The sequence below is a fragment of the Panicum hallii genome, chromosome 3 (genome assembly GCF_002211085.1).
Source record: "Panicum hallii strain FIL2 chromosome 3, PHallii_v3.1, whole genome shotgun sequence".
Taxonomy (NCBI): Eukaryota; Viridiplantae; Streptophyta; class Magnoliopsida; order Poales; family Poaceae; genus Panicum; species Panicum hallii.
Genome location: NC_038044.1, coordinates 14,202,784 through 14,257,774, shown reverse-complemented (window position 1 = coordinate 14,257,774; position 54,991 = coordinate 14,202,784). Strand labels below are relative to the sequence as shown.

General features: G+C 51.4%; 9 protein-coding genes across 12 annotated transcripts; 5 read left to right on the top strand and 4 right to left on the bottom strand.

The window, feature by feature from the left end:
• Window positions 1–6,671: 6,671 nt before the first annotated feature.
• On the bottom strand, window positions 6,672–9,002 carry LOC112884102 (PLASMODESMATA CALLOSE-BINDING PROTEIN 3-like). The gene is made up of 3 exons (XM_025949431.1): window positions 8,814–9,002; window positions 8,125–8,398; window positions 6,672–7,406 (listed from the first exon to the last, which is right to left on the bottom strand). The coding sequence occupies exons 1-3, from the start codon at window positions 8,863–8,865 to the stop codon at window positions 7,055–7,057; spliced, it is 678 nt and encodes a 225-aa protein (XP_025805216.1). The 5' UTR covers window positions 8,866–9,002; the 3' UTR covers window positions 6,672–7,054.
• A 1,312-nt stretch (window positions 9,003–10,314) lies between these two features.
• Window positions 10,315–13,377, top strand: LOC112886251. The gene is made up of 6 exons (XM_025952081.1): window positions 10,315–10,654; window positions 10,749–10,821; window positions 12,542–12,593; window positions 12,674–12,743; window positions 12,941–13,064; window positions 13,167–13,377. Exons 1-5 carry the CDS (start codon window positions 10,583–10,585, stop codon window positions 13,022–13,024), a joined length of 351 nt encoding a protein of 116 aa, XP_025807866.1. The 5' UTR covers window positions 10,315–10,582; the 3' UTR covers window positions 13,025–13,064; window positions 13,167–13,377.
• Window positions 13,378–14,458: 1,081 nt separating this feature from the next.
• On the top strand, window positions 14,459–16,290 carry LOC112884159 (atherin-like). Its single transcript, XM_025949513.1, has 2 exons — window positions 14,459–15,537; window positions 15,621–16,290. Exons 1-2 carry the CDS (start codon window positions 14,680–14,682, stop codon window positions 16,020–16,022), a joined length of 1,260 nt encoding a protein of 419 aa, XP_025805298.1. The 5' UTR covers window positions 14,459–14,679; the 3' UTR covers window positions 16,023–16,290.
• A 2,908-nt stretch (window positions 16,291–19,198) lies between these two features.
• On the top strand, window positions 19,199–20,094 carry LOC112887314. Its single transcript, XM_025953455.1, has one exon. The coding sequence runs from the start codon at window positions 19,342–19,344 to the stop codon at window positions 19,693–19,695; it is 354 nt and encodes a 117-aa protein (XP_025809240.1). The 5' UTR covers window positions 19,199–19,341; the 3' UTR covers window positions 19,696–20,094.
• A 1,033-nt stretch (window positions 20,095–21,127) lies between these two features.
• Window positions 21,128–24,309, bottom strand: LOC112883865. 2 transcript variants are annotated; one of them, XM_025949120.1, is made up of 6 exons: window positions 23,981–24,309; window positions 23,682–23,859; window positions 23,339–23,597; window positions 23,033–23,251; window positions 22,273–22,415; window positions 21,128–21,617 (listed from the first exon to the last, which is right to left on the bottom strand). In XM_025949120.1, the coding sequence occupies exons 1-6, from the start codon at window positions 24,226–24,228 to the stop codon at window positions 21,318–21,320; spliced, it is 1,347 nt and encodes a 448-aa protein (XP_025804905.1). In that variant the 5' UTR covers window positions 24,229–24,309; the 3' UTR covers window positions 21,128–21,317. The 2 variants fall into 2 exon arrangements, with proteins under 2 accessions (XP_025804905.1, XP_025804906.1); XM_025949121.1 differs by having other exon boundaries at window positions 23,682–23,831; window positions 23,980–24,307.
• Window positions 24,310–26,821: 2,512 nt separating this feature from the next.
• On the top strand, window positions 26,822–30,482 carry LOC112887260. Of its 3 annotated transcripts, none has more exons than XR_003227541.1 (3): window positions 26,822–27,320; window positions 27,486–27,571; window positions 29,910–30,482. XR_003227541.1 is itself a non-coding variant. In XM_025953391.1 (3 exons), the coding sequence occupies exons 1-3, from the start codon at window positions 27,043–27,045 to the stop codon at window positions 30,018–30,020; spliced, it is 417 nt and encodes a 138-aa protein (XP_025809176.1). In that variant the 5' UTR covers window positions 26,822–27,042; the 3' UTR covers window positions 30,021–30,482. The 3 variants fall into 3 exon arrangements, 2 of the variants coding, with proteins under 2 accessions (XP_025809176.1, XP_025809175.1); XM_025953391.1 differs by having other exon boundaries at window positions 26,822–27,262; XM_025953390.1 differs by lacking the exon at window positions 29,910–30,482 and adding an exon at window positions 28,531–29,180 and having other exon boundaries at window positions 26,822–27,262.
• A 5,845-nt stretch (window positions 30,483–36,327) lies between these two features.
• Window positions 36,328–37,762, bottom strand: LOC112887296. The gene has a single exon (XM_025953436.1). It carries the CDS (start codon window positions 37,503–37,505, stop codon window positions 36,990–36,992), a length of 516 nt encoding a protein of 171 aa, XP_025809221.1. The 5' UTR covers window positions 37,506–37,762; the 3' UTR covers window positions 36,328–36,989.
• Window positions 37,763–40,018: 2,256 nt separating this feature from the next.
• On the top strand, window positions 40,019–43,848 carry LOC112887342. Its single transcript, XM_025953485.1, has 3 exons — window positions 40,019–40,699; window positions 42,539–42,726; window positions 42,964–43,848. The coding sequence occupies exons 1-3, from the start codon at window positions 40,039–40,041 to the stop codon at window positions 43,456–43,458; spliced, it is 1,344 nt and encodes a 447-aa protein (XP_025809270.1). The 5' UTR covers window positions 40,019–40,038; the 3' UTR covers window positions 43,459–43,848.
• Window positions 43,849–46,253: 2,405 nt separating this feature from the next.
• LOC112887483 (probable xyloglucan glycosyltransferase 7) lies at window positions 46,254–50,349 on the bottom strand. The gene is made up of 6 exons (XM_025953659.1): window positions 50,124–50,349; window positions 49,140–49,967; window positions 48,256–48,564; window positions 47,875–48,165; window positions 47,678–47,791; window positions 46,254–47,256 (listed from the first exon to the last, which is right to left on the bottom strand). The coding sequence occupies exons 2-6, from the start codon at window positions 49,863–49,865 to the stop codon at window positions 46,633–46,635; spliced, it is 2,064 nt and encodes a 687-aa protein (XP_025809444.1). The 5' UTR covers window positions 49,866–49,967; window positions 50,124–50,349; the 3' UTR covers window positions 46,254–46,632.
• Window positions 50,350–54,991: the final 4,642 nt, after the last annotated feature.

Genomic DNA, 54,991 nt, shown 5'->3' with positions numbered 1-54,991 from the left:
GGGACCATGCATGCGCGCTTTCTTTTGGGCATCCAATAACCAGCCGGCCGGGACCACCACCGCTGCATGACTTTTTATCCTTTTGTAAGATTACACATAATCCGGGTGAAGCAAAGGAGAGAGCTGAGGCCGCGCCACCATCATGACCGTAATCCAAGCCCCAGATCTCCCGTCCTGCGGTTACACCCTCGCTCTGGAAATGTCTTGACAGCACATGCGTAGGTACAGCACCTGAAGGAAGCTAGCATATGGCTGCGCTGAGCAGACGTCAAGAACAGCTTAATCAGATCACCGTGTGTGAGGCGAGCTGTACACATCAAAGCTGAGTTTTCCTGAGCAATACACGATACAGTTTCATGCATCCATGCTTCTCGTGTGGCAAACTTCCTGGCTCGACCATTCCCTCATTCAGCAGGCTGTGATCCACGAAGAAAAAGTCAGGCAGGAATATTCTTGGCGCCCATCATCCGCCCTCCTCTCTTTCCATGCTTCATCGGGACGGCTGCATTGCATGCAGCACCACTGGTTCACTGCAACATAACACCCACAGATCGACCCGGCCATACGCTAAAGCTACCCCCTGTCACCGCCATCTCTGATCAGCTGACAGCGTAGCGACAAGCCCGCCCATCTCCCACTACTCTAGGCCGGCCGGCGGCCACCACCGGGCCGGATGGATATCGTCGATCCTCACGCAATCCACCCAGGCCATCCATCGCTTACCTCGGTACCCATCCCATCCATGGTTCAGATCGATCGAGACATCCATGTTTGAAACGTTCCCTTTTATCCATTGGCCCAGCGCATCGACCGACCGAATCATCGTTTTCGGTGGTTAAGCCTTGGGAACCTTGCGGCTACTAGCTAGGAGTACTCCACAGCACGGACACGCCACGGAGGCACACCCATCGGTTTCCCGGTCTCGTCAGGACAAGTGACAGTTCACGGCAGTATCACCATCCCAGTACGAGTGGCAATTCACGGCTGGACCCGTTGGCCTGTGAAAAATTGAAGGTAAAAAATCGGTCTTGATCTCGGAGGCTGATGATCGAACTCTACAGCAAGGATTCACCTTTACTCTCGCCGATCGGCCTGAATTTACCCGGCCTGCGTGTAGGCCAGCCAGCCCGCGCTCGATTATTAATGTGGATCCGCGCCCCCGCTGGCGGCGCGGCGGCCTACACGCTCGCGTGTCATGTCAGCATGCGGCGGCATCAACTCCTGTAGACGGTAGCCCCCATGACGCCGACGACGCATGGATGGAATAGGAGTGTGGTAGCTGCGAGTTGATCGGTCGTGTGTGCCTGTCTATGCTTGCTTGCTGCCGATGATCTCTCCTGGTTGGCGAGCGATCGATGTGAATTGAAGGATTCCTGGACCAACCCCCATATGGAGCAAATACTGATGAGGGAGCGAGGGAGGGAGGGAGGGAGGGGGAGAGCTCAGATCATGACAGCGTACGCGCATAGTAGCCTTGCTGGGGCACCTGCGCTGACAGGGCTGCATCATGGGCAGCGACCGAGCTAAAAGACATGCGAGGCAGGCTGGCTGTCCGTCTCTGTCTCTCTGCTTCATTCAGGGACAGCCGGACAGAGACTGAGAGAGAGGGAGAGAGGGAGGGAGGCTAGCAGGCAGGCAGCCATAGCCCGGAGTAGCTGCAAAAGGAGGCGGTGGTCCTGTACTGTGTGTCCTGCGCTGTACTGGCCTACTGGGGAGGCGGGAGCAGCGGATGGAGCTGAAGCCTTGAACCGAAGCAAGCGAGCGGGATGCCGCGCTGAGACTCGGATCCCCCCGGGGCGCGGTAGTAGCTACGCCCCGGCCCCGGCCTCTTTAATACGCGCGCGCAGCCGCGCCGCCGCCGTGCAGGATACGGTAGCTAGCGATCCGCCGGAGCCGGCCGGCCGGCCGCCCGAGGCCGCGGCCGCGCGGAGATGTCGCTCGCCTACGGCCGGCCGATCCGTTCCGTCCCCCCCTGGACCCAAACCCCTGCAGAACCAACGCAAGCAAAACCCAATGGTACACGGATCCCCCGGCCTCCGCGCTCCGTTCCTCCCCCCGAGTTTTCCTCTCGCTCCCCGGTTCTCACGGCCGGTCCCTCACCGTGCCTGCGTACGTCCTGAATTCCTCAGTACTGCCGCGAATTAACGCCGCTGCCGCGGCGCTGCGGCAGGTCCAGGGAGATGCCGCCCGAAGCGGCGGCAACGTATCCTCCCGTCGGGCAGTACACGAACCCGAGTTACTGGGGCTGCACAGTGAAATGGCCGCCGGGATTCGTCTCTCCTTCTCGTGGCGGCAGAACGTACAGCTGCTGCTGCGGTGAGAGTGAATGATGGTGGTATGCCTGCCGGTGCCGGGTACGTACGCGTACGCCGCTGCGGCGTCTACGGCCACGTCGGGAGCCGGGAGGGGGAGGCACTGGGCTGCGCCGCGCAGCACCAGGAGTTCACCGCCGGGGGGTCCGGATAACTACCGGCCGGGCTCGTCAGAATTTACCACGCATGCAGTGGATTTCAACTCCCATTTTGTTTTCAGTTTTTCTTCTTCATTCCCACCCCTGATTTGTCTGAGCAGTAGTCGGAGACTGACGGTTCATCAGGCGTCCAGCTCCAGCAGCCTTTCTTTGGTCGCTGCTCTCGGACAGGCTTTTCCCTTTCCCGGAGTGAATCGGAGGCGTAGGCGTGAGTGCCTCTGGTGCCTATCAGGCCTCTAGCCACACTTGCCATCCATGACCTGTCCAACGACGCTGCGTCTCTCCCCATCCCTTCTTTCGGAAATGCCGACATGCCGTTCATGTCGGATCTGATGTTTTCTCCGTAGCGCCACGCACTGGCTAGCTTTTTATGATTCGTCATGTTGCACTGGCCAGTTTTATCTCAAACACAACCGTAAATCGAGTGAAATGTTGTATCTTACGCTTGAATAACATCTTCTCCTCTACCCCTCTCCTCCAGGTTGGAAAATCCTCATTGCTATATGCAACCAATGTTCTTCTTCTTCTTCAGTGAAACTATGGCTCTTCTTTGTTCTCCGCCTCGAGCGAGACTTGACCCTATGAATAGAGAAATGGTACGACGATGGTGCTATCGGAGCAAGAGGGTAATGGATGGCATCGGTGACAGGACATCTAGCCCAGCAAGTTAGCATGATGGCGGGGCAAGCTAGACTGGATGGCCTAAACCCAAGTGCTCTGGATGCCCGAGAAACCCCTTCCCTCGTTTGCCGTTGTCGATGTCCCCCCGCGAGATCGATCAATCGGTCGACGACATGCATGTCCGCGCGCGTGGACGACACGGACGGGCGGTGACAGCCGGAACGGCACCCACGCAGACGAGTCGGCCGCTGCCTGGTGGTGCCCTTCCGCATTGGCACGCACAACAGCAAAAGGCCAGGCGCCCGCGCCCACGCCGTCTTCGTTCCGTCCTGCTTGTCGCGACGCCGCCCTTTTGCACGGCTACGTTATTCCAAATGCTAGCGCCACGACCACGACCCGTCGCGTGCGCCGGATCGGATCAGCCGCAGCTTTTGGAAGCGACGCGGCGCGAGATCCACCGGTAGATCGCCGCGCTGGATCGTAGAGAGATCGATTGGCCGCGTGCGCCCGTGGAGCCCATCCCCGATCTTCCGAGATAAGAGATCTCGAGGTGCCAATGCAAAGATCAAGATTCCTCCAACCTTTCTAGCTACCCAGCTACAAATTGCCGCTCTGAGATATCGATCTAGCTTGGCCCACCGCCGGTACACCAGGCAGCAGCGGCCGTCGCGGCATCATCGGCGACCAGCGGGTGGCTGCGCGCGGCGCCGTGGCCCGCCGCGCGCGTACGCCGCCGGCAGCCGGGGGGCGACAGGGACGGCCACTCGATCGACCCCGCAGTGCGCGCCCGCCCGCAGAAAAGGACACGGGACAAGGGCGTCGAGACGAGGCCGCGGAGGGCGACGGCGGCAAAGCCGGCGCATGCAAAGGCAACCCCGCGCCGGCGGCCCCCCAGCCCCCTTCACATGCCGAGCACCAGTGACAAGACCGTAGAGCGGCGGAGCCCATGCCGTACCAGCCGCCGCTGCCGGCGGGTCAGGGGAGCGAGCAGCCCGTGCGTACTGCGTAGTACCAACCTACGGGCCTGCACCGATCGCGCATGGGACGAGGAAGTGAAGGCGCGAGAGTCCGCCGTGGCAAAGCGTCCCGACACCTTTCGACGTCGGGTCAAGTCGTTCGGGCCGTTAAGGAGTGGTCACGTCAGGAGGGGTCAAGGGGCACGACACGGCAGGGCTAAGCACTAAGCGCAGCGGCATGGTAGGTGCTGGTGCAGCAGGAGGGGATCGACGGCTTATGGGCGCACGGACAGATTGCTCCGCTGCGACAGCCACTGTTGGGCTGCTGCGAGTAGTATTTTTTTCACACCTTGTGACATCTGGTACCGAACACAAAAGTAAAGCATGTTGGGTTTGGATTTTAATCGACAAGTTTGAGATTCCAGCACGGCACGATATGCAGGTATGCGCGCACTGCTGCTCACGGAACACGAGCGCCGTTGAAACTCTGAAGAACAGATGAGCTTTCAGTGCCAACAGTTTTTTTTTAAAAAAAGAACACCATTTCCAAAACCAGAATATTTTTTTTGTTTTGAAATTATAAAGGAGAAAACACGGACACTTATAAAAACCACTGCTCTCATCGCACCTGCACCACTCCCTGGCTTGGGAACGCTCTTGACTGCCTTCCACGTCCGCTTCTTAAGAGTATGGCTAATAATTTAAGTAGCTGCTGGCTACATCTTATCACCGTATCATCTTAATATAGTTGATTATTGGGCTGCACATTAACACCTGGTCTATCCCCTTCTTCTCGTTCTCCTACAAAGCTTGTTGTACAACGGGTGCAGACTTGCAACCTGCTTCTCATATCTCTCCTTCTCTAGCTAGTTCAGTAAATCACACATGTCACTTGGTATAGCCTACCTAAATCGTCTTTTTATAGGGCAGGGTGTGTTCGTTTCCTATGATCTAAAGTTTAGAGGTGTCACATCAAAGAGAATCTTATCATTTAGAAGTATTAAATAAAGTCTAATTACAAAACTAATTACAGAACCCCAGGGCTAATTCGCGAGACGAATCTAATGAGGTGTATTAGTCCATGATTAGCGGATGATTACTGTAGCATCACTGTGGCAAATTATGGATTAATTAGGCTCATTAAATTTGTCTCACGAATTAGCACCCATCTGTGCAAAAAGTTTTATAAACAGATTTTATTTAATACTTCTAAATAGCAAGATTCTCTTTGATGTGACGGATCTGAACTTTAGAGGGGAGGAAACGAACGCACACTGAACAAATCGACATAAACCATGCGAGCGAAGCCTTCCTCCCTAGGCACACCCTTGTCCCAAAGTCCCAAACTCCCGATCCATAGCAATTGATGCTGAAGACCTGTCAGAACCGTCATCGAATCTGAAGTTGGAAAAAGCAGAACTCGAGTGACACGTCCTACTATTGACAAATCAGTGCTCGAGAGGCTCAAGCACTCGATCGCCCCTTAGCTTTTCACGAAAATAAAATGCTGGCTCACTAACAGGTGCATAAGCGGCATAATTCATATCTTCATTTTTTTTTCAAAAAAGAGAGAGAGAAAACTGCTACAGTCTCCACCATGCCGCATTGACCAAACCTTTTCGGCCGGGCGGCCCGCTAAAATAATCCTTAGTGGGCTGCTAACAGGGCACTTCTATGTTGTTCATTCATATGGGCTCGTCGAGGGTCAGGTTGTCCATGTAGGCATGTAGCCCATCCTGCATTTGTGGGCTGCCCGCACGATCAGAGAGCGAGCGCATCTCTCGGACTCGGAAGATCCACCACCCTCACCCAGCAGCCGGCTAGCAATAGGCCCAACACAGAAGGCTGCTTATCCGGCCGGCCGGACGGCTAATCCACCGCCGTGGTTGAACGCTGGTGTCGACCGGGTCGCCACCGAGAACGTACGGAACCAAGCAACCACAGCGTCGACCGGCGGCAGAGCGGACACCCGGCGCCACGCCACCTACCTACCGCCCACGCAACGGCCAGTGCTGCCGTTAACCGCGAGTCCGCGACCAGCCAAGCCACAGCGGCGTGGCGGCGCGGGGGGGGGGGGGGGGGGGGGTGGGGGCAGGGCACGGCCGCTTCGCCTGCGCGGCCTCGCGTGGGTTCGCGACTTCGCGTCACGCGCGCCAGCGAGCACGCCCGCCTGAGCCGCGACAACGGTCACCGGCACCGCCTCTGCCGATCCAATCGCGCGGGGGCATCTGGTGGCCGCCGCTGGTCCCCCCGTCGCGGATTCCGAAGAGATCACCTCGTGAGCCTCATGTGTCGGTGTCGGCATGTTTCGCCGGACACGTCGCCCGATCCCCGATGGGACAAGCCAGAAAGACCAGAACCCTCCGCCGGCTCAGGCTGGACCTAGAGGAGGACCCCAGCGTCCCCCGGGATCAACCTGGAACATCACGGTGCCTCCAGTAGATCGGCAACGATTCTACCCACCAACGCGCACCCCAGATTTCTCAACGTGCTAGGCAATGAACGGCGCCGCAAAATGCTGGGCATGTGAGCTGTGCTGCACCCAGCGCAAGAGGTTAGCCTGTTCGAACGTGCAGCGTGCAGCACGAGAGGCACCTGCTTTGCAGAGCTCCAGCAAGACCTCAAGCATGGAAAGTGGCCGCCGCCACGAGCAACTAGCATAGTACAGTACCACAGCCTAGCATGACATAACAGGGCATAGCAACAAACGCGAAAAAGAAAAAAAAAGGACGGGCGAACACGGCGACACGTATGTCCGGAACTACAAAAGAATCCCCTAGATCTCTACTAGTACAAAGCACCACATGGCGGCCACCAGCACGAGGTCAGTTGGGACGGTAGCAGCCCGTGCCAGTGGCTGCTACACCGATGGCTTGATCGATCAAAACCGCACAACAGCCCCGAAAGGCGCGCCCGACCGCGGGCCAGAGCGGCGGCGCAGGCGTGCCCGCCGAATCCGGCCCGGACGGGAACCCGCTGCCCCTTGGGAGCTGGCAGCGCGCGGCGCTCAGCGGAAAAGGAGGGGCGCCGCGGCGGCCAGGAGAAGCGCGGCGGCGACGTGGCGCCCGGCCGCGACCGGGGCGGCGGCGTCGTTGTAGTCGGGGCCCGTGCCGGCTCCCGACGGGCCGTACGCGCCCGTGCCGCCGAACGGTGGGCTCAGGGTGCTCCCGGGGGTCGTGATCCCCGCGCCGGTGCCTGCTCCGGTGCCAGCGCCAGCCCCGGTCCCCGCGCCCATGCCGCCAGTGCCTGCTCCAGTGCCAGCGCCGGTGCCTGCTCCTGTGCCCGCGCCGGCGCCCATGCCGCCGGTGCCGGCGCCTGTCCCGCCGGTGCCCATGCCGGCGCCGCCGGTGCCAACGCTGCTGCAGAACGAATCAAGAGCAAGACACGTTAGTCGCACGAAAGAGCCACCCTTTTTAGCTATCGTGCACCGAAAAATCAGGCTGGGGATATCCGTATGCTTGGCTTGGCAAAAGAAAGCTCTTTGGGTGAACGGATGAACCGCGGATGTATCGGCACCGGTGCACTTGGGGTCCAGCAGGTTCATTGTACTTTGGCTAGCGCGGCGGACGGCCAGCGGGCTGTCGCTCGGTAAAGACATTGCTTTAAAGCTCGGACCGGAGGATCCGTTTCAGATGCGCTTTATTTTCACATGGGCAAAGAACTCGATGCCGGGAACAATACACTGTTGCTGCTGAGACTACAGGCTAAAGATGGATGCTTTTTAGAATTCTTTTGTACAGATTTGGCATTGCAAGCTTGCAACTTGCTGCATAATAATTCGAGCTCGTGTACTCGAGCAGCACTACTTCTTGGGTACTGGTGACTGGAGTGTAACATGTGACTGTCATCTGTGTGACTGTGCACGGCCGTGCGTTCCCCATGTACAGAATCTAAACATCGAGGCGCAATAATCCGATTAAACTATGCCAAATGTACTGCGTCCTGCTTAGGACACTCGACTTCCCAGATTCCAACTACACTACTCTAATCAGCAGTAACAGACACTACCGTGCTCCTAGTTCTACACTTGAACAGTTAAGCTATGGACATCAGTGATGCGAGATGGTTTGCTTTTACCTGGGGCCGGAGGCGAACTTGCAGGTGCCGGAGCTGGGGTCGGTGCTGGTGAGGGTGGCGACGCCGCCGAAGTCGCAGGTGGCGCCCATGGAGCTCTTGCTCTGGAAGTAGCTATTGCAGATGTAGGAGCAGACGGCCACCTTGTTGCCGTTGCCGTAGCACGGCCCGCCCTGCGTGGTCTGGGCGCAGTCGGCGCCCTTGCTGCAGGCGTAGTCGATCGCCTTCTGCATCATCGCGTCGGGGGTGCCGGGCTTGCACACGCAGAACGCCGCATCTGCGCGCAGAGAAGGGAGCAGGTTACTCCAAATCGACACTAGGTAGGGGCAACACATCTCTCTCTGTGTCGCGATTGTGCATCAGAACTCTGTAAGCCTGTATGTATTCCGTCCATTTTTATGCGAATCCAACTTGCCCAAGAACAAACGTTACTACTTACTAGAAAAGCAAGTGACTAGAAAGGAAAAATAAACCGATTTCTTTTTGTCCCTGAGAATCCCCGGCTCCAACAAATGTCTGGCGAACCAGATAGCAGCTGGGCCGAATAACTACTGCTTCAAGAAGCACGCTGGTCGGAGCTCAAGAGCAAAAGATTTCAGGATGCTACAGACACCGAAGAGGGCAGAAAACTCGAAGACACCCAGCGCTTCGAGCAGAGAGCTAGCTAAGCTGCAGATCCGGAGCTCACTCACCTGAGCCTGCGAACATGGCCAGCAGCAGCAGGAGAAGCAGGGGAACCGCCATGGCTGCAAGAGCTCGAGCTCTCCGGACCGGACCGCGAGTGAACTCTAGAGCAAGCGAGCAGCTAGTGCGGAAGGAATGGGGGACAGCTCGGGGTGGTGGGGAGTGGTGTGCAGTGTCGTCAAGCTCTCCGAGGCGTCACCCCTTTTTATCGACGGAGCACCGACCACACACCGAAGCGGCGCCCCAATTTTTTTATCCCCATTCCCCCCCTGCCCCTGCGACCGCCACCGTGCGCGTGGCCGTGCAGGGTGGCTGACGGAGTGGGTGCCCGTGCCCCCCTTTGGGCGGGGAGCACGGCCGCGTCCGGACGCCAACGGCTCGATTTCGCTCGCGAGCAAAAGCCACAGCCAGGGCAGCGGTGACTCATCGTCGTCTGTTCTCTTTCGCTGTGCGGGTGTCAGCCAAAGGCCAGAGGCGGGGTGCGTGCACGCCGAGCGGCGCCCTGGCCTGCGCTGTCCTGCTTTGTCATGGCATGGGAGCCGATGCGGCCCTGTGTTTTGGGGGCCTGGCTGGCTTTGTGGCTCGCATTTGCATCGAGATGGTGGTGGCAGCGGGCGGGGGGCAAAACCGCCATTTGCCGCCGCCTGAGGAGTTTCAACGTTCGGATGCAGGTTGTCTGCTTGACCGCTTTGCGTCCCCAAGGATCTTTTTTTAGTGGGCATAGCACAACCTGCCCCTTTCGCGGTAAAGAAAGGTTTGAGTAGTGGTAAACTTTTTGTTCTCCTTTTTTTTATTTTTGGTATGGAATGATTGTCGCGGCCAAGATTTAGGTCGGCAAACGGGTGAGACAGGTACCGGTTTGAACCGTAAAAAAACACGAAACTTGAATTTTGAACGATCGGGCAAAGCGTTCTGAAGTAACACGGTAACTCCTACGCATTGCACATTCAGAACGAGTTTTCGCATGGGACACGAAGTATTGGTGCATAATTGACGATGCCTGACCCTAGAGGAGAATATGAGATTGATTTTAAATGCATCTTTCTTGTGAAATCATATATATATATATATATATATATATCAAATTTAGCATTATGGCGTTGCTCGGAAATAGCGCTACAAATAGAAGGCCAAATTCTTTTTTATTTTCTAAAACATCAACGATTTTATACACTAGTCTAACATTTTCACATAGAATGCTACAAGATTAGGAAAACGAATATTGAATCTAAACCCAGTCTTCAAAATTTTGAATATACTACTTTAACTCTTTTGGGGGTGATGAGCGGGAATGATTTGCTGAAACTATTAGCATAATACATTTTAAAAGCGTTTAACAAAGTCTTACGGAACATTGAATGGCACAATCTATTAAACGTAGTACGTAATGGATTGATTAAGCACAAATATGGGCCGCACTCTACCAAAAAGATAGGCCGAACTCCTTACCGAAGATGGGCCGTGCTGGGCCATGCAATTTCGTGACCGAGTTGGAGCATGTGTGTGTGGTCTCTTCCGCACGCACCCCGGCCTCGCGAATCCAACGCGACGAGCCGCAGGGCGCAGGCCGAGCACGCCGCCGCCGGCTCCCTCCCTACCGCCACCTGCGCCCCTCTTTTCTCCGCCGGATCCTCCAACCGCCGTTCCCACCTCGGTGTGGTGCTGGTGCAGCAAGAGTCGATTGGAGTGGAGATCCCTCCGGTCAAGATTGATTTCGTCCTTTGTTCATCTCGGCGCACCAGGTGACGGCGCGGGTTTTTGTTAGACTTCCTGCCGCATGGACAACGTCGAGTCCGCCCCTAACTCCCCGGTGCAGGCGCCGCCGTCCTCCGCCTCGTCTCTCCCTAAGGTCCCTTTATCCCCTCGCCTCCTCTTCTCTTTCTTAAGGAAGGGGGCGTGTTATCATTGTCACTGATAGTTTCCTGTTGTTTTTGGTATGGTAGGAGCAATCGCAGGTGGAGTTGGAGCTGAGGCTTCTCCAGGCTCTCGAGTTCTACCCTCCGTCCAAACTCAAAGGTTTCACCAAACCCTTAGCTCCGTTCCTAGCTTGTTTTCCCTTGGAGTAATAGTCAGTCTTTGGTAAAACCCATGCTAATACCACTAATTCACTGAGGGGTAAAATAGGGAAACAATGAGTGAGCAATCTGAATACCAATGAACTATATGTCCACATTCATGCCCGCATATAACAAATGTTGGTGTTTAATGCCACAAAAACCATGTACTTGCACTTTGAAAGAACCAACATGTCCACATTGTTGTCGTTGAATCCGTGATTGGTACCTTTGCCATTTGCCGAGTAATTTGATGTGCAAGGTTGGAATTGTTGTTGAGGTTTGATGCATGAGGTTGGAATTAGTATTGTATAATTGCAGGTGGGAAATTGAAAAAAAAATGCAATTTCTCATTCGATTCTTCTTACGAAGAAAACATACTGAAACCAACCTGGTTCGGAGTTAATCACCTGAGGGCATTATCTGCACCTCCATGATGGTCGATGGAGTATGACCAACAGTGAAGCTAGAGCGAAAACAAGTGGGGTGCGCCACTCTGGCACTTCGTATCTTGATATCCTGTATAATGCGCCAGCATGTATATTCATAATATAGGATTTTCTAAAATTTTGGGATATGCCACTAGGCGATCATACAAATTTACATTCCTGAAATTGACGTGATCAAGCCAAGAACTAAAAGATGCACATTCGGCTCCCTAGATATACTTAAAACTATTTTTCTAAACAAATGCAGATAATTGAGAGTTAATCAAAAGGATAAAGAAGCATTGCCAATGATTGCCTCGTTCACAGCCGCAAGAGGTTAGTGTGTTAGAGGCAGACACCATGCATTCATTGCCTAGTCTCCAACAACGCGATCATGGTGACTGGCCACTAATGATAGTGTCACCCGCTTGGTGCTTGAGAAGTTTGCTGGGATGAAGAAGCTAGGAATGAAAAGCGCAGGCTTTCTAGTAGAAGGGATAGCACCTGACATTTGAGAGCATTGGTCGATCGAGATTAAGAGCAATCAAACAGAGCATATGTGATGGAGGATGAGCTCAGATCCAGGGAGTGTGGACTGTTAGTGTTGCTGGGCTGTTAGCAAGTTCCTGGCTTACCCTGGGCCAAAGTGTTCTGCTGCTGTTAGTTTTGCTGATGAGTTGCTTGGGGGGTGCACCACTTCAAGCTATGGGTGCGCACAAGTGGTAGAAAACTAGAAATTTGAGGGCAACCAACATTTTTCGTATTTTCCCGGTAGTCATTAAGTAGCTTCACACCTGAGTATGACAGTATAAATAATTTGTATGGTGTTGTAGAAGGGCATTTAAGTCTCTGCTTTGAGTAAAATATCATAGCGGGGCACCATTGGGATTGATAGACGATTGCCTATTTTAACAAGTTTTGCTGATAGAGCGCTTTGCAATAGAAGTATAGAAGTTTTTGATCTTTGACAATTGACGCAGCATAAAATTGGTGCAGAATGATTAGAATGACATAGATTATATTGTATTGCTAGTAAAAGAGTGGTGATACTTATACATGATCAATGGACACAAGAGGTTCAGGAAAGTAATACTACAAAAAAAATTAGATAAAATGGATTGTCTGAAAATAACTGGGAATTGGGAATTCTGGCAAATAATGTTGTGGACCATGTTTCAACCAACGTAAACAATATTCTAAAGAATACATTTCTCTTATTTGCATATGTCCTAATTTTGGCATGCTTGTTTATAGGCGTTCATCGGCACTTTGTTCTCTATGGCCTCATGGAATATTTGAGAAAAAGGTGGCTGCGTTGGAATCCTTCAATTTCCACCACAATGAAAATATACGGAATCTGGGCTGACCATATATTATATTCTGCAGCCTTGACCGCCAATTCTCCGCTGATGAGGTTTTGCAACTATTGGATCGTTTCTTTAACCTAGAAATGCTGGTAATCTGAGAAACCCGATATTTCAAATTCTTATGTTCCTTTTATCCTGGCCTTATATTTGTGTGAATGATTGAAATCAATTAGACTTGAGTTGTGCATAAGTTTACCACAATTTCACATATATGTCTAGAATCTGCAGTCTGGTTGCAACTTGCAAGACTTAATGATTATTTTTTGTTTTGTTGAAACAAATGCAGAAACCAGAGGATGATGAAAAAGACAACTTCAGTCAAGGGGAAGAATTTTCCTTGCCGGAGAGCTTTCTCAACAAGGAAGAATAATAGCAAGTAGCTCATAACATGCTTCACAATGTCATCGAAGGTAGGCACTGTACAGCTTCTAAATAATTGCATGGTTCTAGCTTGCTGTTATTGTTTTGATCATCACGTACGATCGTGCTGATAAATTGCTCTGGTTTTGCAGGTACTTTGAGTGCCCTCTGGAAGAGAAATCAGGGAGCTGGTTCTTAGTGACTCCCACTTCCTAGTGGTTGTCGTCTAGGCCATCCGTTTTGGTAGTAGGCATCGGCACTGAAGGAACACATTGCTCAGTTGTGCTCGTGTTTACTGACTTGTACAGCTTTTGTTGACTCTTGGATATCCAATCAATGGAGTTGCGCGGTAGCTTCCCCTAAGCATTAGCCTTGCCTTCGAACACAGGCAGAAAAAGCAACGCCTTAATATTGCCCTCCATATTTCTAGTTACAAGGATTTTGCAATGGCATTTGTGGAATGCTTATTTTAGTCATTGATGATGGGCTTGACTTGAACCAAAATTGGACCGGGAGTAAGAGATAATTAACAAATTGAAAGCTTAGACAGTAGGTTGATACGGACCCCGGCTCTATTTGGAATAGTAATGAAAGAAAGAAACCCTGGTAGTGTGCCTGAATTTCTCTGAGAAAGGTTTTCCATTGTTAAACGTGTCGTCGAGCTTTGCTGAATTTTCAAACACGTATGGAGCCCGTAATTTCTGGGAGCGACTTCTAAATAAACAAATGGAGCTTTTTGAGTTCTTCCTGCTGAATAAGATTTGAGATACTGTCAGTTATTGACAATCACTAAGCACAACAATTTGTTAACGGGGCATACATCATTCCCAACATAATGGGCTCAAGCTAATCTTACAGAACTACGCCAAAGAATGTTCTTCTCTTAACCACTTCGTGCATATGTACTTATAATACCAAATAAATGTACTATTAAAATTCTTTCATGGTGGATTTAGTGATACCGATTTAGTATAGTATTTTAAACATTGATATATTTTTATATAAACGTATTTTAGATAAGTTTGATATATTTTAGAAGGTAAGGAGGATGGAGGACGATGTTGGCCTGATACTGACTGAACAGCAGCATTGAACACTGAACTGGACTCCTTGAGCCGTTTTTGCTTGGGTAAATAGTAGGGTCGGTACTCCGTGGCCCATGCTAGCTACCACGGCTTTCCTGCGGCTGCAGCCTGCAGGACTGCGCTTGGAGCAGCCCATCCTTTGGTCAGCGGTCGAAGCAACTCCATCAGAAGTTCAGAACCGTGGGCCGTGGCTATGGTGAACGGCCAGCTTCCGGCGAGTCCGCCACGGCACGCAACCCCCCAGAACGCCAAAAACCTCCAACCGCCGGCGGCTCCTTCCCCGCGTCCAAAGCGAATCCACGGGCTCGCAACCGGAGCAATCCGACAGATAAACCCCACGCCGGGCGTCAGGAGGCCCCACCAGTCAGCGACCGAAAACCGCGGCGCCACGAGCCCACGGCGTGCGTGCGCTTCGCTCGCTGGACAGGCCGCAGCGGCCGGCACATGGGCGGCACGGGCAGTCGGGCGCCTCGGCTCCAAAGCGCATCTCCTTTCCCCCGGATGAGCCAGTGACAACCACTCCGCCGCCGCCGATCCCCGTCCCCGGCACGCCGAGAGATCCCCGCCGCATCGAGCGAGGATGCCTCGCCACGGCCACCACGACCCGGCCCCGCCCGCCTGCTGCTGCTGCGGATGCGGCTGCGGCTACAGCGGCGGCTGCGCGGGCGCGGCGCCGTGCTACTACCCCGCGCCCGTGCCGGCCCCGCCCAGCTCCGCCGCGTCCGACCACCTCCTCCACGCCATCGCCGCCCACCTCCTCCTCAGCTCCCCGGCGCCCGCCCAGCCACCGCCGCAGCCGCAGCCCCAGGCCCAGCCGGCGCCGCCGCCGCCTCCTCCCGCCGCGCACCACGCGACGAATCCCTATCCGTACCCCCACCCATACCAGCATCAGCACCGGTACCAGCAGCAGGAGGCCAAAACCCACGCCTACACCCACCCTCCGGCGCCGCCGCAGCCCAACCCATCCGGCGACCACGGCCACCTCCTGCTCCACTCGCTCCTGCGCCGGGTGGCCGCGCTCGAGTCCGCTCTCCCCCGCAGCTTCCCCGCCCCTCTCCCGGCGCGGCGGCCGCCCCACCCGAACCCTCGCCCGCGCCGCGGGGCCCGCTACCAGGAGGAGGTTGAGGAAGAGGAATCGGAATCAGAACCGGAACCGGAATCCCCGCCCTCGCCTCCGCTGCGGGGGCAGCCGCGGCGACCAGCGCGCGCGGGGCCGCCCTCCGCGGCGAGTGAGCGCGCGGCGCGGACGATCCAGGCGCACTTCCGCCGCTTCCTGGCGCGGCGCTCCCGGACGCTGCGCCAGCTCAAGGAGCTCGCCGTGCTGCGGTCCAAGGCCGCGGCGATCCGGGGGTCCCTCTCCGGCCGCCGCGGGTGCGCCGACCCTGCCGCCGTCTCCGAGGCGGCCATGGGCGTCCTCCTCAGGCTCGACGCGATCCAGGTGATGCGAGCCTCACCATGACCTCATTCGATTCGATCCGGATGCCGTCGGTGTGCTGGGTTTTGAATTGGGTTTTGGATCAGGGAGGGGACCCGATGATCCGCGAGGGGAAGCGCGCGGTGAGCCGGGAGCTTACCCGGATCTTGGAGTTCGTTGACAAGGTGCTGGTCAAAGAGCACGAGCAGGTGGCCATGGGTGATGCATTGGACACTGACGAGTACCATGAAGGCTGCAAGGCTGCGTATATGGCAGGACGCCCGTCCACGAGCAAGAAGAAGGTGAGTTTCTCTGGTAATGGCCAGGTTCACGAGCTCAATGGAAACACGGAGAACGGAAATGAGGTGGATGAGAGCTCTGAAAACTCGAGCTCTGCTGAGTCTGATGAGGTGAAGCCTAGCAAGAGAGGTGCTAATGGTAAGCCTGGGCTTGCTGCACCAATGCCCGTGCAAATGGAGTCGAGGAGGATTGCTGATGAGAGGAGATAACTTTCGATTTGCATCATGCTGTGCCATGCTTGGGTTTATAACCCTGTGGTTTGTCATCTCATTGCTGCATTTACACCGATGTTTCATGAGGGAAGATTGGATCTCTCAAAGGGTAGAGTCTGTACAACTGTGAACTTTAGAACTAGGGCAGTTGTATTGCTCAGATGACCTCTCTGTTAATTGCATTTTGTTGTAGGATTGTCTTACTGTACTAGTATCAACTTTTGGCCCTGAGAGTCAGAATTGTAGCTTGGATAATTTCGTTGAACTGAAACAATTAGGTCCTTGAATAATCCTGTGTTTCTGATCAACCATGCTCATTGTCATCCTGGATGGATGAATCACAGTGCCACCATATTCTGATGGTGTCCTTGCTGGTTGAAGAAGATCGCCCGACCGTGTTCTTGGGCCAATCCATGTTTATGACATGTGATTTCTATAGCTGTTTATCCAGAACTTGGAGCCATTGTTAATTGGATTAATTGGATTCATACCATTGCAAATACCTGAGTTCGAAGATCTACCGTTACAATTCAGCTATTTGAAGATATACCATTACAATTGTTTCTCTGCCCGAGATATGCCATTCTGTACGTCTTTGATGCTCTTGTCCCACGCGTAAGCTCTAGTATTTCCGTATGGACAAAAATACCCTCCGATACATCTCATCTCTCCATCTCATTGACATGCGAGCCCCACATGTCATCACCTTCATTTCTTGCCTAATCCATCTTCCCCAATGGATCGGCTGCAACTGCAACCACCACTTCATCGCATCCATCGTCCCCGCGCGCGCCGCCGGGAGCTCCGGCGTGGCCCCGCGTTTGTCCGCCGCCGTGGAGCTCCGGTCTGACCCTACGCTTGTCCGCCCCCGCCCCACGCATGCTGCCGTGGAGATGGAGCTCCGGCCTGGCTCCGCGTGTATCCGCTGCCACCCCGTGCGCACGGCGTCGTGGAGCTCCGGCCTCGCCCGCCGCCACCATGGCCCATGGAGAACTAGGCCAGCGGCGCCGTCCGCTACCTCTCCTCCTCTGCATCGAAGGTGTGGGATGCGTCGTTCCTCCGGCCGCAGAACCAGAGAGGGCAGCACCTGCTCACTAAACATGCGCGTCCTCGACGACATCGTGTGCCGCACTGCGATCCGTCCGGGCGACGCCGTCCTCGAGATCGGCCCTGGCAACCTCACCGCCGCGTGTGTCGTCGCAGTCGAGGTTCTAGCCAGTGGCGAGGTGCTGCTCTCGGTGTGCTGGGTAGCAGTAAAATGCTCAAGGGAGGCTATGGCCCTGCCGCAGCTGCTCTGCAGAAGCAGAATGAATGGGAGAAGACGAGATGTGGAGGGAAGGGTATTTCGGTCCATACCAAACTATGGTAGCTGGACAACGACCTGTTCGTGGACCCAGCAGCCTCCCGGATGTACAAAATGGTACATTTCATGTATACAAAATGGTACATTTCATGTATACGATGAATTGTAATGGCATGCCTCTAAATAGCCGGATTGTATAGCCGAATTGTAATGGTAGATCTTCGAAGTTGAGTATTTATAATGGTATGGATCCAATTAACCCTTGTAAATTTGTTATGTTTGAAGTATCCAGTTGTTCATTTCAAAAAAAAAAAGTATTCAGTTATCACAGGTTCCTTTCAACCTGCCTTAAATTTGTGCGGTTCTATTGAGTCAAATTAGTCTTATTAGATTCGACTCGTGAATTAGTTTAGAGATTTTGTAATTAGTTTTATAATTAGACTTTATTTAATACTTCTAAATGATAAAATTATTTTATTTAATACTTCTAAATGATAAAATTGTTTTGATGTGAAAGGGCTAAGTTTAGCCCGCCGAAACCAAACAACAAACAACCCCTAAGTTTGCTCATGCCATCCTGAACCATACCTCCTGTTTTGAACTTGTGAAGCGAATGAATAACTGTGATAATGGATCATATTTGCCTACAGGCTACAGCACTGGTAGGCTGTGATAGTGAACATTGATAAGCTTGAGTGCTGACTGCTGCTGATTTCTGAGCACGACCATTCTGCAGGGCTGGATCCGCACACGAATCCGAATACCGATTGCTCAACGCGTCCAGTTTAGATCCGCTAAGAAAACTAACAAGTTTTCTGTAACAGAGCTCAAGAAAAATACCTAGCTGAAGTTTCTAAACATAAACAGCACGTCTTTTACAGTCTTGTCAGTTAATCCTTGACAGTACGTCAGTACCAGTATGCAACCCAGATGAACAACTAGCGGTTGATTGGTGTGATTTATTTTGTTGCACCATGTTTGTACTGCGAAATCGTGAAGGTTCTACTTCTTTCTTTCTTTTTCCCACATAAGCTGGTGTTTATTAGATTTCGTGCATTTACATAAATACAGAAGTATGCACCAAACCAAATTCTAGGTTTTATCATGGGTAGCTGGGGTCAACAACGCCATTTACAAACTGAAATATCTAGTTACTGCTTTTTTCAGTTTTTCTTGAGGGTTTGCTCCAATACTCCTACTTTCAGTCTTTCACCCATAAAGAACAATTACGAGTGTTAAAACTTAAAAGCAAGGTAATTGATTTTAAATGGTGGAGGAAACAAAACTGGCTGCTGATATTTGGTGCTTACAAATATTTGGCTTGATTTATGGGCTAGTATACTCGTCTGCAGCTATTTTTCACGCCTACCATAATTCAGGTTCCTGGAATTGGAAAAATTCCAGGCACTCAAACATGGACAATTGTGAAATAGCTGTTCAGCAGATATCTTCCGCTGTCAAAGGCCATGGCTCCTCCTCTGACCTTAGAAGAAAAATGGCAGGAACGCCACCTGCGGCTGCGATGGCCGGTGGCAAGCGATCGGAGTATAGGATGGTGGCTGAAATGGAGGAGGCAGGCGGTTGAGGGACATCGAGCGCGAACAGGAGAAAACAAAAAAGAAATTGACGCTGGGAGTCAGGCAGGAGAGAAGGTGAGCAGGTGGTGGAACATGGCATCACGGCCGTCCATTGAGATCCTACGGCTGATGGAGCCGTCTGAGAAAACGCCTGAAATCAGGCATTCGTAATTTTTTTACATTCTTTTCATTTCGGCGCTTTTTTCCCCCACTTTCTCCAGCTTCTCATGCGCCTCCTGCCAGGGCTTTTAAAGCCCACCGCCCCCCTAATTTCGCCCACACGTCCCTCTCCCTCGTTCGCCTCCCCTCCCAAATTTCCAATCCCCCTCCTCTCCCCTCGCGCCTACTCGTCGAGTTGGCCCTCCAGCGTCCTCCCCAAGAACCAAGAAGCGGGCGGGCGGGCCTCCCGATCGGACAGGCGCACGCGGCCGCAGCCATGGTGCCGTCGTGGTGCCGGGGCCTTCGCCTCCTCTTCGTGGCGTCCCTGCTCGTCCTCTCCGTTGCCGCGCTGCACCCGCCGCCCGAGCCGTCCGCAGCCGACCCGCTGCTGGCCCGCATGTGCGACCCGCGCAGCGCGCACCCGGCGCCGGCCTCCTGGTGCCACGGCCTGCACCTCAGGCGCCGCGGCGGGGCCGTGGGGCATCATCGCCGCCACAACCACAACCACCACCACCGGCCTGAGCCGGTGCCGCTGCCTCCTCCGGGACGCGGCGGCGGGGAGGAGATCGACGTGCGCTACGGCGTCGCCAAGCGGCTCGTGCCGACGGGGCCCAACCCGCTGCACAACTGATGAGACGACGACGACGACGCGGCGCGGTCGGTTCGTGGTTTCTTGGACGCCGAGTTCCTGGCGCGGAAGGAGCAGCGCCATGCAAGCGCCGCCCGTCGGCCTCTCTTGTCCCTGCTTTCCGGCCCGGCGGAAAGGACTTACAATGGAGGCCCGATCGACGCCGGCGCCTGCATGACAATAACAGAGATACTGGATAGATAGGTGGTGGGTGTGCCATGTATAGGCTAGTTCTTCGTCGAATCGTCCTCCTCCCGATTCTTGACTTCTTGGCTCTTGCCGCTGCGCTGTTTCTTGCTGGGGTCCCCTTGTAGCTGTAGCCTTCTTGGCTTCCATTGTTCACCAGAAAACTGGAAGTGTTTTTTTTTCCCGCGGTGACGTCCGCAGAATTTGTCGTCTCGCTCGCCATGTCTTCTTCAATCCTCGCCGGGGCGCCGCCGGTCTCCGACGACACGAGTGCCCGAACGGCCGAACGCGCCATCCTTTTTTTACCTTCGCTTCGCCGCTTATCTGAACCCGGAGGCGACAGACGAGATGAGGTCACGCGCGTTACTCCTCCCCCGTGGTCGGCGTCGGCCGTCGGCATCGCCGCCGCGATGCAACGCCTCTGGGCAGTTAATGCGCCCTGGTTCTTCCTGTGACTGCAAAAGGAGGGAGGGACGCAGGGGTTTAATGGCGCCCCACGGCTTCGCCTTCCGCAATCAATTCGTGGCGTCGACGGGCGGACGCGACGCGACGCGCCTCCGTGCTCGCGGTCGCGGTCCCGGCGGCGGTAAAAACGCACGGCCGCGGCGTGGTAAACTCCGCGACTTCCGGTCGGGTCGTCGTAACGAACTTAACTGCCGTGGCAGCCTGACAGCGGCGTCAGTACTAAGCTCTGACGACGAGTGCAGAGTTCGAACTGATGGTGACAGGCTGACAGCCCTGCAGCGTCTCCCCCTCGCTGACGAGACGATCTCCCGTCCCGGTCCCCGCCGCGCTCTGTCCCCGCGCACGGCCGCGGTGAGTCGGTTGGGCGGCGCGGCGAGCGGCAAAGCCGGCGTGCGGCGGCGCCGCGCGAGCCGGCGATCGGATCTCGCAGCGAATTCCTGCGGAATCCAAGTCCGTGGCGCACGTCTGAACGGAAGGGGTGGGGCGGACGCTTCGACGTGTGAACTGTGAGCTTGGGATGCGTCGTTCATAATGAGTTTGCTGTTCGACGCCCTGACGCGTGAAAGAAACCTTGGCGTGCCGCGTGCGCCTGCCCATGGAAGCAGAGCAGCCCTGCTGCATTAACTGAAACAGAGTTGGATCGGATCAAGAGGTAACTCCTTGCCGATCGCCCGTGGGTAGACAGTGCCACAATCTTGTGCATTCTGCAGCCTGAATTATGAGCAGCACCAAATTCGCCACCCCGCGATCAAACATGGCAACGCATCACTCTGCTACAGCTGGTAAAATTTCATATGCAGTAAGGCTTTCTATTGCAAGAAGATAATGTACTCTTTCCTATGTTATAGCCTAATGGACCATTTTTTGTCCACTAACTACATACAGATTTGACAGTGTAAACCATGCTCCAAGCACGAGCTACAGCAACTGTGTTTTCTTACAAAACTATGCACAATCCACCAGCTTTCTCCGCATCACCTCTTCCTCCCGGAGACGGTCTTCTTGACAGCACCAACCGAAACCAAGAACTCGTCCAGCGAGGAAAGCGTCTTCATGTCGTCAGGAGGGAAGTAGCTGGCCGCCTTCCCCATGAACGAGGCAAAGAGCAGGGAGAGGCCAGGCACCGCGGCGGGGCGATCAGGGAGCAGCTCGTCAAGGAAGGCGAAGGCGGCCAGGAAGTCTGATCGGCTCGCGTTGATTGGGGCTGAAAAATGGCAAGGGATTATCCGTCGGAATGGCCAGTCGGCAGCGATCCTGTCGACCCAGTCCCTCACCTGTGGATTGAGGCAAATGACCTTCATTAGCTTGAATGGCTACTATTTGCAGTGCTAGCTTGTAGTGTTGACATTGCCTTATCTAGGGTTGGATGCAAATGCTGGAAAATTAGTGATCTAGCACCAATCATATATGATTGTGTTCTAAACTTGAGTGTGGATTGATGTACAATTTTAGAAACATCAGAAAGAATATAGTATCTCGAACATTCAGTTCTGTAAATTAGAATACCACATGGAAAAGAATGCCTATATTTCAAATGTTAACTATAAACTGAATATAGTTAAAGTTGAATAAGATATAAGTTATAAATTTCCCAGTTACTGAAAAGATGAATGCTGCTGAGTGCTGACAGTTTGTGTCAGTGAGCATGAGCACATAGCAACAGCTAATGAGTTGAAGATTTGACAATTAATTTGCTAATAGGCAGGCCTACTGAAAGACAGTGAGCATGAACACATTTCTGATCCCTAGGACCGGGGATACTTCGGGTGCAAATGGCATATTTGGTGCAAAGATGCAAACATTAAACGCTGGTATTGTGAGGAGATAAACGGTTGAGAAACCATAAGCGCAAGAGTGACCTCCAGTAACTCAGTAAGGTATCAACAGTGATGTGTGATGCTAGATTTCCAATTGCCACAAGAAACTTACCTTCTCTGGAACTTTGCTGAAAACGAGTGTCTTGACAATTGGTGAGACAATCAATTTTTGTGACATTTGAGCAAAACTTGCATTTGGCTCAAGAAGATTTGAGGGGCCAAGAAACAGTATTTGAAGCACCATCCTCTCCCATCCTTTTGTATAATAAATAAAGCTTGTATCAGTATTTTTGATGTGGTACATGACTTTTTACTATTCAACATATCATTATGCTGTCCTTTTTCCACAAAACATTGAACTTTGACAAGAAAATAAATATGTAAAGAACATTCATTTCTGTTGTCTAGAATCTTGAATCAATACATAGAAAATATTGCATACTCACTAGTCTAACCAGCTGGAACATGGTTACACCAAAACTTCAGAGAGAATGAAGTTACCAAGGGAGGTCAAAAAAATTGTTGTAAGGCTCTTCATCAGCGACATAAAAAACCATCAATTGCAAATTAGGCCTGTCTACAGGGTAATTTCTTTTGGTAATAACGATCAACTAGTTGAATTATGTGAACATGGACAGGCATCTGTTCCTAGTACATTGAAAACTACTCCTATAAACTATAATATGGGACGACTTAGCAGATGATGACCAAAACTAGTCTTAAAGGGACGTGATACTACTAAACTACTGTGGTTAAAATATGAGAATTACATTTCACTAATTTCAACTGTTTTTTTTCTTTTTAAAGCGGCATCTGTTTTGTTTTCTTGTGTATCAATGTAGTACAAAGTAAGGTTTGACTGTCCTAGTTACCTTTCTGACGGTTCAGTGTATTGTCCACAACTGGTTCATCTGGAACCTCTTTCCCTTTGCTCAATAGCTTCACTGCCAATCCGTTCTTGGCCGAAGCTAACAATGATTCTTTGCTGATACACTCCGGAGGCTGTCGAGGAACAAAGATGACAGCATCCGTCACCAGCAATGTCTTCGAAGGCTTATGGTAGAAAGCCACCTCCACATATGGTCCGATCCCTGAAAGCATCGATACATTCAATCTTTCAGACAGAAATGCATACAGCAATGAACGAAGACAATGCTGAACATTTGCAGGGTCAATACCAACTTCCGGCGAGCTGAGAACCTTCTGCTCGATCTCGGCGGCCCACGGGGTGGCGTCGTCCTCGTCCTTGAGGGGCTTGGCCCGGAAGATGCCGAAGAACTCGAGCGGCAGGTTGATCGGCCAGCTCCACTGCCTGGGCGCCACCCATACCTGCGCCTTGGGGAACTTCCTGGAGAAGGGCCCGACGAAGATCTTGTGCTCGTACGCGAAGGTCGGCAGCACGATGTGCTCCACCGGCGCGTCCAGCTCCTTGAGCAGCTGCAACCCAATCGCGACCACGTTAGCGGCGTACCGGGGGGAACTCACCGCACCGAGCAGGTAGGTAGCGTGCTGCGTGCGCACCTGGATGCACTCCTTGGTGGGCGCGATGGGCGCGTGCACCCAGAGCCCGCCGGACTTGAGCCTGATGACTGTCATGCGGATGTTGGTGGAGACGCTGCTGAAGCCCAGCGCCTGCTCCTGCTCGAACAGCCATATGCTGCCCTTCACCGCCTGATCCATCCATCCACCCACAACGGCCGGCGCGCACCAATGAAGGGAGATACTAATCGTGAGGAAACTCGCCGGCGTCCGGTCGTCGTCTCGGAGCAAAAAGAAAAAAAAAGGCGAAGCTGCCTTCGGGCGAGAGACGGGAGGTTACCTCGGTGCGGATGGTGCGGCGGTTGAGGAAGGGGCCGAGCGGGAAGGGGAACCCGGTGAAGTTGAAGTAGAACCGCTCGGAGCCGCCGGCCTCCGCCTCCGCCCCGGCCGAGGCCGACACGGCGAGCCGCGGCCTGCGGGAGCGGAGCGGCGGGGCGTTGACGTGGTCGGGCGCGCCGCCGAGAGCCCGGCGCGGCGCCAGGCGGAGCGGCCGCGGGGTGGAGCTGGAGGCCACGGCTGCGGCTGCCATTGCTGCTGTTCCCGGTTCCGAAGCCTGCGGCTGGGGGGGCGTCTCGGGGCCCCGGCGGTTACAGCGCGCTGGATTTGCAGGCGGGGGGTCCGAACTGATGGCTGGATGGGGCGACACGCGGAGGCGGCGGGTGGCTGGGAGGCGCTGGTGGCCGCAACGGATGGATGGTTCCCTGGAATTTGGGGAGCTCGCTCGGGTTTCTAGCGCCGTCTCACACTCTCGGTCGGGTACTCGGATGGGCCCTGGCCGTGCTCGTTGCCGCGAGCCACCTTTCCGGCTCGAAGATTTCACGGGAGGCCAGTTTGTTCATGGGCATAGCAATGCCCTTGACACGCGTATCGTGCAGTAAGATAAGATGGATGGTCTTCGAGGCAAAGCCCGCGAGAACTTGTGGCCCGTCGACGGCGAGTCGACGCCGCGGATGCGATGCGATCGCCGGAGCGGTGAAGATGAGTTCGAACGCCAGCAAGATTTATATTAGGTCCTTCCACCTCTGACCCTCGACCTTGACCCCGTCGGTGACGATGGATATGGATTTGAGCTTGGAGCCCTAACAGCTACGTTCACCAGCGAGAGAGTATGAATAGACCTGAAATCTAACAAACATGCATCTAAAGGAGCAACTGTTAAAAACAAGTACGCACCGTTTTATCTAGGATCTGCACCTCCCGCCTCTTCCCATTCAGAACGGCGAGATACCAATGATCTCCACGTCGGCATGTCGGAAGGAAGACCTTCAAGTTTGACGCAACCCAACCATGATTAGTCAGATCCATATACCACCGTTAAATCCATAGGCGGCTACATACCATATACGAAAGATTATAGATTATTATTAGTAGAGAAGAATACATTACCACATATATCACTCTTCAGATACAAAGCAGCCCTCTTTTGTATCGACTTTTTCGTTCTGCTATCCTCCAGGTGGTACTTTTCTTCCATCTCTTCCTTTTTTTTTTCAACCCGTACATTTTCAGGATTTCTGCGACGAAAGGATTTTCCAATACAACAGAACCATCCGTACGTCCTGTATGCTTCAGATGCTCTTGCTCGTTCAACAGCAAAAGTTACGTATCGTTCATAAAAATCACCTACACCGAACATACGTATGGACAGAAGATCCGATCATGCAACCTACCGAGTCGTTCAGCGTATGGAACAGACAATCCGTTTACATTCTGCCAGCGTATGGAACATACTTTTTTGATGCCGGCTGGATCGGAGGAGCTTATTTCCCGCCGGGGCGTGCAAACGTAATCGTCAGGATATGATTTGGGGCTAAAAAAGCCGAGTTGAATACGACATACTACCCGATGTTCTGAACCCTGCCCATTTAGGCTTTGACACGATTCACAACGGCACCCGGACCCACGGCCGGATGCGGGGTTGGCGAACGTCCAAACGGGCGGCCGGATGCGGTCCCACGACGGGGTACTTCCTCGCACGTTCTGCGGGAACGGTTCGATTTCACCGCCGACTTCGTTGTCTACCTGCAGCGCATGTTCATGCTGAGAGCTTGCCATGGGCATTCTTTTTTTTTTTTATCGGAGGACATCCCACGAAGAGAGAAATTTAATAACGTATCAAAAGTTTTATTTAGAAGCTTTGGAAAATTATAAAACTCGATATACGTGTAATTGACATGGTGCGTAACGTGCACGTAAAACTTCAGCTCCAAACTCAACTTCCACTAAAAGATACAAAGTTAACAAATCATGAACAAAAACAAATGAAAAGGACAAAACAGTTAATTTGTTCTTTTCCCATGATTTATTAATATTATATATTTTAAATGAAATTGGATTTAAGATTGAAATTTTGTTTAGATATTTCTCATCGTATCAGCTACTCGTTCGTCAAATATCATACTTTTTTTTAAAACTTCTAAATACGATTTTTTTCACGGTGGAACATCCGGTCGATGGAAAAAAATGATTTTTCCTTGAAAGCTTAGGAAGGAATGTGAATGGTTACTGCGCAGAGATAACATGCCTGAATGACTGGCTGGATTAACGGGATTTTCTGCAGGAAGGAAACGACGAATTGGTGTTTTGAGTTTTCGACAGCGGTGAGAGTGACTTGTGATTGAGACGGATGAAGTGATGATGTTGGCTGTCGGTAATCATCACCCATAAACTCTGACATCGCAGTTTTATTAGAGATCGAATTAGAGAGCTGTTCGGTGCCGGACCTCTAAAGTTTAGATGTTTCAGATTTTAGAGGGGTGAAACGAACACACCCTACTTTGAGCTTCAACGGCGTTCAACTAGCTAGTGTACTGCTTTCAAGGTTACTTTCACGTGATCTTTCATCTGTCGAAGATCAGAGCAGTGCTGCAATACTTTCCCCGATGATGTTCGGCTTGCAAGGCCGTCTGGAAGGACGCCCTCGACTGGTCCAGTCTTCTGGAACCAGACGCCGGGGCCGGGCTGATCATGTGAGGACAGCTTTCGTGGTTTCTACTTTCTAGAAGGGAGCACATAGCCAGCGGGTGGTGTCAGAACCTTTGATGTAATGACGTGGTGAGCCGCGTCGCCGGCGTTCCAAAAACAGAGACTGGTAGGGGAACCTTTGACGAGGCAGACGCCAGACGTGATGAGCAGGCCACGCCCGCGCGGGAGAATAGAGTAGAGAAAGGGGCCGCGCCCGCCGCCGCGTGTCTCTTTCCCGCCTGACCGGCGCGCTCCAGTTCCGCTCCCCGCTGTCGGCTCCGCTGGCCGCCCGCGGCTCTAGCGGCGTCCCCGCCGCCTCGCCCCACCGTCGCGCCGCCGCCTGCCACCGTACCGACCGCTGCCCCCCCTCAAACCTTCTATGACTGTCGGCGGATGTCGCCGAACCAGCCGCCGCCCCCCCCATAACCCGAACCTCCCCCAAATCGCCGGCGATAACCGCCCGCTCCTCCGCCGCGTTCCGCCACCGCCTTCGGCCGCCGCACCACCGCCTCCATCGCGATTGCTGATGCTGGAGCTGAAGCGACTCATGTGTAGACAACAGCAGGAGCCGCGGCGGCGCCACAAAGTCCGATCCCGTAGTAAGCTGCCGCCTCTTTTTAGCTCCCCTCGCTACTCCTCTCCGAGATCCCGTTCCATGTATGCTCATGTTCTTGCTTTAATATCTTTTTTTTAACCCGAATATCTTTTCTTCTGTGAGTTCTTTTATTTTGTGAAAAAATTGTCTTGAGTTAATATCTGTATTATCAATAGGATACTATGGTGTGACACTGTGACCAACTGATCATGCGTGGTGTTTTGCAGATGGGTCGATTGCAATGTCTAAACCAAGGAAGGATAACTCTCAGCGTAGGAAAAGAATAAGATTTTCGGGACCGAACCTCCCAGAGGTACGTTGTATACAAGTAAAACATCACTATGGTTGATCTAACTGCACAATATGGGAACAGTGTTCCTGTACTCTACCTTGTTAATTTTAGTCCTAATAATCGAGGTGAATTTAGTTACATGACAATTGACAACCCTATATAACACTACCTTGACTCTTTAAGATATGATGTTCAAGACTACTAATCTAGTTCCAATTAACTAAATTTTTTGTCCTACACGTCATAATTAAGAACAGGAGTAGAAGAGTTTTAAAAGATATATACTGCCTTGAAAAAAATAAAAGGAAATTTAGATAGCCAAATTTCATCCTGCCATCACTCTGCTTTGTAATTCCTGTCTCACATGATAAATAGCTGGTTTCTGATGTCTAGCTTTTTCTTTTCAAAGTATTAGCCCTGGTGGTTCTACCCCATGCCTTTTTGGATCATTTGGATGAAGCTTCAAACAAATGCAATTTTGGTAGTGCCTAGTTCATTAAACGCAAAACTAAAGACATCAATGAGAAACTCAAAATCTACTTTAGAATAATTGTTTTTGCATTTATGTGATCATGACGGCTCATTATGTGCTCTGTTTGCCATGTCGAGCTAGCTGCATGGTCCGTGGGTGTAGGATAAGACATCTTTCCATTTATGATTGCTTGGGTGAATAGTGCAATCCATTAACCCATACAAAATTACCAATATAATCCTGTTATACAGAAGAGAGATCTTCTTTAGAGTAAGAGAAGATCCATCTCGTATCTTCACACTGATATGTTAATCAGTCATAAAATGGGTTGGTCTTTCGTGGTAATCCTTGTTACAATGGTCCTATGTGTCACCTCTCATCTGTGACGAGTGCCATCTGTAAAGCAAGCTTGTTTGTGCAAGCATGCACAATTGCATAGAGCACTTGTGGTAGAAAGTTATTCCATATGGCCCTATGTTCTCTTATAACTATCCACATGCTTGTGCAGGACATCGGGTGTCATATACATTCCCTAATACCAATGCGAGATTCTGCCCGTGTTGCTTGTGTATCTCGCACATTTCAAAATGCATGGTTACAACATCCCAACCTCATCCTCACTAGGGAAACTTTGGGCTTCACGTTTGCAAATGGTGATATAACAAGGTCGTTCACTAGTATAGTTGACCAGATTCTGAAAAAACACTCAGGAAATGGCATGACGACACTCGAGCTTGACATATCTGATTGTCATGATCTCAACCCTTGTTATCTCAACGACTGGCTTCAGATTGGTATCACACCAGGAATTGAAAATGTCAACCTTATGTTACCTCCGGAATTTAAGCTTCCCGTGCTCACTTTTGTTTGGTGGGAATGGAAGCTCGATTCGTCAACTTCACCTCACCCACTGTGCCTTCCATTCCACGGGTGGCATTGGTTGCTTGATGTAGGAACAGATGACTCGGTCCATTCAGTTGGATCATGGAGATATCCTCTCCACTAGAGTAGCGCTCACGCTCCTGTATTCACGAGCACGTTAGCGTTAGTTTAGGTCTTTCTGCTGCCTTTCTGTTGCCTCACAACACTCATGTAGATGTGTATAAATATGTGTAAATGAGATGAGTTCAGTGCGTTGCACAAAATCATTCTCCTTCACTTGAGAAGCCTAACAAAACTGCATTTGCATGACGTTTGTGCCACGGGGGATGAGTTTGCATGCCTTCTCTCCAATGCTCCTGCTTTGATGCAGTTGGAACTTGCATATTGCAATGAGATAATCTGCCTGAAGACACCATGCATGCTGGAGCAATTCAGCTGCTTGACTGTGTCTGGATGCAGTATGCTGCAAATAATAGAGAGCAAAGCACCAAATCTCTCCACCACCAACTTTGAAGGTAACCTAGTACAACTCTCATTGGGACAACCATTGAACGCGACGAGCCTAGATCTGCAATGTTCGGATGAACCAACTTTCTGTGTTACGCTATTACCAAGCTTCCATATGTTGTGCCAAATCTCGAAACTCTTTCCTTATCTTCAGATAGCGAGGTATAATCTGAAACTGTATCGTTAGTTACCGGAGTGCTGGCTTTTGTCAGTAGTCATTCACTCATTTCCTGAGTTGTAATTCATACAAGATATCTTTTTTTGGAGATGGTTACTACACCAATGGTAGCTTCTAAGTTCGTCCACCTAAAGCACTTACAAATTTGTCTTGGTGGAGGTCTTTCTGAAGGATATGATTTTTTGCCTTTGGATTCTTTTCTTGACGCTTCCCCTGTTTTGGAAGCTTTTGTCTTGGGTGTAAGTCACAACTTTACTATAGATGTCTAGCATCTGTGGTGTACCAATCTTTTAAGTGACGTTAGTTTTGATTCTTTGCAGGTATATCAGTCTGAGATGAATTTTGATTCAGTTTTTGGAAACACCACACAAGCATCACAGCCTCAAGGATTTGATGATCTTTGGCTTCTGCTCCGCAAGGAGCATCGTTGAGATAACATGTCATATTCTCGAGAGTGCAACAAACCTAGAATCTGTTACCTTGGACTGTGTATTTGATGAGGATGATGAAGAAAATACTGGTAGGTGTTCCGTAACTTCTGACCACAAACCCGGTGACTGCTTCCCTCTAAATAATGAGATGATCTTGGAAGCCAATAAAGGGATCATGGCAATCGACAGATACATAGCTTCGAAAGTTCCCTCGGTTGTAAAGCTGGATGTTCGGGGGCCTTGCAGCCGGTGCCATTCAATTTTTTGGAGCTGTAATGGACGATAAATTCCTCAAAAGTAAGTCATAATCTACATGAAAACAGATGTGCTTTTGGCAAAGAAAAGATTGCAGGTGTTTTTCTAGATGAAAAATGCAGATGCATGATAGAAGAACATTAGTTTGCAAGTTGTAATCGAGGGCTTGGATACATTTTCCAGAAAATAGAAATTCTGTTCCGGCCTTCCCGACTTGCAAAGCAAAAAGCCCGCAAAAAAAACCCCGTAATTAATGCCGATGCTTTTTATGCACAAGAAATTTCAGGTTTTCTGCAAATCTGAAGGTATGAAATTTCAGGTTTTCGTGCATACGCAGCTTTCTGGAAATCTTAAGTTCTGAAAATTCAGGGTCTAAGTTCTGAAATCTGAACAACCATCCCTTTCTACTTACTTTCTAATTGGGCTGCTTTTGGTTACTACACACATGCATACCAGGAAATTTGTTCAGCAATAAAGTTGATGATCATTGTTTTTGGTTTCTCATTGACCAAGCATTAGCATTTTCTTGGTGATCATTTTTTTTTTGGTTTCTCATTGACCAAGCATTAGCATTTTCTGAAGAGTTTCGGACTTTGATCAAGGCTTCAGTAACAGTTCCAAACAAATGGCAACAGGCATGATCAGGATGATGCAGAGATTTATGTAATTCAGCATGTTACGGACACAGCATGGAGTACTAATGATAACAAAAGGAAACGAGCCAAGTCGGCTACATGCACTCGGTTTTCTCCGTACCACTGTACTCCTAGATGCCCAAAGCGAAATTCACCACCAAACTGAAGCTCAACTACATTGAAAACGCCGAAATCGAGGTCGCCCAAGCCAAACTGAACGAGCCATCAGACTTTGCGATCTAGGCAGATCAAATAATCATGAAGTCTCTTCTGGAGACACCGGTGTCCAGCACCGTCTCCACAGCCACCTGCCTCACAGTGTGGAGGTATCCAAGCAGTGCCTCGGTGGGGTGGCGCTCCGTGAGCACACAGCCCCTGTACGACTCGCTGGACATTGGAGCTGGGGCCCCCGAGACGGTGATGCCGGAGCGCCGTTCCCAAGTCGAGGAGGCGGTTGAAGAGCTGCTGGACCGTGGGGCTGAAGTCGCGCCTGGGCTGTCGCCGCTGACAACCCAAGCAGCGAGGTCGACGATGGCCGGGGGCGGGAAGAGAGCCTGCGCGCGGAGACCGGTTCCCGCCTCGAGCATCCGGTCGGTCAGCTCCACGACTCTGTTGTCGCTGTAGAGGAGGTTGGTGGCGCCGGCTGTGGTGCGCACCTCGGCGACGCGGACGATGTAGTGTCGAGCACCTGGTGGGCGATGTGAAGGAGTGCAGGGGAAGGCCCTTGCATCTGCCCTGTTTCTGTTCCCGCCTGGAGCATTGCTTCGGCGAGGCGGCGGGCGGAGGAGAACTTGAGGGAGTCATCGGTGGAGTGGACGCGGTCGTCGGGAACGAGCTCGATGCTGTCGAGGGGGCCGACCACCGCGTCGTTGTTGGGGACCATGGCGCGCGGCGACAAGGCGTTGGTGGCGATGACGCCCTCGTCACGGGCGACATCGCTGGCGGCGGTAGCGCGCGCGACCGGCTCGGCGTCGTCGGCGAAGAGGCGGGGGTCGGCGGGGACTGGGTCGCGGCCAGCGGGGCCGAACTCGTCGGTGGCGAGGCCGCGGGTGGAGGAGTCGATGACCAGGCCGCACGCGGAGGAGATGTCGTCGGAGGCGAAGCGGCGCGCGGAGACGGCGTCGTTGGAGGGGTCGAGGCTGCGCGCGGACGCCGCGGCCTTGACGGTGTTGTCGGTGGTAAGGCCGCGCGCGGAGAGCACGACGTCGACGGAGTCCTCGGTGGAGGAGAGGTCCGGGTCGTTGGAGGGCCCCTCGTTGCGGATGGCCTGTCGTGCTGCTGCCGCCTCCATCTCCATGTACGCGATGGCCTCGTCGAGGAGCGCTGCGGATGCTCCGATCATGTTCTCGACGTGGGCGAAGGCGTCGAGGCGCCGCATCCCAGTCACCTTCCAGCCCCTCTCCTCCTTCTGGTGGCGGAGAAGGCTCTGGATCGAGCTCGCCTCCCGGAGGCCGAAGATATGGAGAGATAATTGGTTCTGCCGTGAACCCTCTCTAAGGCCACTAGGGAAGAAGAATCTCTCCAGACTTAAGTGGGTTTCTGAATTGTTGGATCAGCGAACATGTTCATGGGATATGGATCTCATTAAACATATTTTCTACCCGATCGATGCCGACATAATTGCTAAGATGAAGAAACCACAGGGTAGTGTGGATGACTATGTTGCATGGCATTATGAAAAATCAGGTATTTATATTATAGCGTGAGAAGTGCTTACATGATTGGGTTTAATCTGAAATTTGGATTGGCCGAGCAATCTACTAGCAGCAGACCTGATGGTTCATCAACGGCATGGAGATGTATTTGGAGATCAAAAGTGCCACCGAGAGTTAAGCATTTTGCTTGGAGAGCTGCGTTGGCCTCGCTCGCGACAAAGAAGAACAAGGAAGCCAGGCACTTGGAGGCGAGTGGGCGGTGTACCATCTATGGATTAGCTGATGAAACGGAACACCATGCATTGATCTCCTGTACGATGGCAGTTGCGTTAAGATCAGCCATGCGTGAAATCTGGCCATTGTCGGATGAGCTACAGTTCCAGGATGACGGTGATAATTGGTTACTAAGACTGCTGCAAAGTGCTACAGATGTTCAAAGGGATCTCTTATTGCTATTGTTTTGGAAGACCCGGGCGAATAGAAATCAGCTGGTTCATGAACAAATGAGAGTATCCATAGAAGGGTCGCGGTATTTCCTAGATCAATACCATGTCACTTTAACTGACATGGGGAAAACTAATGTGAAGGCTAATGGGAAGGAGCCAGTTCTAGACCGGTTTGCATGTCATGACCCAAAGAAGAAGATTTCAGATAAAAGGGTAAGGTTAAAGTAAATGTTGATGCAGCATTCAAGGTGGAATCGGGGAAGCTGCAGCCGGTATCATTGCTCGGGATGAGAGAGGACAGGTTTTGTTTTCCTCTGAAAGGGTTCTGTTTGGATGCGCTAATGCGGAAGAAGCAGAGTTGTTGGCGTGAAAAGAGGGTGTACAGCTGGCGCTTCAATGGATTCCGGATTCGGTTATCTTGGAGTCTGATTGCTTATCTATTGTGAACTCGCTTAAATCCAACCAAGAGGACAGGTCGGTGTTGGCAGAACTGAAGAGGGAAGTCAAATTGCTCCTGGGAGAGGTTTTCGAGATTACTCATTGTGATAGATCTCAGAATAGGGTAGCACATTATCTTGCTCGTCATGCATGTAATGAGGGTTCATGTATTGTGGGGTTAAAACACATCCCTCCTCATGTTAAACATCATTACGATGCTGATTATAACCCTATCCTGAGTTAATCTTTGTATTTGCCAATGCGGTATGCTAAACATTGAATGGAACGGAAGACTAGGCAAAAGCGGTTTCTATAGTTGTAAAGTGTAAAATTCAAAAAACAGCAGGTTCTTTCACAATACGATCGCAAAACTATAGATTTAAGCTTCTATTTCATAAAAGTACAGATTTTGTGCCTATTTTATAGTAAAACTATAGATTTTAGCCATCTTCTTATCACTGACAAGTGGGCCTTAGACATCTAAATTACTCCATTCATTTCCAAAATATTGTCACCGTTAACTTTCGCTACGTTTGATCATTCGTCTTATTCAAAAAAATTTAAAAATTATCATATATTATGTTATGATTTGTTTTATCACTAATGAAAATTGAAGTATGACTTATAATATTACATATTGGAACTAATATTTTGAGTAAAACGAATGGTCAAACATAATGGAAAAAGTCAAGGCGACAATAATTTGGAAACAGAGGGAGTATGTAATTTTGTGATACAAGTCAACACAAAATATGTAGTTTAGAGTGATAAAACCAGTGCAAAACCTGTGGTTTTATATTTTTTTAAAGAAAGACCCTGCTATTTCATTATAGAAGGAATAAAACAGGTTACAAAATAATGTTGTCCCGGATGAAACCAGCATCTCCGGAAGATATTAAGGCTAATCACAATGGGAGGTTTCATATCCCTGTTTTCAAGAACGCCACATCAGCTTGGGGGATGAATGAAATATTATACCTCAATGGAGAGTTTCATTTCACTGTTTCCAAAGCTAACCAGTGTAATTAAATGCTAGTTGATCTATTAGCGCACGGGATCCCCCATGAAACAACGTTGGTCACAGTGGTCGTTTCACGCCATTTCCAACGTCTTGGAAACGAGTTAGCAGAGTGTCATGGGGATGAAACTGGTTCCTTCTCTTCCCTCGTTAAATCAGTGCTACATCATAAAAAATGCTGATGTGTTATGGTAATTAATGCCATGAAACTCGCTATGAAACCCCCACTATGATTAGCCTAAAGGCTGTGACAGGAGTCTTAGTGTAGCGATTGTGCACTTCTGATGATGGTCCGACTCTGGTCGGTGATTGTATTTTGCTGTAATTTTGTTGGAAGTAAAGGTCATTGCCGCATTAGCTTCCTTGAGTGCCAAAGCTGGGACTAATGCAATCTTCCCATTATCTAAAAAAAGATGAAACCGGCAGCTTGAGCTGTCCCCAAGCCGGTAAGCGGCACACAGAGGACTGCAAGGCACTAGCGATAGCTAGAAACGAAACAAGAGTAACCGAGGAGGAAAACACTGAAACAAGTGCGGCCTTAAACCTGTAATTTTGTAATAGTATTGTAAAAAAACTATAGTTTGATGAATCTCTCTCCGTAAACATCAGGCTGCATAGTTAGGGATCATGCACGAGCACGAAGGCTAAAGCCACTCGTGGTATCAACGCGCTATACAGCAACGAGTGAAGTCCAAGATCTTAGCAGAGCCTTGTACTGATCTGTCCTAGTTTCCTTTCACTCCACTTTGTCTGAAGCTTTCAATGAGCCTCGTCAGGTCTTCATAGGACGACCCTCCCTTCTCCACGGCCCTGTGAGCTTCCTCCCCGTAAAATCGCTTTGCTCCTTGGCCTTCCTCCTCTCGTCGGCCTCCTCCCCTCCGCCCATCAGCTCCGACACCGCGCGCACGATTTCTTCCCGCGTGACCTGGACGCCTACAAGTAGCCGCGGTATTGGCTGTAAGCTTGCGAGGCGGGTGCTGGTAGTGGTAGACAGGCCATCGTGCACGCGCATACGTCTGCGCCGCACCATGCATGTCGGCATGTCGTGCGGTACGGTAAGAGAAAGCTAATAGGCGGTCTTCTGCACAGATACGTCGTCTTAAGATAACTAAATAGATAATATGTATAATATATAATAGTTTGTCGTTTTTATTATCTTATAGTAGTACTATATCCCTTAATTTGTGGAATAAAAAAAATAAAATATTATAAGTTATATGACAACGACAACTTATACTAAGGGATCTCATAGTCTTTAATTTTAGCCTATAAGACGGAAACAACCACCTTATTCTCTCTCCTCCCCCACTCTCTTCCACATCGTTAAAAATTCTACATGAGTCTATATAAGACAATTTATAATACCGCTGAAGTGTAGCGATATACTTGTCCTATAACATGGGAGCGTGTTGAGCTCTCTGCCGTCTGAATCCTTGTGGTTTGAACAGTTTGGCACGGTAGACCGAAGGACCCGTCCCTCCGTGCGCGATCGATCCTACACGTGCTGCCTGCTAGGAATGCAACGGAGCGTCAGCGACCATAGGTGGTCCATATATAGCTCGCGCGCTCGGCACTACTTGCGCTGCTCGATCGCGCCCCTCCCCCTCACCCTCAGTGTCAGGCTCGCCGCCGGCGAGCTCCACGGCGCCAGTCGCAGGTCCAAGACCGGCGGCTTCTAGCTTCGTTCCTTGCTTCTTAATCAGGTCTGAACGTGAGGTGTACTGCGCAGCGCGCACGCCACGGGCTCGATCACGACTTCGGTTTTGCCATGCCATGCCATCTTGCGCATCGCGATACGGTGGTCGTACCCTCTCGCCCTGGAACATTGTCAACTCATACACATCTGATTTGAGCGAGACGAGCCCACAAGCAAGTTACCAGTACACCGTATCCGAACACTTGGGGGCACTGACGCAGCACTAGAACGAGAGATAACACTCACGGACAAAGACAGATACGATCAACAATCATCGGGAATGCTCTTTTTTCAGCGGACACACATGCACGCTGACGAGCGAGGACGACGGACGAGTTAGCTATCGCGTAGATGCCGTTAGCACATGCTCAAGGTCAAAGCTTAAGGTAAAACAATGGCGGTCGAATGGCCGGCTTGGAATTGGATGGACTCCACCGGCTCGGGCTGCGGTGGGGATGCAGGCCACCGGCTGCGGTGACGACGACGAGACGGGCGAATCAAGAACGTGGCTAGTAGCGGTGCGTATTCGTTGTATATTGTATGTACACCAGACCCTCTTGTTGCTTGGACACACGCTTCAATCTTTCGCACGCATGTATTGGTGGCGTCCCTGGCTCACATGGCCATGGCCGCCACCGGCAGGTCGTGACAAACCCTGATCCCCTAAAAACGCACACGCTAACACACATCACGCAGGAAACAAACAAACAAACAAACTGAGACGCTGAACTAACTCAGGATTGCGACGGGCTGAGCACGTCAAGCTAGCAAGGCACGCGTAGGATGTTACTGGCGCCGCCGACCGCGTGCGCCGGCGGACGGATTATCAGCCGCGCACGACGCCGCCCACTCCTAGCTGCTTCTTAGCGGAGCCGTACCCGCCGGCGCGCGCGGCGAGGCCGGCGCTGCCCACGGCGACGCTGCGGGCCCTTCGCACCGGGGGCCCGCCGACGCGCACGGCGTCGTCGGAGCCGAACTCGCACGGCGCGTCCTCGTCGATCCGCCCGACCGCCACGCTGCGGCTCCGGACCGGCACGCTGGCCGCCACGCCCTCGCCGGCGCCGCGGCCGGACGCCTGGCGCTGGGACATGGCGCGGACGAGCTCGTTGACGTCCTCCTCGCCGCCGGCCCCGGCGCGGCGCGAGCGCGAGCTGAACGTCGCGGCCTGCATGCTCCCCGGCGCAAACCCGCCACGCCCGCCGTAGGCGGCGGCGTGCGTGGGCATCCGCCCCGCGCACGCCGACATCCTCCGCGCGTACGAGTCGCACGCCCGCGACAGCGCCCGCACCGGCGCGCCCAGCCACCGCCCCAGCTTGCTGCCCTCCGCCTTCTTCTTGCTCATCGTTCCCGGCTCCGCCGCCGCAGCTGCAGGAGCCAAGAGAGCCGAGTAGTGGGAACGGAGCGGAGCGATCTAGCAGCTCCTGGTGGGCATGCGCGCGCGCTGCTCAAGTAAGTCAATGGCGAGGTGGGCGCGGGCACGCAAAGGCTCGGGCAGTGGATGGGGACGAGGGCGATCGATCGATCCCCTTCCTGATGAGTAGCCGATGATTGCCTCCTGCCGGCCATATAAAGAGGATGGCAACCCGGCGTCGTAGTGCCCGCGCCGCGGCGGCTTGCTTCGCGGAAGGTCTCGTTGAACCGGTAGCCGCGCCCATCATTTTGTAAAGGGAAGCAACGGGCGCCGCGATAGTCAAAGGCGCCGGGGGGGAAGAAACGTTCAGCTGGGGAGTGGGAGACTCTGAACGAACACCCGGAACTCGTCAAAGTCGCAGGCTAGGCGATCTCGCTAGAGTGGTCGGGTCTCGGGTGCATGGGATCCGGGACAAGTTGCTGCCCTGTATGGGTGGGAGTGGGATAGCTGCTGTGTTGGATTGGATCGTTCTTGAAGGGACAAAACTTGCATGCCGAACTGTTCAGATGGGAGTATAAAACTGGAGCGCAGCTTCTCAGCGCCCAAAACGTTTAACATGCGCTACTTCTTCCTGCACGAATTGCAAATTCAAACTTACCTTGACCTTGCCATTTGCTGCACGAAATCCAGAGGTTGTCAACTCTCTTTTTCTGTTTTCTTACCAAAAGAAGAGGCTGTCAAATATTGGGGACACCTTTCTGTTCGCTCATCTTCTATTTTTCCACTTTCTTTTGATCAGGAGATTGCTCAAGAGATATTGCGATCCGTACCAGCCGAAGCAATCAAGATCGTCGAACGTTTTGTGCAGACCTTTTTTTAGAGTTTCAGGAGGTTAAACCCCCAGCCTTAAGAACTGCCAAAGGGCCAAGATTTTGTGCAGACTTGCGAAGAACAATGACTACAAGCATCATCAGCGACACAAGAACTTGGCTACTGCTTCATGCGCAGCCGACGCACGCCAAACCGATTCCGCGATTCACATGCCTATCTTGCTGCACTGCTTCGTCAGGACAAGGAAAAACACCAGAGTGTTGCAGCGCGTCGGTTTTTTCTGTTACTTTTCTGAACAAACTAAGCGATAGCGGGTTGAGTTCGTCCGTGCTGTTGTTGGTAGGCTCCTGACCCCTGACCCAACCTTTTACTGTTTCAGCACTTTCAGATAGCTTAAAATAGACCGGAGAGGATTTGACGTTGGACTGGAGAATTCATCGATTGGGACGTGATCATAAGATGGAGAGGCTATCCAGAGCAAGATTTGAGCTCTTAGTTGTGCTCAGTGTTTTCCTGAGCGACTTGTTATGCTAGTGGTTAGTTGAGTCTGGTTACAGTTTTTTTTTCTTGAAGGTTCAATGAAAGGGGAAGAGAATCCCCCACCTGGTATTTTATTCATTCATTGGCCCCTTACAGGCCGGCAGATGGTGAAAGAGTTTACATGGTTTCGTAGTCTAGAAAGAGTTTTACATCGCAGAAGTGAAAAATAGAACACCGAAGTGAAAGAGTTTGATTACAGTGGAGCTGAAACAAACAGGATCTGATGGAATCATATTCCCTGTAATCAGATTACGTTGTTACGGAACTATTTTCAGAGTTGCTCTAAGGCCCAAGTTAGAACAGGACCGTTTGCACGGTTTACAGCACAGGACCGTTTGCACGGTTTACAGCGGAGAAACCAGTGCCAGAATAGAAGTACTACTATCCTATTACAAGCCGGTATGGCGCTCAGGTGGATCACATCGCCATTGTGACCAAGTCTTCCTCATCTTGAGCTTCTGAAGTCTGAACTATGGATTGACGGAGTTTCTAGGAATTCTGGCTATGCCTCGGCCCTCGGCACGCGTTGGCCCCGTTGCTGATCAGCAACTCCAGTCTCCAGAGAGCAGTGCCGCCGAACCACGATGAAGGCGACACTGATGGCGTCGTGGAAATGCGCGGCGGCGGCGGCGGCGGCGGGGAGAGGCTCGCCGGCGAGCTTCTGGCGGAGGAAGGCAATGACCCTGTCGTCCGCGGGGGTGGACGACGCGGAGTCGCCGGGCTGCGGCGTTTTCGCCGCGAGTGGAGGCATGGTGGGCGGGCGGGTGCGAGTTCACCTTAGGGCAGAGATCAGAGGAGGATTAGAACAACAACTGGAACTGGAAGACCGTTGACGGCGGAGGGGGAGAGGGCGAGAGAGCGGCGGAACCAGCAAGATTTGAGTCGTGCCCGGAGGTGTGCAAAATTCGTGGGCGTGGCGCGCGCGCGAATTTTGTTGGCGCGGGGCGATGAGCAGGTAGAGCACCTGATATGGGAACAAACCCCGTGTCCGTCTTTGACTCGGAGTATCGCAGCTTGATCCGCCGTCCGCTCTTGATCGCAGGGCTCCTAACGAATCTGGCCTCGCCCCCACCCAGAGCGAGTAATCCCCAATCTTCCCCTGACCGGCCGGCCACCCCCACACGAAGCCCTCTTCCGCCCGCAGGCACGCGCTATGTCGTGGCTCGCGCGCTCCATCGCGGCCACCCTCTCCGCACCGCGCGGGGAGCCCGACTCCGACGCCGACGAGCCGGAGCCTGAGCCCGCCTCCGCCGTGAGCGGGGCGGGCCCGGGGGAGGAGGTGTCCTCGCCGCGCGGCCGCGGCACTAACCAGGACCCCGGCGCCGAGGAGCCCGAGCAGCAGCCCGGCACGCCGAGCCGCCGCGTTAAGGACGACATCTCCGAGCTCACCGAGACCCTCACCCGCCGCCTCTGGGGCGTCGCATCGTTCCTCGCGCCGCCGCCGGAGTCCTCGACCACGCGCGCCGGCGCCGCGTCTCATGGGGAGGGCGAAGAGGATGAGGAGGTTGGGGACGGGGGTGCGGACGGGGAGGAGGCCGAGGCGCTGTCCCCGCGGATCGCGGGGATCCGGAGCGATCTGGCGGAAATCGGCGGGAGGGTGAGGAGCGGCTTCTCGATGCTGCAGAACAACTTGGCCGTGGCCGAGATCTCCAAGATCGCCTCGTCGATCCTGCCGTTCGGGCAGGGGGACGCCGACGAGGGGGAGCCGGTTCCGGGCGTCACCGAGGAAGTGGTGGTGTTCGTTAGGCATATCTCAACGCGGCCCGAGACATGGCTCGATTTCCCCCTCTTCATCAGCGAGCGCTATGCCGATGGTAACAGTTAGTGCCTTTTTAGTGGCGTTCCATTTGAAAATTTCTATGAATTTTGGTAAAATGGAGCGCTTTTCCTATATTAACTTAGTGTATTTGGTTGAGATTGGTGGGGAAGAGAAGTAACTGGACTGGGAAAGCTTAAATGGAGTGCTTTTCCTTTATTAATGTTAGCACATTTGATTGATATTGGTGGGGAAGAAAATCAATTGAAGTTGGAAAACTTAGTTCTGGATTTTGCTTGCTTAATTTTGCCGATACTTAATTTATGTTTGCTCAGACTGTGTTATATTAACTCGAGCATTTTTGTGGAGTAGATTACTAAGTACTTCTTTTCACTCTATCGACATGCATGGGAAACAATACAAGTTATGCTGACCTGTACTGATCCTGTGAACTGTGATTACATTTGTGAAATGCTGCTTGAAAAAGTGTACTGATCAGCACCCAAACTATATGTTGTTAGATCCCATGCTAAAGTTGAGCTGTTTAGTTTGATTTAGTTTTGTTTGTACTTTGGGCGTTACTGTGAAAGATAGTCTGTTGGACTGGAGGCTGCTTTTTTTAACTCCACAATTCCACGAGTAGTATGAATCAATAATGAAAATTCTGATGTTTACCACTATTAATGGTGATGAACTGATACCATAGGTGGGGTGGAACTGGATCCTTTCTGGAGCTTCGACATTATATTTGACTGTTCTAGCTTGCTGGTACTTTGGTTTCTTTATATATTGGGCCTTGGAAATTTTTTTATAATGCATCTGTTTTCCATTAGTTTTGAATTTTGGGCTTATGACTAGGTGAACACTTTATTCTTTATTTTAGTTACTGGTACTGGTGAGGCAGCATTGTCAAGATGCCTTGTATCATATTTCTGTTGACCACAGAGTCTTTGTATCTATGATACTGTTTGCTTTAACCAGACAAGCATTGATTGGTGATATATCATTTAGTTCTCATGTTTTAGAATTCCTGGATCATTCATGTTCAGTTCTATGCAATTAGTGAAATAGATCAACCCTAACTCTGAAATATGGAATATCATCATATGTGCTTTGGGTGTTACCTATACTGGTAGTTGGCCCATACCTGCTAGCCTATATTTTGCTAGTTTAGCTTGCTCAGCAACCTGAAATTTGAAAGACAATATTACACATGGATTCTATGTACACAGTGGACCATGTAATCTGCAGGTTCTGAGCTAGTGGATATACATTTTTGTGTTAGAATCAATGATTCAAATTAAACTAAATTCATAATCATTCTAACTTGGTTTCAAAAAATGGTTTTCTTTGTTGCCAAGATCCCTGTGACCATATGGTAGAAACAGCACATTTCCTGAATATTTCGTCTGACAATGGGAAGTACAGTTTCCTTTGGAATTCAGGGTTGTGAACCATACCATGGATGGAAAATAGTAAAAAGAATAATGGATGTACGATTTTGTATCCTGCATCGTATTCTGTAATATTATATCCTGCGATTACCATTCATGTTTGTTGGTTGATTGTGTGTTTTGTGTTCTATTGATCACAGGATCACATTCAATGACATAATATTTGCCATTTTTTCTACTGCCTTTGTCACCAAGTCATACATTTTACTACCTGCTGCAAGAATGCATAACTTTAGCTATTTAAGTTCACCTGAGTCCTCTTGTTTTGATGTCCATTTACATTTACTTATGGAATGAATAAATTATGTCCCGCTTCTTTTGCTTCTTTACTCATACTTTCCATTTGTTGTTAATAGAAGTGCAATCACATTATGTGGAACAGACCTCAAAGATTTCTGTCATAGCGGACTTGTATCTTAACATAGTTTCTCTTGCTTTTCTAGATTTTGAACTGTCGGATGCTCAATATGTGCATGCGCTGTCTATAGAGCACCTTGTCCCAGGTTTATCAGATTTAAAGATTCAGATTTGCTCTACTGATATGACTGAAGCGTGTTTTTGGAAGATCTACTTTGTTCTTTTGCACACAAAACTCAACAAGCAAGATGCTGAACTTCTTTCAACGCCACAGGTAATATCCTAGATCATCTACAGCATGTATCTGTTGTGGCCCAATGTGTTTTTTTGTTAGCTATGGATTTCTGCACCACATGCATTACAATGGATGGTTCACAAGTGCATTTTTTTGTGCAGACTATAGAATGAGTGTCTGATTTGATTCTTTCCTTACCTTTCATTTTTGGGGGCCAAGTTTCTTTTTTACTTTAATTTCACTTGAGTATACCTTAAAACCTTCTTATTCATACAGATCCTAGAAGCAAGGGAGCAATTGTTGCAAACTTTACAGGCTCAAAATAAGCGGGGATCCAAGTTTTCTGGTGAATCATCAGAGAATATGAATGCATCCACTGCTCCTGCTGAAGAGAAGGTGATTCAACCTTCAAGCATCCAAGATAAAGCTGAGACATCAGAGATTTCATCATTTGAAGAACCCACTTCCGATATCACGCCAGAAATTGAGTCTGAAAAATTCCCGATTTCAACAACTGGCGTGGAAATAGTTGACAAGTCAGTGATTGAGGAAGAGTTGGCAGTGAAAAACGAGAGCAAGACTTCACCCGTCCCGTCCAAGCTTCGGTTTGAAACTGACGAAGATGAAGTTGATGAGTGGCCTGATGATGATCCTTTTGAAGAGTTCGGTGCAGCAAATAACAGAACTTCATTAGGGCATGAGGAAGACGTGTCCTTCAGCGATCTGGAAGACGACGAGGACGATGATGCGAATAAAAGGGATGGGCAATAGCCAAGTGGACAGGTTAGCTCAAAATCTGGTCCTGTTGCACAATCATCTCTGATCCGACACTCCCGCAACCACATGCTGGCTTCAAGGGAGTAGGGCCGAGATCACATCCAAGGATCAATGCTTTGTTACTATTATTAGAGACCGGAATTAATGAATCCAAGGAGTAGCTCAGTCTTGGATACCCTAGATGCGGAATCTTAATGATAAGCAAGTCTTTGCAGCTCGTGTTAGTGTTATGGCGAGCACTGCATCTGTATTATTAACCTCGTCCTGTACATAGAGAGCTCTCTATGGGCCTTCTGTAGTGTAAACCTACCACCCTGTCTATCTGAACTTCATGGCCCCTGAGCAATAATTGAGATCTGAATCTTTGATCTCGAGGTTTGGTAACAGTGTGCACTCGTTATTGTGGTCGTGATATTTCAGTCGGCAAAGCTATCGCGGGTCTGTCGGTTCTGTTCTGGGTCTGATCCTTCAGTTCTCTCATTCGAAGTCTACAGCAGTGAGCAGTCTGCGTTGTTTTGGACACGGCGCCATGGGATGCCGCGGCCTGGTCGCTGCGGTGCCAGGCCCTGCGGCAGTGCCGAGGGGACGCGCCGCGGCGGCTGACGGGGGCGGGCGGGCGGACGGCGCTCGTGTTGTGCCATCGGCGTGCCCCCCTTCGTGACGGCGAGACCGCGCGGTCAGAGTCAGGTGGGCGCGGAGGGAGCGACGGGACGGGACCACGCCGCTGCTCTCCCCTCTCCGCCTTTCGGCGGAGGCCGCCCGGGCTGCCGGCGCCGCCTCTCACTCTCACGCCCCGGAGAGGGAAGCGACCGGGCAGGGGCGGGGGCAGCCATTGCCATTGCACCCTGCTCCGCGTGTCTCGCGCGCGCATGTTGCCGCCGCCCATCCGCGGCTGCGTGAGGACCCGTCTTTCCTAAACCCGGGTCGGCAGAGCGATATGGAGCCCATGTGATGCGAGGCCGGGGGCGGTGCGCGTCACGCGCCACCAAATCCGCACCTGACGACGGCGCCCTGCGCCCGCAGTCAAGCGGCCAAATCAGATATAAGGCTATCTCCAGCGGATGACCGTAAAGGTCCCGTCCTATAAGGAAGATTCCGTTCTCTGGTGCTTCAGCAGCGTTCTTTAAACGGTTCTCTAACTCTAAAATAAAGAACGCTACAGGTTTCCTCTATATATAGAGATTCTCTCTCCTCTTCTCTATTTTTTCTTTACGTTTCAAACACTGAATTAAATAAAAATAAAATATGTCCATAGCGTTTGAGGTATGATAAATACGTACGTACAAAAATTTGGAATAAAATACGTTTCTAATATAGGGTTTAATGTATAGAGAACGAGATTTAGAGAACGTTGTTGGAGAGAAATGAGATATAGAGAAGAGAATCTTGTAGAGAATTCTGTAAATGAAGGATGTAGAGGATGGGATTTGGAGGATATCGCTGGAGACAGGCTAAGGAGGAGACGACTGGCGCCTGGCGGATGGCGCCGGCCGGTCAGGCACGCACATGGTCACATGCGAAGGGGACGGAGACGGGCACGCACACGCCCAGACGCGACCAAGCAAGCAGAGCGGCTCGCTCGCCGCGCTGCCCCGGCCAGCCGGAAACGGCGGCCGCCCGCTGCCGCCGCTGTCCTCACGGCTCACCTTCAAAAGAGAAGGCGCCGCAGCGCGCGCTGTGATCTGCTCCCAGACGTCAAATTCCAGCCGCTGGCTGTCGGTCCGGCCGCACTGTCTCGCGCGGTGGCATCCGCGCGCGCGCGCGTCACCGGCCGATGGCGCGTCGCCGTCCGGGGAACTCTGCTGAGCTTGTTTACGGACAAAATTAAGGGCCTGTTTTGTGTAGGATCACTCACTTGCCGGGCGAGAAAAAAGCGTGCTTTGATTATGTCCGAGATCTCGAGCGCGAAGGGGACGTGGCGAAGCAAAGGGCCCGTCCTCCCTCCGCTTTCCTCGCGGCATTGGCGCCATGTGCGGCATCGCATCCACTGATCAAGATGTGCGATGGGGACTTGCCGGATTTTTTAAAATTTTCTTTTTTGCGTCCACTGTTCGGGAAACAAGGTAGATAAAGGTTTCTAAAAGCTGAGCTGATGTGAGGTGGGGACTGATTGTTTCCAACGAACTGCTCAGAAGGTAGAAGTAGTAGAAACTGAACTCGTCAGGAACTGCGGCCAGTCCATCCGAATTCCGTCCGAGCTGAACCTGAGCTGGTACTCTTTGAGGTTTTTCCTCGAACAGACGGGCCCTCCCAGTCACATGTCCAGCACTCGACCGCCAGGCCTTGTGAAAAGGCCGAAGGAAAAACCAACAGAGCTGCTGGTCCTCTGAAACCACTCCACAAAATCCAGCAGATGCACTCCTCACTTGACAGCAACTGCTTCTACTTCTGGATGCCAGACCGCCAATTGGAAGGTTAGGAGAGCAAGCGCCATCAGGCGGCAGGCCAAACGAGCTTACTCCTATGCTCCTAGTGGCTAGCATTTTCCTATTTGCTTCCACATGGATTGCTGCAAGCGGGAGGGACACACTCATGGATCGCTGTCCTTCTCAGGGATTGGGACACGAATCACACAAACAAGCATATCCCTGCCAAATGCACATGATGAGGACAAGGACGGCTTGTAGCAAAGATGGAACACGGCCCCGTTTCTTCGGAGCTGAAACGGGCTCCAACTGTGACCCATACCAGCACCCTTCTCAGCTTGCAAGCATGATACATGATGGTGATGTAACGGGTGAGTAATTCTACCTAAATCAAACTTCCTAGAAAAATGATGGAACTACATGTAGGGCATGCATCTCAATTATCATGGTAATTGATTGATCAAATACATGGTAACCACAAGTATTATCTTCATTTGAAGGTAAAGTCTGTCAAGAAAGAAAGAAAGAAAGAAAGAACCCATCTAGGCACAGAAATATTCTTACAAAAGAATCGAGACCTGAAAGAATAAAAGCATCTCACAGGCTAAATCCAAACTATACCTATCTACAGCTCCACATTTCAGTATCTCTGGTGAATCTCGACCCCTGGAATAGGGACCAGAGCTTCCTCGTGTAAGCATCAAAGAGTGCGACGCCCTTCCCTTTACAAAGAGCCGCTTAGATGCTTGCAAAGATTTCTTCAGACAAAAAGAAAAAGAACCCATTATACTCCTTATTTCTGTCACTCCACTTGCTCGCCGATCAGGTCGAGACCGACGACCAAGAATGAGACCCCCTGGAACAGGAGGAAGTAGAAATGGATGCCCTGGGCAGACAGCAAGCTGCGGGCGGCTGCTGTTAGCAGAAGGAAGGACAGTGCGAGTTCCTTTCTGTAGATCCTATTGTGCTTCTTCTTCTTTGATTCCTTTTTAGGATTTGACTCCTCCTTTGTTAGTGCGTCAAGATTGGGCGCAGAACCTACTCTTTGTTGCTTGGAGTGCTTTTCGACGAGGGCAAGGAGATCGCCCTCAGAAGAACGACCTGATTTCTTGGTGACGACCCACTCATAGGCACTCCCGAGCTGGAACAGGCCAGAAATCATGGCATTGAACTTGGTTACTGACATGGTGTTCTCAAACAGAAGGTATGGAACAATGAACGGGAAAGATTTTGGGGCTGGGAGGATGTTGAGGATGGACATTGTAGCTGGAATGTAGCATACTACCCATGCGGGGAGTTCAGCTTCAGGAACGAACATTGTCATGGGAAGGATGACACAGAAAAGGGTGAACGAATAGAATGGTAGGATGAGCTTCCGGAGGAGGAAGAAAAGGAATATGAGATTGAATTTCTTCCAGAATCCAATCTGCAGTAGAAAGTAAGCAGCAACATCAGGCCAACTATCCAATAATGCCATGCCTACACTGTGCAAGTAAAGCATGAACATAAAAGCCAAAATGTGAACAAAAAGGAATAAAAAAAGACAAAGCAAGTGCACTCCGAAATTGTGGTAGATTAAAACAATGATTTAAATGAATTGAAAATAAAAGATGCATAAGGCTAGCATATCAAATATTTCAAAGATCAGCTTCTAGTTCAATGTTTTCGTTTTTGCTACAACGATGTAGTTGATACTTCACACAATTACTTCATCTTGTGATATATTCCTATGAAACCAAACAATATAAAGATAAAGGGCCCTTGCAAAAAAGCATTTTACTGGCCATGCTTAATACTTTTGCCAGATATTTTAGCTTTCACAGTTGTGACAGCAGAAAGTGCCATACCTTAGATTTGATTATGTCCACAAAGCAGAGCCTAAACAATTGCATGGGACCTGAGTGCCACCGGTGTTGCTGCTTTCTGTAAGCTTCATAGGATTCTGGTAACTCGCATTGACACTGAAAGAGAAGTTACACAGGTTAGTTGGCATGCCTTTACATTAGAAATATTGTGTAAGAAACAGAGAAAATTGCGCCAATACCTCAACATCATTTAGGAAGACAAACTTCCATCCCTTGAGATGTGCTCGGACAGCTATGTCCATATCCTCCACTGTTGTCCTCTCCATCCATCCTCCAGAATCCTCAAGAGCCTTAATTCTCCACACTCCCGCAGTGCCGTTAAACCCGAAGAAGTTCAGAAACGCCCCATTCACCTGCTGCTCCACCTCAAAGTGGAAGCAAAGATTTATGTTCTGAAGTCTGGTAAGCAAGTTCTCATCCTTGTTTACAAAAGACCATCTTGCCTGAACCAACCCAACATCGTCCTTTCCCTGGAAGTTACACAATTGAAGTGTCAGAAAACACAACTAATAGGACTAGTTGTCAAGTAGAGCAGCTAGCATTGTTCAATTGAGCCAAACCTTGAAATGGGGGACGGTGCGCTTCAGGAAATCTGCTTGTGGTTGGAAATCGGCATCAAAGATGACAACAAACTCATAATCTTTCACATAACTGCAGTTCATGGCTGATTTCAGGTTTCCAGCCTTATAGCCATCCCGGATCACCCGGTGCCGGTATATTATGCGCACACCTTCCCGCTGCCATTTCTCCACTTCCTCCTTGATAAGTGCTGAAGTGGTAGCATCATCAGAATCATCGAGCACTTGGACAAGGAAGTTTGACCTTGGCCAGTCCAGGCTGCAAACTGCACCGATGGACTGCTGGTACACCTGCAACATTCAAATTAAAGATGTTAACTGAATTGAACTGATGTTTGAAAGGAAGTGCAGTTGTGCGTAAAGATGGATCATCTCTTATTGGCCGCTTCTCATGCTCCAGGTTTGTGAAGCTGTGATTTATGCTACAGTTATATGATATTCACTCACTAGCAATCCCAATTCTTAACTTGTCGGTGACAACATGCACACCGACATTTGGATACCAAGAAACGAAGTGTGCTTCTGAAGTACGAATACCAACCGCAAAAAATCTAAAGTTTGTAATGAAGAAATTAATTTCTGCTACTCTAAGGTTCCAATTAGGTAATGACCAAAGCAGCTTTAAACTCCAGAAAGCACAAAAACTGTGATTGGAGACATAAGTCAAAGATCAAGACCAATGCATTCCCTCCACTCTATTTGTGCTTGGTTGACTAGAACTAGGGGACAGGAGTCACCAATAAGCCCAAAATGCAGCTCGAAAACCGAATCTTTTGATCCCAAAATTCCACCTTGAGCACGCACGAGCAAGAACCAAAAAGGAACTATGCAAGGGGAAGGGTGATTGACGATCGCTTTGACCTTACCTCCCTCTCATTGCACATGGGCATCTGCACGAGCACCATGGGGAAGTCCTCGGCGCCGGCCTCAACGTCCTCCTTGCCGGCCGCCAGCGGCACGGGCTTGATTCCCTTGAGCCTGATCCAGAAGCAGCCGAGGCAAAGGACAAGGCGGTCGACGCTCTGGATCAAGAAGAGGACGACGCAGGCGTTGGTGAGGAACTGCAGCGGCGGCGCGAGGTAGTCGAGGCGGGCGCGCATCCAGCCCGCGTAGGCGGCGGCGAAGAGCCCGTCGACGGCGAGGAGCCCCTCTTCCACGTCGAGGTGCCACCCCTGGAGGTACGCCGCCACCTCGACGGCGAGCAGCAGCAGGGACAGCACTAGGAACACCCGGATGCATCCGTAGAAGCGCGTGCGCAGCGCGGTGTTCTCCCCGGGCGCGGCGTCGGAGTCCGTCCGCCCCGCCGCCACCCTGCGGCGCGCGGCGGCCGCGACGGCGAGCGCGGCGGAGGCCGCCCCCGTGAGCCGTCCCGCGGCACGGTGCGCCTTGAGGAGCAGCACCCACGTGATCTGGCGCGCGTTCTTGCCCCGCCCGGCCTTGCCCCCGCCGCCGCCCGCCGGCGAGTCCGGCGCCACCTCCGACGCGGAGACCTCGGAGATGGACCAGTTGGGGTTCTCCATCTTCACCACCACCGGCGTCCCGCCGCCGCCGCCATTGGCCCTCGCGTCCCTCCCCCACCACGACGGCGCCATTGGCACGGCCACAGCACCACCACGACCCCCCTCTCCTTCAAACGGCCCGCACACGAACCCAGGCACGCAGCGACGACCCGAGCTCTCCTCCTCCTCCCTCACCTACTCATCAAGAACGGCCTTAATAGCCGGAAGACGACCACCACCGCGGCAGGCCAGCCAGCATATGCCGCGAGCACAGACACACACACACAAACACAGAGAGAGAGAGAGAGAGAGAGAGAGAGAGAAGGGAGAGAGAGCGGAAGAACAGCTCACCACGTCGGTCTAGCAGACGAGCTCGCCCCCGCTTTTATTTATTCGCAGGCCGCCCCTCCCTGTCCCCGTCTCTCGCCACCGTCGCCGTCGACTAAAAAAAAGCCGCCCCTTTTGGCTCTCCCCCTCCGCCCCGCCCGAGACACCCCACCACCACCACCGCGTAACCGAGTGGAGTGGTTAAAAGCAGCAGCGGCGCGGCAGCAGCTTCTGGCTGCTCAGCCGGTGGAAACCGGAAGCGGCTATTTTTTTCCTCTTCCCCCTTCTTTTCAACCGCGCGTCGCGGCCGCGGTTGGGTCGGTTGGTTTGGTTGGTTCCTGCCGGGCGCCTCCTCTGACCGCGGCGCGTGGGCGTGCCGCCGAGTGGGCTCGCACGACGGTCTATTCGTTGCGTGCGGTTGCAGCCTGGCGCCTGTCGGTGGCGGCCGGGCCGGGCCGGCCCGGCCGGGGGGCGCGCTCTGGCTCCCACGCCGGCACAGCTCGCAGGAAGGAATTATCCCGCCCGCCGCCAGCAGCTCACTGCTCTACTCGCCTGCTGCCGGCTGTAGCCTACTAGCAGTCAGGTCAAAGACGCGTCCAGTCCCTATTCGCTACCCAAGGCTCTGTAAATAAAATCTGACCAGAAAATCAAGCAAAAGAACCATCGTTAATCTCTGGTATCGACGAGGTGATGCTGTTCCAGACATCAGGCATGGAATCGATCGGTTCTGCCTGCGTCCTGTCAGCATGCACGGATGCAGTGCCAGTGCGGCACTGTTGGTGTGTAGGGAAGGCCGGAGCAGGAGAGAGGGTCGGAAAGGACAATGGAGGGAGAACGGGGGCGAGATTGGATCTACGGCGCGGCCGGAGTGGAGACAAGCTGCCTGCTTGGTTGCATTAACAACGCCCCATGATTACGGCACGGGACAGCAGGAGTACCTCCGGCGATCGGTCGATCGATCGAATCCGGGCGCCGGGACAAAACTAGTAGCATCCACGGAAAAAAAATGGCAGCTCCGGAGATCTCTCGGATTAGGGTTTGCCGGACTCGGTACCCTAATCATACGTGCAAAAATATACACCAGCAGTGCTGATCTATGAGGCGATCCCAAATGGCGCTTTATCTGCACGGAGGCATGGATCGAGGAGCAGGCAGGCCATTTAGCCGCCAGAGACAGCATGATCTCCGCCACCAACACGCTGGGTTATATGGGAGGCGGGAGTGATTACTGGGGACAGGATATGAACAGCAGCATCCCACCGGGGTCACTCCTGAAGATCCCAATCGTGCAGCGAGCCCATACCCGTCCATCATCCAGGTTCCTGGCAGACGCAGCGGGTCCGCCAACGAGCGATGCGGTGGACGTGCTCGCGTTTAATGGGGCGGCGCTACCTTGCTTTGCGTTACCTGCGCCCAGCCTCGATTAGACTAGTCTGAGTGGAAATTGTTATTGCTGTACTAATCTTAACATATGGTTCAGATTGTACAAAATATAATCTAGAATACGTGCAATTGCGGTTCATTTAGTGTAAAACTCTTATTCCAAATAAGTTTTGTAATTTTAACCAATTTTAGTTTTTATAGCCAATTTTAGTTTGGAACTATAAGGAAGCAAAGACACACAAGTTGCAAACTTTTGACACGAGAAAACGTAAAGGAAGGAATAAGAGAAAGAAAACTCTTGATACGAGAATTTATCCTGTGGTATCGGTAAGCACTAAACCATTTCTAGTCCACGTTATTGAAGCACTTACAAAGAGTATTGCTTTCCGGTCACCAAGTTTCTTCCGGGACTTCTCTTAACTTGCCACAAAGGTTCGCCCACTGAGACTCACGCCAAGTTCCCCGGTCACCTTGACACCGTCTTCACTGCGGACTTCCCACGAAGGAAACGCCTCCTCGTCCCCAGCACAAAGCCGTCGTTGCCGCTCCACACCAAGCCGGAGGCTCAAACACTTGCCGATGAGCCACAAAGACTCCAAGAGACCGGCACACCAAGATTACAGTGGTGGTTCACTCTAGAAAACATGCATAAGATAGCAACACCTTGCTCTCTCACTCTCTCTAGAGTTAACCTAGCACTAACACTCTCATAGCATGTGATAAAAGCCTATAGATATGATCAATAAGCATTTGGGTGGCTTGAAGAACTTATTCATAGTCTAGTTGCTTCTCACGAACTCTAGCACCTCAAATGATCCGGGGAGAAGCATTATATAGGCTAGAGATCTACTAGTAGCCATTGCATGAGGAGATTAAAGCGTCAGTTAAACGATCACATGCATCGGTTTAACCGGCCACTCTGAAGTTGCATGCTAGCCATTGATCTTCATTTTGCTATGTCTTCTTTTGCTTGCGTCATTGCACCGATGCCTTCAACCGACGCACCGTCGGTTCAACCAGTACTGATGACTTCCCGAAGGAGGCATCTCCAACTCCAAAAACTGTTATGCAATATTACCAATGCACCGACGCCTTATTTTTTACTGTCGGTTCAACTGGTGCTAAAGGCAATTTTGCCCAAAATCTTTCGAAGCTTCTGTGCATATCACCGAAGCTTATGATATTGCACCGACGCTTACTGTCCATAGCGTCGGTTCAACCGATGCTACTTATTTTCTCTGCACTTGATCGCCGTAGTAACTTTCAATGCACCAATATGTTCAAATTTCATGCCGTCGGTTCAACCGAAGCATATAATCATGCTGCTCTTGTCCAATTCGTCTCTTATTTTTAACTATAATGTAGGCACCTTGACAACGATTTGGACACCTTGATCATGGATTGGACTCCATCCATGGGATCTGGAAATTTCTTGATCTCACAAATTTTGTTAATCCCAATATTATCGCACAATCACCAAAATTATAATTATAGCTTAACGGAGCTATGTTTCTTACCATCACACAGTTACCCAGACCGGAAACTCGGTAATTGTGCCGGAGAGGTATCATGGTAATGGCACTCCTCTCTTATTTCATAAAATTCTTTCTCCTCTTTTCTCATAAATAATTCTGTCATGTTAGCAAATTTGCTAATATGATATAATATTTAATGCCTATGGCACTGTAGCACTCCCAAATTAAGATTGGCGCTGCTCTGATGCCGATGCACGCATGTTGGCTTTGGCTTTGGCTTTGCGCTGACGCTCTGCTCTGTTCTTGGTTGCTCTCCATGGAAGGCAGGAATGAAGGGATCGTCGCGTTCCGTTTCCATCTGCTGATCTGCAGACCCTCGCTCCTGGTTCCAGTTCCATCCGGGACCCTGCAACTCTGAATTCTAAGCTGCTACTAGTTGTATTTGACCGGCGTCCGTCCGTGGTCAGCTTCAACCTGCTGCTCCGGTCAGTTGGTCGTGCTAGCGACGGAGAACTGGAGAAGGCGGTACGAGACGGTGCAAAAGGAGTCGAAGCTGTCATCTTGAACTCTGAATCTTTCAGATCTCGATGCCCGAGTGGCATGAGACTTCCTCGAGGCGAGGAGCCGAGCAGCGAGCACTGCTCGCGCCAGCGTTTTCAGACGAGAGATTCCTGCAGAGGCGTGCGTGCGTGAGAAACTTCCTCCGCTTCTAACCGCATGTAAATCTCGTGCTAGCTACCTTGCCACTGAACCTTCTTCTCTTGTTACTGTCTATGCAAAATCCGTCGTTGTTGGTGCATGCTGATTCTGGAACAACGAGCACGCGAGTGAACGAACCACTACTCGCCACGCATTGACTCCCGTGTTACATAATCGATGGCCATCATCATCAGAAGATGCAAATGGACTCTTCTTTTTTCCATTTTGTGGAAAGATGCCGGTTGAATTTGGATTTGAAAGGAACTATTTTAGTTTTCTACAAATGGGGATCTATTAGCAAGGGACAGCCGGCTTGCCTGAAAGAAAAAAAGGAGAGAGGAAATGCAGAAAAAAAACTGAAGCTGCAGGTTTTTTTAATAAGAACTGAAGCTGCAGTTGAAGGCTGCCGACTGCCGTACGTGGCGGATGACTTGCGTACGGGTCTGAACATGGGGGGAGCGAAGAAGCTAATCAACCTCAGCAACCTAACCTCACTAATCTAATACTGTACTCCGCCAATCAGCGAATCGCACCTCCTTGGACAGATTCCGTGGATCGTGCTCGCTCGCTCGCCCGCGAGCTGGGTTAGCTCAGCACGTCAATGCGATCAGATTTATTATATATATACATCAACGCGACGATGCATACATGTATATATATATATATATATACATGGGCAACTTTAGAATTTACTTTGTCCGTTTCTAAATTATAGATCGTTTTGATATTTCTATATGCATACGGCAGGAGCATGTACTAGCCAGAGATAATTGCGATCGGTTTGACTACGCACATATACCTGAAGGAAGACGAATTCTTGCTAATGCTGACATGTTTATACAGTAGTTAACAAATTATATGCTGAGCTAGTCGTTGCAGCTTCATGGGCTGCACTAAGCGTTTGTGGTTGGAGGTCAGAGCCTCCGGGAGCCTCACACCTGGCGTGTCGGTGCTCGCTCGATGGATCCCTCTCCTCTGCCCGTCCTGCGCCTGCAGGATCGGCAGAGGCCGCGTCCGCGGTCGTGGCGCGCACACTTGGAGCCCAACCGGCGACGACGAGGTCGGGCGCTGACCGCCATCGCGGGATCGGGTCCGAGGAAGCCGTCGTCCTCTTGGGGACACGCGAAAGGGAAAACCGCCGACTGCACAAGGCTGCCGCGCGCCCATCAGAGATTCTTCAGAGCTCAGAGTTCAGAAACCTTCCGTGGCTGCAAAGCATGCGCGCACGAGGGCTCCGGCGACTTTACACCGCGATCGAGCGGAGGCTGGTCGATCCGTTCTCGAGGCGATCGCAAAGGCGAAGCCGCGAGATGGATCGGTGGTTTATTTTACTGC

What these genes read in the sequence shown, in the direction of transcription:
- LOC112883865 (XM_025949120.1), bottom strand. Translation starts at nt 24,228, where the DNA reads ATGGCAGCCGCAGCCGTGGCCTCCAGCTCCACCCCGCGGCCGCTCCGC. An exon ending in CGCCGCACCATCCGCACCGA is followed by an intron (nt 23,860 to 23,980) that starts GGTAACCTCCCG and finishes TTGGTGCGCGCC; the next exon opens with GGCCGTTGTGGGTGGATGGA. An exon ending in CCACCAAGGAGTGCATCCAG is followed by an intron (nt 23,598 to 23,681) that starts GTGCGCACGCAG and finishes ATTGGGTTGCAG; the next exon opens with CTGCTCAAGGAGCTGGACGC.
- LOC112887342 (XM_025953485.1), top strand. Translation starts at nt 40,039, where the DNA reads ATGTCGTGGCTCGCGCGCTCCATCGCGGCCACCCTCTCCGCACCGCGC. An exon ending in CAGCGAGCGCTATGCCGATG is followed by an intron (nt 40,700 to 42,538) that starts GTAACAGTTAGT and finishes TTGCTTTTCTAG; the next exon opens with ATTTTGAACTGTCGGATGCT. An exon ending in AACTTCTTTCAACGCCACAG is followed by an intron (nt 42,727 to 42,963) that starts GTAATATCCTAG and finishes TTATTCATACAG; the next exon opens with ATCCTAGAAGCAAGGGAGCA.
- LOC112887296 (XM_025953436.1), bottom strand. Translation starts at nt 37,505, where the DNA reads ATGAGCAAGAAGAAGGCGGAGGGCAGCAAGCTGGGGCGGTGGCTGGGC.
- LOC112886251 (XM_025952081.1), top strand. Translation starts at nt 10,583, where the DNA reads ATGGACAACGTCGAGTCCGCCCCTAACTCCCCGGTGCAGGCGCCGCCG. An exon ending in CCGCCTCGTCTCTCCCTAAG is followed by an intron (nt 10,655 to 10,748) that starts GTCCCTTTATCC and finishes TTGGTATGGTAG; the next exon opens with GAGCAATCGCAGGTGGAGTT. An exon ending in TCTTTAACCTAGAAATGCTG is followed by an intron (nt 12,744 to 12,940) that starts GTAATCTGAGAA and finishes AAACAAATGCAG; the next exon opens with AAACCAGAGGATGATGAAAA.
- LOC112887314 (XM_025953455.1), top strand. Translation starts at nt 19,342, where the DNA reads ATGGTGCCGTCGTGGTGCCGGGGCCTTCGCCTCCTCTTCGTGGCGTCC.
- LOC112884159 (XM_025949513.1), top strand. Translation starts at nt 14,680, where the DNA reads ATGCCTCGCCACGGCCACCACGACCCGGCCCCGCCCGCCTGCTGCTGC. An exon ending in TCAGGCTCGACGCGATCCAG is followed by an intron (nt 15,538 to 15,620) that starts GTGATGCGAGCC and finishes GTTTTGGATCAG; the next exon opens with GGAGGGGACCCGATGATCCG.
- LOC112884102 (XM_025949431.1), bottom strand. Translation starts at nt 8,865, where the DNA reads ATGGCGGTTCCCCTGCTTCTCCTGCTGCTGCTGGCCATGTTCGCAGGC. An exon ending in GGCCATGTTCGCAGGCTCAG is followed by an intron (nt 8,399 to 8,813) that starts GTGAGTGAGCTC and finishes CTCTGCGCGCAG; the next exon opens with ATGCGGCGTTCTGCGTGTGC. An exon ending in AAGTTCGCCTCCGGCCCCAG is followed by an intron (nt 7,407 to 8,124) that starts GTAAAAGCAAAC and finishes TTCGTTCTGCAG; the next exon opens with CAGCGTTGGCACCGGCGGCG.
- LOC112887260 (XM_025953390.1), top strand. Translation starts at nt 27,043, where the DNA reads ATGACTGTCGGCGGATGTCGCCGAACCAGCCGCCGCCCCCCCCATAAC. An exon ending in CCACAAAGTCCGATCCCGTA is followed by an intron (nt 27,263 to 27,485) that starts GTAAGCTGCCGC and finishes GGTGTTTTGCAG; the next exon opens with ATGGGTCGATTGCAATGTCT. An exon ending in CGGGACCGAACCTCCCAGAG is followed by an intron (nt 27,572 to 28,530) that starts GTACGTTGTATA and finishes ATGCTTGTGCAG; the next exon opens with GACATCGGGTGTCATATACA.
- LOC112887483 (XM_025953659.1), bottom strand. Translation starts at nt 49,865, where the DNA reads ATGGCGCCGTCGTGGTGGGGGAGGGACGCGAGGGCCAATGGCGGCGGC. An exon ending in TCTTCCTAAATGATGTTGAG is followed by an intron (nt 47,792 to 47,874) that starts GTATTGGCGCAA and finishes CTTCTCTTTCAG; the next exon opens with TGTCAATGCGAGTTACCAGA. An exon ending in TGGACATAATCAAATCTAAG is followed by an intron (nt 47,257 to 47,677) that starts GTATGGCACTTT and finishes TTTCTACTGCAG; the next exon opens with ATTGGATTCTGGAAGAAATT.